Source organism: Cervus canadensis, chromosome 32 (assembly GCF_019320065.1).
Source record: "Cervus canadensis isolate Bull #8, Minnesota chromosome 32, ASM1932006v1, whole genome shotgun sequence".
NCBI lineage: Eukaryota > Metazoa > Chordata > Mammalia > Artiodactyla > Cervidae > Cervus > Cervus canadensis.
The window spans coordinates 30,244,926-30,306,515 of record NC_057417.1 but is presented as its reverse complement, the minus strand read 5'-3'; the positions used below and the strand labels follow the sequence as shown (position 1 = coordinate 30,306,515).

The window sequence follows — 61,590 nt, the reverse complement described above, 5'->3', positions numbered from 1 at the left end:
GCTGGAGAATTTGTGTGGTACGTCTTGCTCTGGAATTTGTTGGCTCTTGGGTGGTGCTTGGTTGGTGTAGGTATGGAGCCTTTTGGAAGAGCTCTTATTGATTAATGTTTCCTGGAGTCAGGAGTTCTCTGGTGTTCTCAGGTTTTAGACTTAAGCCTCCTGCCTCTGGTTTTCAGTCTTATTCTTCCAGTTGCCTCAGGACTTCTCCATCTATATAGCACTGATGAAAAAATATCTAGGTTAATGATGACAAGCTTCTCCACAGTGAGGGACACCCAGAGAGGTTCACTGAGTTACACCAAGAAGAGAAGAGGGAGGAAGGAGACAGAGGTGACCAGGAGGAGAAAAGGAATCAAAAGGAGAGAGACAGATCCAGCCAGTAATCAGTTCCATAAGTGTTCTCTACAGCTTGGAACACACAAAGAGACTCACAGAGTTGGGTAGAGAAGAGAAGGGGGAGGGAGGAGATAGAGGTGACCTGGTGGAGAAAAAGGAGAGTCAAAAGGGGGAGAGAGCAATCAAGCCAGTGATCACACTCCCAAGTAAAAATGGGTACTGAAGATTTGGTTCTTAAAGGTACAAAATTGATAACAAATAGCAAAAAGCAAAGATTAAAAATTTAGAGTAGAGGTTAGACTCTCAAAAATACAATATTAAACAAAACAATACGAAGTCACAAAAATTATAAAATATATATATGAAGTTTGCTTTAAAAATAGGGTCTTTTTTTTTTTGCAAGGTAATAGTAGGTTATAAAAATGAAAAAGGATAATAGAGGACTTAAAAATAATTTTTTTTTTAATTTAAAAAATGATAATAGTAAAAATATATCTAGGAATTTCTCTGGAGCTGTTACAGACAGTGTGAGGTCAGTTCAGTTTCAGATAATTCCTTGATCCGTCTTATACTTCTCAAGATCTATAGGCCCCTTCCAGTGTAGTCAGTGCTAACTACAGGGTTTTAATCTGTTGCACCTGCCACTTCCAAAGCGGTTCCCTCTGTTTCTTTTAGCTTCTTCTGTTTGCTGGTGTCTTCAGTGTCTAATTTCCGTCCTGACATAAGGGGGCAAAGATGGTCACTTAATTAGGGTCTCTTGTTCAGTCGTGCTGTGGGGAGGGAGGAACACTGCAAACAAATGTCACTGGCGTGTGTGGGGAGTGCGTGCAGTGTCTCAGCTGCACTGGGTTTGCCCCCGCTCACGGCGCGTGCGCTTTCCCCGTCTACACTGCTCAGGCTCTAGTTTCCTCTGCTGGGGAGCTTTCTGAGGCGGGCCCTGGGTCGCGTGCACTTCCCAGGTCTAAGCCACTCAGGTTTAGGTTCTTGGGTACTCAAAAAGGCGCAGACTCTGTTGGGCCTTCGTTTTGTGCCCTTCCCAGGTCCAAGCAGCTCAGGCGACCAGGTGCTTGGTGAGCGCAGTCTCCCCAGGTGGGGAGTGTGTCTTATCACCTCCCTGGTCCCAGCCATTTGGTTTCCTGGGTGGCTGCGGGTGCACCTGTCTCAGGTGTGCCGTGTGTCTCTTCTGGGGAGCTGATCTCAGGCTGTGACCCTCCCGGTGGATGTCGACCGTCCAGAATCCCAAGAAGTCTTGGTTAGCAACTGGAAGCCTGCTCGCAGTTTGGTACAGGATGCCTCTCTGGGGCCAAGATTGCCCCTTTCTGGCTCTGGCTGCACCCCGCCTGCCTCCCTGTCTCTGGCATGGGACGGGCCAGTCCACAGCCGGCTAGCTCTCCTCTGGTATTGGCTCAGTCCTTTGTTCTGTGAGTGGGCCTGGCAGTGCCTAAGTTAGGGCTTTTCGTGGGATAGTTCTCTCTCTCTCTCTTTTTTCTTTTTTTCTCTTTCTCTGGCTATCCCACAGTTTGGGTTGCTATCTCATGTTAGTTCCCTCAGATTGCCCTCAGGGCATTCAGGCCCAGTCTTTACCCTAAGCAATGCAGCCCACGCCTCCCTGTTCAACCTCCCACTTGCTGGTGGCAGATGCGAGCACTGGGAGTTGCTATTAGGCACCTAATCTGTGGGGTTTATTTATTTATTTATTTATTTATCCTCCTGGTTATATTGCCCTCTGAGATTCCAAAATTCCCCACAGACCCGCTGGTGAGAGTGTTTCCTGGTGTTTGGAAACTTCTCCTCTTTTAAGACTCCCTTCCAAAAAAAAAAAAAAAAGACTCCCTTCCCAGGACAGATCTCCGTCCCTACCTCTTTTGTCTCTCTTTTTATCTGTTATCTTTTGTCCTATTTCCTTTTGAAGACAATGGGCTGCCTTTCCGGGTGCCTGATGTCACCTGCCAGCATTCAGAAGTTGTTTTGTGGAATTTGCTCAGTGTTCAAATGTTCTTTTGATGAATTTGTGGGGGAGAAAGTGGTCTCCCCGTCCTTTTCCTCTGCCATCTTAGGACCACCCCCTCTTTTTTTCTTGATGAGTCTGGCTAAGGGTTTGTCAATTTTGTTTATGTTCTCAAAGAACCAGCCTTTAGTTTTATTAATATTTACTATTGTTTCTTTCACTTCTTTTTCATTTATTTCTGCTTGGATATTTATGATTTCTTTCCTTCTACTAATTTTGGCCTTTTTTTTTCTTCTTCTTTTTCCAGTTGCTTTAGGTGTAAAGTTAGGTTGTCTATTTGATGTTTTTCTTGTTTCTTGAGGTAGGATTGTATTGCTATAAACTTCCCGCTTAGTACTGCTTTTGTTGCATCCCATAGGTTTTGAGTTGTTGTGTTTTCGTTGTCATTTGTTTCTGTAAATTTTTTGATTTTCCTTGTGGGGGAGAAAGTGGTCTCCCCTTCCTATTCCTCCACCATCCTATGACTGCCCTCCAATGTCTCTGTTTTTTAATACATTGTCTAGGGTTGTCATAGCTCTTCTTCCAAGGAGCAATCATCTTTTAATTTCATGTCTGCAGTCATCATCTGTAGTGATTTGGAGTCCAAGAAAATAAAGTCTGTCACTGTTGACATTGTTTCCCTATCTATTAATATACAATGTTATGTTAGTTTCAGGCTTACAGAAAATGAAGGTGGTTGCCACAGGGGAGGAGGATTGAGGGACAAACAAAATAGGTGAAAGGAACTAAGAGGTACAAACTTCGATAAATGTTATATTAGTTTCAGGTATACAATATAGTGATTCCATATTGTAATACATTACAATTTTATTACCTCAGTAAGACCAGCAAGCGTCACCATATACATTTGTGACTGTACTGTTGACTATATTCCCTATGTGAACATTACATCCCAGTGATTTATGTATTTTCTATCTGGAAGTTTGTACCTCTTAATTCTCTTTACCTATTTGGTTTGTGAATATTCATTAGAAGGACTGATGCTGAAGCTGAAGCTCCAATACTTTGGCCATCTGATTCACTGAGCCAACTCATTAGAAAAGACCCTGATGCTGGGAAATACTGAAGACAGGAGGAGAAGGGGATGACAGAGGACGAGATGGTTGGATGGCATCACTAACTCCATGGACATGAGTTTGACAAGCTCTGGGAGATGGTGAAGGACAGGGGCGTGCTGCAGTCTATAGGTTTGCAAAGCATCAGACATGACTGAGTGACTGAACAACAACAAATAAATGAAATTATACCATAATTTTTTTTTCTGTTTGACTTATTTCACTTAGTATAATACCCCAGGTCAATATTTAAAAAACAGACATGTGATTAAAAAGTGGGCTGAAAACCTAACTAGACATTTTTAAAATGACATACAGATGGCAACAAGCACATGAAAATGTCCTCAGCATCACTCATCATCAGGAAATGCAAGTCAAACCCTTAATGAGATACCACCTCACAACCATCCAAATGACAAATTATCAAGAAGACAAGAAACAAATGTGGGCAATGATGTGGAGAAGACGGAATTCTCCTGCACTGTTGCTGGGAATGTAACTTGGTGCAGCTACAGTAGAAGACAGCATGGAGATTCCTCAAAAAGCTGAAAGAGAGCTACCATAAAATCCAGAAGTTCCACCTCTGGTCATTTATCTCAAGAAAGGGCTACTTTGAATATATATGTGTTTATGTGTGTGTGTGTGTGTGTGCGCGTGCGCGTGTGTGTGTGTATCCCTATGCTCATTGCAGCACTGTTTACAATAACCAAGATATGAAAGTGACCTAAACGTCCAACATGGGTCTTGAATTGCTCCCCACAGCGTTTGGGTTTAATTCTGTGGATGATGGAAGTGTTGGAGAGATTTGAGTAACAGAGGAGTGATGCATGACTCATGTTTTACCAGGCTCTGTCTGGTGGCAGAGTAGAGACTAGGCAAGGCCAGACCCTCCTCAGGGAGTTTACGGCCCTGATTAGGAGAGATGGCCAACATTTTGCACCTCTTTTGCAGCTAATCTGTGATGCTCATCAATTCCCTCATTTTCCACCTCCTGTGTCATTAATTCCCTTCCTCATGGTCTTCTGAAACTTGCCCCCCTCCTCTGGTTCCTCTTTCACTCCTTGGCTTCATTCATCTTTTATTTCCCACTTTCTTGTAAACCCAAGTGATTCTGACTGTGACATGTCAGAACTATTTGCAGCATCCTTTATCTGCTGTTGGGCTTCCCTGGTGGCTCAGAGGTTAAAGCATCTGCCGGCATCTGCCTGCAATGCGGGAGATCTGGGTTCGATCCCCTGGTTGGGAAGATCCCCTGGAGAAGGAAATGGCACCCCACTCCAGTATTCTTGCCTGGAGAATCCCATGGACGGAGGAGCCTGGTGGGCTACAGTCCACGGGGTCACAAAGAGTCGGACTTCACTTTCATGTTATCTGCTGACACTATGAGTTCATAAATACATAAAGTTTAGTCACATGCTCTCTTTTTGTGGCCACAAACAGCCTTAGCACTTACAACAAGAGTAGAAGCGTGATGGATGGTGTGGAAGGAGATATTTATCCCAGAAGAGGTTGACACAAACAGCCAGGTTATTTCAGGAAGCCTCTTGGAATCCAGCCAGTATGATACTGGAAAAATGTAGTATTACGAGATCTAGCTCCATGCCCTGCATTCATGTTTGGGCAAGATTTTTCCCCACACTAAGCTTCTGTTTTTTGGTTTTGTTTTTTTTTAATTTATTTATTTTTTTCATTTATTTTCATTAGTTGGAGGCCAGTCACTTTACAATACTGTAGTGGGTTTTGTCATACATTGACATGAATCAGCCATGGAGTTATATGTATTCCCCATCCAGATCCCCCCTCCCACCTCCCTCTCCACCCGATCCCTCTGGGTCTTCCCAGTGCACCAGGCCCGAGCACGTTAGTCTCATCGACATCCAACCTGGGTCTGGTGAATCTGTTTTCACTATACAGCAGAAATACATGTTTATCATGCTGTTCTACCGAAACATTCCCAGCACCCTTCCTATCTCCCACGAGAGTCCAAAATACTGTTCAGATACATGCTGTGTCCCTATGCTTGCGTAAGGGTTATCATTACCACTTCTGTACAACATCAAGTATATGTGTTAGTATGCTGTAATGTTCTTTATCTTTCTGGCTTTCTTCACTCTGTATAATGGGCTCCAGTTTCATCCATCTCATTAGAACTGATTCAAATGAATTCTTTTTAACGGCTGAGTAATATTCCATGGTGTATATGTACCACAGCTTCCTTATCCATTCATCTGCTGATGGGCATCTAGGTTGCTTCCATGTCCTGGCTATTATAAACAGTGCTGCGATGAACATTGGGGTGCACGTGTCTCTTTCAGATCTGGTTTCCTCAGTGTGTATGCCCAGAAGTGGGATTGCTGGGTCATATGGCAGTTCTATTTCCAGTTTTTTAAGAAATCTCCACACTGTTTTCCATAGCGGCTGTACTAGTTTGCATTCCCACCAACAGTGTAAGAGGGTTCCCTTTTCTCCACACCCTCTCCAGCATTTATTGCTTGTAGACTTTTGGATAGCAGCCATCCTGACTGGCGTGTAATGGTACCTCATTGTGGTTTTGATTTGCATTTCTCTGATGATGAGTGATGTTGAGCATCTTTTCAAGTGTTTGTTAGCCATCTGTATGTCTTCTTTGGAGAAATGTGTGTTTAGTTCTTTGGCCCATTTTTTGATTGGGTCATTTATTTTTCTGGAATTGAGCTGCAGGAGTTGCTTGTGTATATATATAATTTTTTTTTTTTACTTTTATTTATTTATTTATTAGTTGGAGGCTAATTACTTCACAACATTTCAGTGGGTTTTGTCATACATTGACATGAATCAGCCATAGAGTTACACGTATTCCCCATCCCGGTCCCCCCTCCCACCTCCCTCTCCACCCTATTCCTCTGGGTCTTCCCAGTGCACCAGGCCCCAGCAATTGTCTCATGCATCCCACCTGGAAGCAGTCCCACTTCTGGGCATACACACTGAGGAAACCAGATCTGAAAGAGACACGTTCACCCCAATGTTCATCACAGCACTGTTTATAATAGCCAGGACATGGAAGCAACCTAGATGCCCATCAGCAGACGAATTGATAAGGAAGCTGTGGTACATATACACCATGGAATATTACTCAGCCATTAAAAAGAATTCATTTGAATCAGTTCCAATGAGATGGATGAAACTGGAGTCCATTATACAGAGTGAAGTAAGCCAGAAAGATAAAGAACATTACAGCATACTAACACATATATATGGAATTTAGAAAGATGGTAACGATAACCCTATATGCAAAACAGAAAAAGAGACACAGAAGTACAGAACAGACTTTTGAGCTTGTATATTTTTGAGATTAATCCTTCATCTGTTGCTTCATTTGCTATTATTTTCTCCCAATCTGAGGGCTGTCTTTTCACCTTGCTTATAGTTTCCTTTGTTGTGCAAAAGCTTTTAAGTTTCATTAGGTCCCATTTGTTTATTTTTTAAGCTTCTGTTTTTACATCTGTAAGTGAAAGTGAAAGAAAGTGAAGTCGCTCAGTCGTGTCCGACTCTTTTGCGACCCCATGGACTGTAGCCTACCAGGCTCCTCCCATAGGATTTTCCAGGCAAGAGTACTGGAAAAGTTGCCATTTCTTTCTCCAGAGGATCTTCCCCAGCCAGGGATTGAACCCAGGTCTCCCGCATTGTAGGCAGACGCTTTACCGTCTGAGCCACCAGGGAAGTCTTTACATCTGTAAAGTGGGAATCAAAAATGCCAGCACTGCATATCTCACAGAGTTCATAGGGAAACCAGCTAAGAGAGACGTGGAAGAACTTTCTTGGCTTCTCTGGTGGCTCATACCATAAAGAGTGTGCCTGCAGTGCAGGGGACCTGGGCTTGGTCCCTGTGTTGGGAAGAACCCCTGGAGAAGGGCATGGCAACCCACTGCAGTGTTCTTGCCTGGGAAATCCCATGAATGGAGGAGCCTGGCAGGTTACAGTCCATGGGGTCTCAAAGAGTCAGACACAACAGAGCAACTTCACTTTCCTATTCCTGAAAGAAATTTCTAAGGTGTACTGTGCAGTAGATATGTTAGTGATTCATTTGTCAAGAAAGATAAACTCAGGAATGGAGTAGAAAGTGAGCAGCCATGAGGTCCTTCTCATCCTTTTGCTATGAAGTCCATGGAAGTGCATCTGCTTAAGGGCATATGTGTGTGTTTCTTCATGGTGGGATGTGTGTGGGTCAGAAAGAACATCCCCGTACCTCGCCCCAGTCCCTACTGACTGGCTTACTAAGGGCCCTCACCTTGTCTCTGTGTTGGGGCAGAGCTCTGGTTACAGACCTGTGATCTGTGAAATTGGAATCTAACGCATAAATCAATCCAGAGCAACATGGCCTCCCCATACTGTGAGCAATTCTCTCAGCCAATGTAAGTCAAGACAGGCTTCCCAGAAGAGGAGTCACCTCTAAAAGGACAGGAATAGCAGACTGACGGGGCCTCTTGCATCACTGAGTCCCTGACACCGTGCTCACCTCTCCTGGTATCTGAGCCTAATGCCCAATTCCATGCATGTTCTTTGATTTCCATCTCTGACTGATTGCTAAGGTCTGAAAAGATAAGCCGTGAATAGTTGATGAGGACACTGTGTTCCTAAAACATGTATAATTAGTTTACCTTGGCAGTACTATAATTGTCTGTTTCTCTCTTTCTTCCACCTGAGTAATATCTGGATCTTAGTCATATCTGTACATGAAACACTTGGAATAGAGCTTTCACTGAGGCCATCAGTACACAAATGACCAGAGGAGAGATGTGAGGTGTGGGGTGCTCTTAAGGCACATGCCTTCATTCACAGTCTTCATATGTGAGACTTTTCAACTCAGGTGTGTCTGCTGTGGAACAAAGGGAACAAAGATCATGTCTTCTGTTATTTCCCTTGTAGAGCAAGGCCGTTTGCCTTTGCTAGGACATGGCTCTGGCTACACATTTTCCCCAGGACATGACTAGACTGTTGCCACTGGGATAGATTCCAACCAGCTGGACCAGGCCCTGAGGTGAATTGGGAAGGTGATGACGTGTAAGGCTTAGTGAGAAAACCATCATATTGGCATATGTTTTGGAGGAAGGTGAAAGTATATAGTTTCCACAAGGATTTTGTTTCCAAGAAGAATAAGAAAGGCTGTGGGTTTAGCTGAGTGAATTAAGTTGTCAGTAGTTATCAGATGTACCATAATCTCTTCATGGGGGATGTATTTTGTGTTCCTTTCAGTGGGGAATATAGACAGGTGGGTCCTCATGACACAACCTGTTCTTGTTCCTGCGAGGTAAGATGAAGTCCTGGGTTCTTTAGACCCATGGGGGAGCCCCTGGCCAGGGGTATACATGGAGATAGAAGCCAGAATTGTAACCAATGTGCTGCTTCAGCCTTGGGTCTCACTATTTCACACAGTGACCCTCATCATGAAACAGCAAACTTTGAATACTGGTATTTCAGAGCAGAAGACTTGCCATCTTTCTTCATACTATTTATAACGTATTTTGATCAATAGTTGTTGGGAAGCCACTTGTAGTAACTAAACCTGTTTCTCTATGTGTATGTGGGGGGTTATAGCATGACCCTCCTTAATGCTACCCAGTGTTTGTGTGTGCTTAGTCACTGAAACATGTCCCACTCTTTGCAACACCATAGGCCATCAACCTCTGTCCATGGGATTCTCCAGGCAGGAATACTGGAGTGGGTAGACATTCCCCCCGCCAGGGGATCATCCTGACCCAGGGATCAAACCTGGGTCTCCTGCATTACAGGCGGATTGTTTATAGTCGGGCCTTCAGGGAACCCCAAAAGGGATCCAGAAAAGGCACCAAAAGGGGCAGAAATGTATCAAAATTCCTCAGACTTTCTGACTTTCCCTGAGGATCATCTTCCAGCTTCCCAGGTCTGTCCTTTGTCGGTACTCAAGCTTCCATCCATTTCTCTCCTTTGCTGCCTCTCTCTAGGGCTTCATTTCCTCAAGGATTCCAGAGGTATGCTCCATACTGAGCTTGGTTGTGTGTACAACTTCCTCCACCGGGAGGCCCCTCCCAAGGGAGGGGACTGTATGGCTTCTAGTCCACAATCCAGCACAATACCATCACCTGAATTAACTCACTTGGACTGAAGCAATGGACCTATAAATGTGTTCAGACAATACAATTCTCATTGGAATGTGCATTTTCACAGGGGCCTCCTGGAAGAAATCTGAGCCCAAAGATGACAAACTGATGCTAGAAATTTCATGCTCCATGAGAAGCTCCCAAGGAAATAAAAAAGTGTAGGAGATATAGTTCGGACTTGCTGCATTTTACTAAAGAGACTTCCACTCACTTGGGCCAGTATGGAACAGCCCTGGGAACTCTCAGGCCAGAGTGAGGGAAAGAGTTACCAAGAGATGAGTATCACTTTCTGCAGAAGGAGTGAAAGTGAGAAAGGATAAAGGGAAAAGGAAGTGCACAAACACAGCTTACATGTCTTGTGTTTCTATTAAGTTTTAATAACCTACTAGGTTTTGTTTTTCATGTAATCCATGGTTATTCAGGCCTGGCAGATGCAGGACATGGTTCAAAGTACTGATAATGAGCCAGAGTAAATTCTCAATGCTCAGCCCTCATACTGCTCCCTTCAGGAATTCAGCAGGGGTAGAGGGAGGCCTGGGCTTCTCAGGTGGCCCTAGTGGTAAAGAACTCATCTGCCATTGCAGGAGACATAAGAGACACTGATTCAATCCCTAGGTTGGGAAGATCCCCTGGAAGAGGGCATGGCAATCCATTCCAGTATCCTTGCCTGGAGAATCCCATGGACAGAGGAGCTTGGCGGGCTACAGCCTGTGGGTCAGAGACTCAGATATGACTGAAGCGACTTAAGTGTACAAGGGGAGGCCCACCAGCAGGTGATACCAACTGCTACTCTAGGCCTCCTCTGTATCAGCTCCTTGTTACCCAATAAAAATTCCCTGTCTGTGCATGCTAAGTTGCTACAGTAGTGTCCAACTCTTTGTGACCCTGTGGACTGTAGCCCTCCAGGCTCTGCCATGGGATTCTCTGGCAAGAATACTGGAGTTGGTTGCCATTTCCTCCTCCAGGGGATCTTCCCACCCCAGGGATCTAACCTGTGTATCTTAGGTCTCCTGTGTTAGCAAGTGGGATTCTTTTCTTTTACCACTAGTGCCACCTGGGAAGCCCCCAAATGCCCTACATGTCCACAAGTGGGAACCCATCTGTTCTGACCCACCAACACCCCACATACCCCAGAGATAACGTGCCCTCATGTGGTCTTTTTGAAGTCCTGTTGCTGTACGTACCACATCACTGGTGGCTAAGGATGTTGGGGTCCTCTTGGCCATTGGGCTGCTTTTTTCTCTCTCTTTACACCCTTTGATCTTGGATTGCAACCTTTCCAGAGAGAGGAGATGATTCTTTGAGCTAGAGTCTGACTTGAAGGATACTCTGAGGGTGGGACAGGAGTGAGCCTGAATTGATACCATTGGTGCAGCCATCACCCTCTCCTCCATGTCCTGCCTCTCCTTCTGGGGCCCTCTTGTCAACAGGATCCTGGTGGATTCTTCTGAAAATACAGAGACAGTGACCAAGGCCCAGTCAGGGCCTCTTGGTGTGTCAACAATTCAGGAAGATGGCATGGTCACCAAAGAGCCACAGGGAGAGGGCACACAGGTGCCCAGTGGTTTTACCTCTACCAACTCAATCCATCTACCTTTCTGGATGCCCACTCTACAGAAAGGCTCTGCTAGGTACCTGGTATGTGACTGTGGCTAGTATCCAGCATGTGCCCAAGCTCTTGATCCACTGAAGGGACTAGACTGGGAAACTGACTGTGGTGTGGGAGATAGTAGAATTGTGTGCAGGGGACAGTTCCCCAGAGGAGGAAATTGTTATATCTGCTGAAGGAGGTTGGTTTGGGAAATCTCTAACACAGATGTTCTGTCTGAGCTTTATTTGGAAGCATAATTAAGAGCCTACATGGGACACAGGGGCATTCCTAGGCAGAAAAAAAAAATCATATGAGTAACAATAGCAATCAGTACAGCCATCTTGTTTGACCCCCTAGAAAGAGATGGCACCTGACTCCAGTATTCTTGCCTGGGAAATCCCATGGACAGAGGAGCCTGTCGGGCTGCTGTCCATGCGGTCACAAAGAGTGGGACACGACTTAGCAACTAAACCACCACCACCATCTTGTTTGAAGGATTTCAAACATTTTGGACTGCAGGCAACCACAGAGATGGGGCAGTCTAGAGGAGAATTAAAGCCAGTGGCTTTATTTGAGTTTCTGTAACCTTTGGGCTTACTTCTAACATTGACTGAGTTGTTTATTGATTTCCTACAGAATATGAACTCAAGGGAGGTCAAATTGTAATGTGTATGATGTTCGGCCAACTACCAAGGCAGAGGGGGCTACTGCAGGTGGAGCCCAGGTGGCCCTTCTATTGGTTGCAGCTCCAGCTCCACCTCCTTTCTCAGCACATAAATCTCCCAACCAGACTGAATCTCTGCCTAATGTGAACAGAAGCTCCACACTCAGAGGCAGGCAGAGAGCAGCACACACAGCTGAGAGGAAACTCAGAGGAGGGAATCGCCAAGAAAGTGGCCATGGAGCTGATCCCAAGCTTTTCCGTGGAAACCTGGGTTCTCCTGGCTACCAGCCTGGTGCTTCTCTATGTGTGAGTAACTGTTAGGCTCATCTCCTCTGTAACCTGAGTCTTGGGGTGCTAATCAGGAAAGGGGGTTCCCTTAGTTTTTTAAAGTTCAAAGGAAATAGAGGGGAAGTTGCTGAAGCATCAGGTGCTATGAGCACAAAATGGGTTATTATTGATCTTACCCACATCTGTTGAAGGAGTTAACTTTACTCCTGAGTTGCTGTTAGTATAGTTAGGAGGGTTTGTGACATTATTTGTTCCAGTAAATGACCCTCTGATTGACTACCGGTTTGCATGGACCTAGATTAGTCAACTAGAGTTCATCAAAGGCAAATTAAAAACAACTGACCCACGTGCAGCATAGTCCTCACTGATTCCCACTGGGGAATTCCAGGCTGGGAATCCCGGGGGCAAGAATCAACGTGGGTTTTTGTTTCATTCTCTCTGACTTCTGGATTCTGTACCTGCTGCAAGAGACATGAGGAAGGACTGGCCCCTTTGTCACTCAGGAGTTACTGCTCTGGACCCTCCTTCCAGGTGTCACTTACACAAGGCACCGGGTACATCCAGACTTTGCTGGGCGGCCCGAGACTGAGCAACTCTTTTTTCACACTCAGCTGTCCCCCCTTTCTGTGTCCCTCCTCAGGGCATCCCTTCCTAAGACTCAATTCCCGCACTCTGTACTCTGCAGAGATTGTCTAGTTTCCAAATGAGAAATCCTAAGATCTGAGGAGACTTGGTAAAAATCTTGAAATTATATTCATTTCTTTCACCTTTTCTTTCAATCTCTGGAAGGGTTAGAATCAATGTACATATTTTCTTTCCCCTGTGATACAAAATCTACTAAGCCTACAAGAGGCACAAGCCCCAGAGTCCAATTTGGATTTTATTTCCCCTGTATAAGTGTGGCACAGAAGGTTGAATCAAAACCATCTAGCAGAAAAATTCCATTCAATGTTGAGATTCTGTTATCATGGACTAGGTTGGGAGAGGAGTTACTTCCAAAGAGTGATTAGAGAGATACCCCTACAAATCACATTTAGGTTTGTGTCAATTTCATTTTTATTAAGTGTAGGAAATCATGATGACATGTACGTGGGTAATATTAACCTCATTTTAATTACTTGAAAGAAGTATTAGGAATTTAAGGTATTGCAGCAACATATTTTCTGTCTGATATTATAAAATTAATTGGTACAGTTTAATTTCATTCTATTTAGTACTAGATTTTAAAAATTGATATGAGATTTCCAGAATATGTTTTTTCCCTGAAGGATAAAAGAGGACTGTTGTCCAGTACCTAGAAAAGTATGTAAATAAATTCACCCTCAAGAATAATGCCTGGAATATGAATCTATTATAGTAAAATATTCCTGTGATATATCTTTTTAAATATACATGTCCAGGAGGGAGGCTATTTTAATCTTCAGGGCAGGTGAGTATACATGCCTGGGAGACAGTGATGATATGAGAGGCATCCAGAAAGAGATCGGGATGGAAGGGAGAATATTCCTCTCTCCTCAGAGCAGACCCCCCAGAGTTACTCCTCAGACCTGGTCCCACAGGAGGTCAACAGGGTTGGCATCTCATTTGCTGGAAGCCTGGGGACAAGACACAATCTCAGTCACACTGTGTGTGGTCCGTCTGACAGTGGGGCTGGTACTAGCCAGTGTCCCCACCAGGCAAACATCCCTGTAGCCTGAGAAGGTACTGGTGCAGCCAGGAATCAGCTGCTGCAGGCAATGCTCTCGTTATGCTGACACAATGTAAAGACTATAAAAATGTTGGCTTTATCTTTAGCCCCTTGCTTTTTACCCAAAATAGCATTACTGCACCAAAAAGTGAAAAGCTAGAAAGAAGCCAAATAATTCACTCAGTCCATCTGCTGCCTTGGTGGAACCAAGTGAATTTAGACACTAGACCAGATCTTTCTGTGGGACCTGTATTGCCAACATGTTCACTCAATTGCTTGGCATCACTGTTGAGCTCATGTAGCACACTGAAGGTTCAGAAACAGAAATTGACTTGCCCTGTTTGTGAAGACAGAGGGAGCAACTGGGGTTTGAATAGCCCAGGCCATCCCTTTTGTGGTGATTGGTGCCCACACCTCCACCACTTGTTCTGGAGGAAAGAGAGAGATAGCCAACTGGGCTTGGCCAAGGTACCTTTGTGTGCACTTCCAACATAGGTATTTTCCTGAAACTTTTTGGGTTTCTCTTATCACATACTGTAAGATTGCTAGATTTATACAGAGATTTGAACCTGTGCTACCTTAAAGGCTACCTTCCAAAGAAAGAGAGACAGGAGCTTAGTCCAATATTCTGGAGTTTTTTATGGTCACTTGTTTTTGGTCACACACAGTCTTTTGCTCTACACGGGAAGGTAACTGAAGACTAGGAGCCTCCATATCTCTTAGCTGAATGTGCCTGCAGGGCATTTTGAACCATTTATACATAGCGTGCTTTTCAGCTATACCTTATTAATTTGCCTCTACAGAGTTAGTCTTGGAGGCCTAGCAAGTTCATGTTTAAACCATTGACGGCAGCCTCTTCCTTCAGCCTCTCTTTTCCTGAACTCTGTCATCTCTCAGGAACACCAGAGTGAGCAGGCTTGCAATGATCCATATCCTGGAGTTGTGGGCTTGCACACATAATACATGAAGGATAACCTGTATGGAGGCCTGCCATCGGGAGCACCAGCCTCGATTGGTTTTTAAGATAGTTGAAGTGCAAAGCAGGAGTATAGCTGCTTTGTGACTGAGCATCTTTAGAAAAACGAATGTATTTCAGGCCCTGGGCTTAGCAGGTGATTGGAGGACGAAATGCCATGAATTGGGGAATGGTCTGGAGATGGATCCTTTAGTCATTGATTCATTTATACAGTTTCAGAGAACAAAAGGGTCAATCACCCTTTTTTATAGTTCAAGTCAACCAAATTGCCTGGTGACAGAGTCATGGGTGTAACTGAAAGGTACTCAATTTCTATGATGGCAATGGAAGGCTTGAACACAGTTTTCATTATACAGACAAGAACACTGTGCTTGTTTTAAGGCCTGCTTGTGAAGACAGAGTTAAGAAGAATCAGATCTTAAAATGAGGTCAGATCATGGAGAGAGAACCCACTCCAGTGTTCTTGCCTGGAGATTCGCAGGGACGGGGGAGTCTGGTGGGCTGCTGTCTATGGGGTCGCACAGAGTCAGACACGACTGAAGCAATTTAGCAGCAGCAGCAGCAGCAGGGAGGGAGCTCTGATGCATTGGCCACTTGATGGGAAGAGCTTACTCATTGGAAAAGACCCTGATGTTGGGAATGATTGAGGGCAGGAGGAGAAGAGGGAGACAGAGGATGAGATGGTTGGATAGTATCACTGACTCAATGAACATGAGTTTAAGCAAACTCCAGGAGATAGGGAAGGACAGGGAAGCCTGGCATGTTGCAGTCCATAGAGTCACAAAGAATCGGACATGACTGAGTGACTAAACAACAAAACAATACAGAGGAAAGGAAAAGGATAAGAACAATGCCAAGGTAGACTCTAGTAACTCTTGTCATTAGGCAGATGCAGTTAACCAAAATCTCATGTTTGATACAGAAAAAAAGTTTCCCCTTTGTATCTAGAATGAGAATCTCTAAATCATGGAAGAGTTAACTTGCTGAATACATATGAATGAATTTTTTGGAGGAATTACAGCCTAAACCTCTCAGGAGCCCTCAAATTTAAGCATTTATCAAGCATCCACTTTAGGATTGGGACCTTCAAGATTTCACTTGATGGTGAAAGTGATATTGTCTCGCTGTGGAAGAGGGAAATAAGATGATGAATGAAAGTAATTATTGCTTTTGGAATTGCTGTTATTATTTATCACCTACATGTTACGTCTCTAGGTTGACAGTTCCAGTTCCGAGTCTGTGACTGGCCAACTCCACACTTATTCCACAATCCCTGATCTGGATTTTCTCTTTTCAATTTATAGATATGGAACTTATTCACATGGACTGTTTAAGAAGCTGGGGGTTCCTGGGCCAAGACCTCTGCCTTATTTTGGAAACATTCTGTCCTACCGAAAGGTGTGTGTTGTTTGATGTCCCTTTATCGCTTCTTATGATTGCAAATCCCAGCTGATTGCATAGTAAAAGTTCTCCTCCTCAGGAGGCAGATGAGAGTTTTCTTACTTCCCAGAAATGGCATCATAGACCCCATCCACACTTGCCCTCTTTACCCAAGGCCTCTATTGTCAGCCGTCAGGAGCCTCAGGTTTGCCTCCTCAGACAGCTGAACTCTCTGGCTGAGTCAGCACAAGACTTGAAGTTCCATCTTGTAAGCTTTGTGAAGAGGATCTTCTCTCCTCCAGGTGCAATTCCCAGCAAGGCACAGTCCTACTAATTGTCAGGAAAAAGCATGAAGGGATGCCTGGTCGTGGGTCTCAAGCAGCGTAGCGTACAGTCAGTTGTATCCTGTTGGTTGCATAAGCTCTGGGTACCCTTTTTTCTCCTTTCTCCTGAATTGCTTGGATGCTTCGGTTCTAATGTATCAGGTAATTTGTACATATTTGGATTCTCTCAAGAACTGCTAATGCCTGCATTTTTTTTTTCTTTTTTTCCATTTTCTGCTCTACCTCTTGCTACACATGACATCTTTTGGGATATGAAAAACTGAACAAAAGCTTTCTGCTTTTCTTCTGTGCCTTCAAAGCAGGCACCTCACGGATGAGTTTGAGCAGGGAATGAGTGTAACTGAGACAAGATGGTGGTTGTCTAATTGCTTCAGATACTTAACCACTAAATAAGTCGTAGAGTTTCTAAAAATAAGGCAGAATCACATATACAAAAATCACTAGAAAGGATATGATTTGACATAATTATTAGACGTTTAATTTAACTGAAAGGAATGTACCAGGTGGCAGATGGACTGTGAATTCTGATATTCATTCAGCTCTGGTGCCTCCCCCAGGGCCCTGCCCCTGAACTGAAGGTCGTGAGCTGCGTTCCGATGAGCAGGGGCAGAGCCCCGTGTGCAGGCTGCTGTCCGGCTCAGATTTCCTGTCCTGCAGACATGAGGCTTGTTTCTCAGATCCTTATCCTCCCAACTGAGGTCTTCACTGTCTCATTACTGCTTCAGAACTTCCTGAACTTTTTCCCATCTGGAGAAGTAGTAATTTCCTCTTCACCTTTCCCAGATGAACTCCTTAGTAGATGCACCCCAACCCACATTTCTGAGACCTTCATTTACTTATTAAAGCATTAAATATCATGATAGAAACTTAGGGACAGGCTTTTTTTTTTTTAATTATAGAAGTAAAAACTCAGGCCAGGTTTTTTTTTTTTTTTTTTCCTGTGTGTATGTGTGCGTAGCAGAGTTTTATTAAAGTATAAAAAGGACAGAGAAAGTTTCTGAGACAGACATCAGAAGGGGGATGGAGAGTGTCCCCCTCACTAGTCTTAGCAAGGGAGCTATACACATTTTTAATTGGGTATTACAATAAATCAAAAGAATGTCTCAAGTTTGTAAAGGTCTTACCAGATCCACTCCCACAATTTACAAGTTTCAAGATAACAAGATTAGTCAGAAGGTTCTTGCTAAGGAGAAACGTCCTCAAGCAAGATACATTGTTATATTGACTAAGACAAATCAGTATAGGAAAAAATATTTGTCCTTTTCTCCTTGAGAGCCCCAGACCCCTTTCTTCTCCTTGGGGAATCCGTAATTTTTATCTGCCTAGGAATTGACTCTCTCATTCCCCCCTTTTCTTTTAGGAGAATTATGTTGCCAAGGGAAAGGGGCATCATTTTCATCCCATAACTACTTCCTGCTGTTGTGGGGTGTAGTCCCTAAATTGTTGCGGCAACATATTCTCCTAACCCTCATGTTGAGGGTGTCTGATCCAGGGGCCCCAGGTAATAGTTTGAGGAGCCTGTGGCATTCATAGGAGCTTGAACAACCATTTGTAACTTAAGAGGTTTTAGCCGGTTAGAAACAAATCCAGTTACATAGTTATAGATGTAAGGCAAACTGGTCATTAAACCAAGTTAAAACATAATCAAAACTAAAAGTTACATTATGTCCATAGTTACACCAGTCCATCTTAGGATTGTTAGATGTCATCAGATCAAGAAGAGGCATCACATACGATTGTTGTTCATGAAGGTATATGCAGAGTTGAAGAAAGTCCTTTCCTTGAAGCAGAGAAACCCACCACGAGAAGCCTTCAATTGATGAGGAGGGGGAGTGCTCTGCAGACCCAGCAATTAGACCAATTGTGGAGTCTGAGTCTGGGGTCACCTCCCAGAGTTCTCTTAATGTCTGTTGAAAAGCTGAAAGCTGAGTCACATAGTTAGTTAATTCTAAGGCTTTAGGATCTATGACAGTATCTGTGTGCAAAAACAGCTTGTCATAGAGAGAGTCCCTTTTTGGGGGGGGGGCAGTTTGAGCCCTCATTAAAAGCCAGGCAAGTCCCCCACAACCTGGAATCCAAATGTGGCAATAGCCTGTAATGCCTAAGAATCCTCTCAATTGTTTTAAAATCATAGGTAGAGGATGATTTAGTATAGGTTTAATGTTAGAAAGTATCATCCTTCAAATCAATCACTGAAAATTATATGACTTGTTTAGGAATTTCAGGCAATAAAGTATAAGAATTAGGCAGTTATTATTCATATATCTAGAGCAAGTCTCCACTTATCATTTGACCCTTTTCACACCCAAAATAGGAGTGTTGCGTGGACTATTGTAGGGAATTAATAGCCGTTGTTCCTTTAAATTTTCAATGATACGCTTTAACCCTTTCTTAACCTCGGGTTTTAATGGATACTGCTTTTTTTTTTTTTCTTTTCTTTTTATTAGTTGGAGGCTAATTACTTTACAATATTGTAGTGGTTTTTGTCATACATTGACATGAATCAGCCATGGATTACATGTATTCCCATCCCGATCCCCCTCCCACCTCCCTCTCCACCCGATTCCTCTGGGTCTTCCAGTGCACCAGGCCGAGCACTTGTCTCATGCATCCAACCTGGACTGGTGATCTGTTTCACCCTAGATAATATACATGTTTCAATGCTGTTCTCTCGAAACATCCCACCCTCACCTTCTCCCACAGAGTCCAAAATTCTGTTCTGTACATCTGTGTCTCTTTTTCTGTTTTGCATATAGGGTTATTGCTACCATCTTTCTAAATTCCATATATATGCGTTAGTATACTGTATTGGTGTTTATCTTTCTGGCTTACTTCACTCTGTATAATGGGCTCCAGTTTCATCCATCTCATTAGAACTGATTCAAATGAATTCTTTTTAATGGCTGAGTAGGATTCCATGATACTGCTTTTGATGTGAAAATAGGTGAGGGTCACTGAGCTTGATAAGGACAGGAACAATATTTTGTGCTCGACTCACAGTTTTTCCATCAGTCCACACTTTAGGATTTACATTTTTTTTTTTTTTTTTCAGTTAAAAGAGCGGGTTCCATATTCATGAAAACAGAGGCCTGGACTTTGTTCAGTATATCCCTCCCCAGAAGGGGTGAGGGAAACTCTGGCATGATTAGAAACTCGTGAGAAAAACAGCTCAGAGTCCCAGTTGCAGCTTAAAGGATGACTGAAATAATAGCATTTGGCTTGTTCTGACAGAAGCGGACCAGGGGCTTCAGTGAGCAAAGAGAAAGCTGCCCTAGGGTCCAAAGTAAAATCGACTGGTTGGCCCACCACAGTTATTAATACCCTGGGTTCCTCAGGTGTAATTAGGATGGGAGCTTGTGTGGTGACCCCCAGGCACCTTTGGTCCTGATTGTCCAGAGAGTCTGACCCCTGGGCCCTACACCTCAGAGGGCAGTCTCTTCTCCAGTGTAGTCCTTTGCAGACTGGACATGGAGCCTGGGGCAGCATAGATGCCTGAGGGCAATCCCACTTGAGATGCCCCTCCTCTCCACAGTAATAACAAGCCCATCCCTTTTCACCTGGGTCCCTCTGGGCATTTTTCTCAGGCTGTTTCAGAGCAGGTCTAACAGCCATTGTTGGGACTTCAGTCTTTTGCCTGGTTCTTTTTTCCCTCTTATTTTCCTTCTCATATTCTCTATCATAATATACTGTTTGAGCCAGCTGTAACAGTTTTTCTAAAGACTGATTTGGTCCAAATGCCAGTTTTCATAACTTATGGCAGATATCTGGAGCCAACTGAGTGAGAAATCTATCTTTTAAGATCATTTCTCCCTCTGTAATTTCAGGATCAATGTCAGTAAACATGCGGAGAGCCTCCTGTAATCTTTATTAGGAGTTTACCAGGAGTTTCCTTCTCTCCCTGTTCTATGTCAGTCAACTTAGCATAGTTTAAAGTCTTAGCATATGCTCTCTTGAGTTCTTTAGGAATACATCTGGCAAAGTGGCTCTGTTATGGGAACTGCTTGGCTCCCAGTAGGAGGAGGGCTATTTTGTGATCCCTCTTTCCCCTTGCTTCCAAGCCATTAATCTCCAAAAGTAATGGCTTCCCCCAAAACTTGAGCTCTCAAGTCAGGAGTCAGCGTCTGTCCCAAGACATATCCTCTAAATAGTCTACCGAGACTGAGTCAAGCCCTCTTGGAAGGGTGCCCTGATTCTCAGCCTGTTCAGTTAGCAGGCCCAGATACAGGGGCAAAGAGAACAGGAGAGGGCTGAAGGTTTCACACCCAAATCTGTACCCTTAGGACACAAGTCTGGCATGTCTCACAGAGAGATAAAGAGCAACATATATGGCACTTCCATCCATTTCTTTGTTTTCTGCAGAACTGATCTAATTGTAAACAATATTGTAATTAAGAGACACTTCAACAGGCCAGTGTTCCCTGTCTTCCAAAGGATACCATGGCCATTCAGTATCACAGAAGAAGATCAGGCATGTCTTTTTAAACTCTGGGGATCAAACTTGTCCCAGTTTTGTTTTGTTTTGTTTGTTTGTTTTTAAATACATTTTAAAAGAGTGGTTCTGGAACTGTTGGCTCCCATCTGTAAGAGAGAAAAAAGCGGCATCCACAGCCATGGCTTCTTTTCACTGAAGGTGTCCCTCCCTGCTCTAGATGGGGGTGTAGACAGACTTTCCACCGAAGTTTTCCTTCCCTGGTTGGACTTAGTCTGTCCCTTACCGATGCAGGCGCCTGACTCGTCCCTCCTGGTTCTACCACCGAGATGGGGTGGAGATGCACAAGGGGTAGATTTGATGGCATTCCAAATTGATTTCTAGTCCCAGACCACCACAGCCTTTGTTTAATTTGTCAGAGTAGTTTCCCAAGCTAGGACTACTAGGGGAAGCATCCGTCTTCCCTGTGCCTATGCACATTCCCGAGTACAGTCCTGACTGCAGTAGAAATGGTGAGTCATAAAGGGATAAACAACAACCAAGATGCCCCTTCTGAGTGTCACCACGCCAGTATACGTGATAGCAAAAGGGTCGGCCAGCGAGGAAAAAGTGATTTTTGTCCTCAAGCTACTAGGACCAATCCTTCCAGTTCATTTCCACAGATTCCACAGAAAGAATATCTAAGGAGTTGAGACAAGCCACCCGAAAGCCTCTTATGGTCCACTAAAAGTTAGTGCTAACAAAGGAAGAAGCCCTTTGCATTTCCAATCTGACCATACCCTGCAATTGCCACTCTGTGTCCTCAAAAACCTCATGGTCAGCAGCAGTGCTTCTCTCCACATAGATCAGACACACAGCCGTGACAAAGACTCACTTTCAGATCACTGGTCCCTGAGGCAGGCAGCCAAGAGAGTGACCTCTAGCCTGAGAGACATTCCAGGAGTTAGAGCTCTGTCTTGCTCCCAAATGTGCGGCATGAATAGTAACGGCATGAATCACAAGTCCATTGAAAGTCTGTGATCCAGCAGATTAGGTTAGTAGTTCTAATCCTCCACACAATTACGAAATGGTCAAAGGGACCAGGGAAAGGTGACTGGGAAAGGAAAGTTCAGTCCACACGCTTTGCCCTCTTCTGGCCACTCACCTCACAGGGACATTGGGTGTCTCTTGGCATTGACAGGTTGGTATAAACCCCCGACAAGGCTCCCCTTGCTCTGGGTCTGCCTTCAGTCATTACGAGGCACTGTGAAACTGCAGAGCAGGGCTCTTCACTTGCTTTGTGCAGGGCATGTCATTCATTCACACAAGCACATCGGACAGTTAGTAAAGTAAAGCAGAAAACATGTATACTGAGAGAGCAGAGAGGCTAGAGCTCTTGAGTGTTCTTACCCTGTCTTGAAGATCCTGGACAAGCCCCAAGATGATAGCTTAACGTGAACAATGCGGATTCGTGATCTCTGAAGATTTAGCTTTGGGACCAGGGAGTGGGCTTGATCACTCAAGAGCTTTTGTGTAGCAGAGATTTACTAAAGTATAAAAAGGGACAGAGGAAGCTTCTGACATAGACATCAGAAGGGGGACGGAGAGTCTCCCTCTCGCTAGTCTTAGCAAGGGAGCTGTAACTTTTTAAATTGGTTATGACTATCAAGCCAAGTGTTTAAAATGCACTATTCCTTGTATAGTTGTGGCACCTCTCCATTTTTTTCTGTGTTGAGCTGGAAAACTAGAAGGCATGTCCACTTTGTCATTAATACACTCACTCACTCGCTTTCTCATTGAACACACACCCCTTAGACTTCTTTAAATCTGCGAGATTAAAAGATGTCACTAGTGCTTTAACTTGCTTATTCTGCTAGAATTCTAGAAAGAGCTCATGAGGTAAATGAAAAGGCTGCTAAACTAGGCGATGAAAGTGTGTGTGGGAATCTGTTACTTCCCTCAGCTTCAGTTTTCTCACATGTCCACGGTGGATTAGAGATTAAGAGATTTTAGACAACACATGCACAAGCAAAAAGCCTTCAGAAGACAAGGAGAAATTAGTATTCATTGACAGAGGTAAGTGTTTAATATCTATAATATTCAAAGAAAATTCAAGAGTGATTTTAAATTGTCAGTTTCAAATATCTCCTCTATTTTCTCTCCTTTCCCTGAAGACATTTGTGAATAAGAACTTCCCTCCAACTGCCAGTGAAAAATAGTTTTGTGAATTAGAGGCAGGATTCAATACAGTATATTAATAATGTAATATTGTTTTTCCTTGTAGGGTGTTTGTGAGTTTGATGAAGAATGTTTTAAAAAGTATGGGAAAATGTGGGGGTGAGTATTCTGAAAACTTCCATCAGACACACTTGTTATAATAATCCTGCCCTCCGCCTGGTGGTGTGGAGGGCAGTCTCAGTCCAGAGCTTCTTGGAATGAAGTCATGTGTTGTAAAGCTTGCAGGCTTACTCTACCAGAGATCCTAGAGGCCACAGGTATCCAGGTCCGCAGTCTGAATCAGGCCTGGAGAGTCACAGGTCGTCACTCTTCTCCAGACCTTGAGGCCCAGGGACTCCTAGCATTACTTTCTGTCCAGTATCTCACTCTTCTCCCCTTTTCTGTTTTTCTCTCCTTAGGTTACCATTAATTGCATAAAATGCATTATCCCAGAACATTCTAATATGTGCTCATAAATGTATCTTATGACCCTTTCCCACATGACTCTCTTTTAATTTAAACCCAATATCCTTTATTTAAATTCTGGATTTAGCATGTCTTTTTGGAAAAAGAGATGAGGGTTATAGGTTAACATAATGGGAAATCATATCTGTCAGCTTTTTACTTTTTCTGCATGTATGGAGTTTGTTTGTTTGTTTTTTAATTTTCAGATAAGATGTTCCAATAGAATTGTATTCAATAATTGTCTTATCTACTGTTTTTCTCTGACTTTGAGGAGATGTAGGGTATATATATCTAACCCAGAGTGTGTCCGGTGGGCTCTAGGAGCTGTTGGAGGTTTGGTGAGCAGAGGGAGGGGTGTCTTGTGGTGCTTCTTTGCCAAAAGCAAGTGGCAGAGGCTCTACCCATCCGGACCTCTTCATCTTCTCTCATCAGGCCCTCAGAAACCATAGGACCCTGTGAGTTGCCATGGCCCCAGACGTCAACCTGGTTGAGTGGAAAGAATCCATAGCACTGGGACACTCCTGGCCCAGCTCCAACTGCCCCTCCAACATTTAGTACTTGTGAGCTCTGGATGGAGTCCCTTTTTCATCGTGGATCCCAGTTCTCTTTTTAGAAAGTGGTTCTCATGCTTGGATGTATGAGGAGCACCTGGGAGAGCTTGTTATAAATACAGACTTTGACCCCACTCATCAGTGCACAGAATCACTATGATCTGAAGTGGGTTAAAAAATCTGATTGAACTGTTAGTGAGAGAAATTATTAAGGCTGGAGTGACATCATTAATATAAAGCAAACCACTATCTCTTCTCCACCTAAGTGTTGTTGCAAAACTGTGATGGGAAGAAGGGAATCATCAAAATAATGTCAGTCAGGTGAAAGAGCAGATTAAGTGCCTCCTCAATCCCTTCTGTCACTACTTCAGCACTAAATGCCCTTGAAACCCACTTAAACCCTCTGAGTTTTAGAACAGCTTTTGGAAATGGGCAGAAGTAAGTGCAGTGGTTCTCTGCAATTTTTATGTGTGATCATGAAACCATTTGAAATTCCTCTGTGAAGTTAAAGGAGGAATAGGGAACATGTGGAAAATCTTCCAATTTGTTCTAGCTATTGCAAGTGATTAATAGTGGAACCAAAATGTCAGAAAACAGTGTAAATAACTCAGAGTAAACCTCATGTGAGTGGCCAATTCCCATGAATGGACATCCTGACAGTCAGGAGATCAGGTCACAGAGTGACGTGTCACATCTGAGGAGTCAGCTTTGTGTGACAGGTGGGTCAAATGTGGGCCTGTCGAGCTGCTGACGGATGTAACTGACATGGAGCCCGAGGCCCACGGGACCCATGTAATGAAAAGAAAATATTTAAAAGATGAGTTTAGCTTCTTTCCTGGCTGGAACCATGGAGGGTGCAGAAGAGAAGAAAAAGAAGATTCCTGCTGTGCCAGAAACCCTTAAGAAAAAGTGAAAGAATTTCGCAGAGCTTAAGATCAAGCGCCTGAGAAAGAAGTTTGCCCAACAGATGCTTCGAAAGGCAAGGAGGAAGCTTATTTATGAAAAAGCTAAGCATTACCACAAGGAATACAGGCAGATGTACAGAACTGAAATTCGAATGGCTAGAATGGCACGAAAAGCCGGCAACTTCTATGTACCCGCGGAACCCAAATTGGCATTTGTCATCAGGATCAGAGGTATCAACGGTGTGAGCCCGAAGGTTCGAAAGGTGCTGCAGCTCCGTCGCCTCCGGCAGATCTTCAATGCCACCTTTGTGAAGCTCAACAAGACATCAATTAACATGCTGAGAATTGTGGAGACATACATTCACTGCATGGGTGTACCCAAATCTGAAGTCTGTAAATGAATTGATCTACAAGCGTGGTTATGGCAAAATCAACAAAAAGTGAATTGCCCTGACAGACAGCGCATTGATTGCTCAATCTCTTGGGAAATACGGAATCATCTGCAGGGAGGATCTGATTCATGAGATCTATACCATTGGAAAACATTTCAAAGAAGCAAACAACTTCCTGTGGCCCTTTAAATTGTCGTCTCCACGAGGTGGAATGAAGAAAAAGACCACCCATTTTGTAGAAGGTGGAGATGCTGGCAACAGGGAAGACCAGATCAACAGGCTTATTAGAAGGATGAACTAAGGTATCTACCAGGATTATTTTTGTAATCTGGTCCATTAATAAACAATTGAAACAAACAAACAAACAAAAATGAGTTTATACATGTTTCTCTGATTTCTTTCATTCTCTTTTTCCTGTTGTTCAAATTATCCTAAACTTGATGCTATCAAGGATATCTCACTATTTAAAATATTTCCTTAAAAAAGTATTAACTAATAAGCAAATTTTAGAAAATAGGACAAAAGAGAAAATCTTTCATAATCCCACTGTCACTTGGGGAGCATTCCAAATCTTCTTTCATTTGCAGATATATTGTTATATAGATGTGTCTACAGTTTTCATCTAAAATATGCATTTTCATGCTTTGGGTATATCTTCAAAAATGACTGAGTAGGTAGACTCTCCTTAATTATTTTTTAATTTTCAGATAATTTGCTTTCTTCAATTATTTACTAATCTAACTTCCTTCTTGATAATGAAATATATTAAACCTATAAAAATTATGGAAAATGATACTGGAAATACCTATATACTTACCACCTAGAATTAGCAGTGTTTTCATGGTATTTTTAATGATGACTTTAGAAGGATGGATTATGTAATGTTAAGATAAACATCTGGACTTCCAGGTATGGCTCCAGCTGCAGAACGTGGCTCCTTAAGTTTAATCAGCTCTGTTTTCCCTACACAGGATTTTTGAAGGTAAACAGCCTCTGTTGGTTATCACAGATCCAGATGTGATCAAAACAGTACTGGTGAAAGAATGTTATTCTGTCTTCACAAACCGGAGGGTAGGCATCCATTTTTTTAAATTTAAAATTTGTTTATTAGATATGCATTTTGAAATATATTATAAACTCACAGGATGTTGTCAAAAGAGAAAATTACAGAGAGGCTGCATGTCATGTAACTTTCGTCCTGATTCCTCCATTGGCAATACGTTGATTAATTAGAATACAATTTCAAAGCAGAAAACTGGCGTTCATACTATCCACAGAGCTTATTGTGATTTCTTCAGTTTCATGCTCGTTTTGTATGTTTTGCTCTGCGAAATGTGTTCTAGATGTAGATTTGTGTAGCTACCACGACAATCAATGTACAGAACTGTTCCATCCGTACAAGTCTCCTTACTATTCTTACATAGTTGCAGCATGTAGCTTGTTTTTTCCTCTTATCAGGATCTTTAGCAGAGCAAATAGTGCTCTTTAAATTTTGATGAGTGATTTATCAGTTTCCCCTTTTATGGATTTTGCCTTTGTTGTCAAGTCCAAATTATCTTGACCTAGCCCTAGGCCTTGAAGATTTTCTCCTATTTTGTCCCTAAGTATTAAATCATTTTATGTTTTACATTTAAGTCTATAACCCGTTTTGTGTTAGTTTCTATATAAGTTTTTTTTTTTTTTTAAGTTGGCTTCTAAATGTCTGAATTGCTCCAGCACCATTTATGGAAAAACTATCCATTTAAAATTATTTATTTGTTTCATATTTATTTATTTATTCACTTTACTTTTTGCTGCCCTGGGTCTTCATCGCTGTGCTCAGGCCTGAGCCTGGCAGTGTGCAGGTGTGTGGCTGCAGAGGTTAGCTGTGGACAGGTGGGTCAGTGCAGTTGAGTGACAGTAGTCAGGACTGGCTTTAGGCATCTGAGCATCTGCAGAGCCTTGTGATAGTGTTTTGCACATGCGCACCCAAAAAGATTGACTGCTGGTGTGGATCCTGGGTCTTATAGCATCAGCAGTGGCACTAACTGGGCAGCTTTAGTGGGGTTGGAGGCAGTAGGGGGAGTAGGATTCTTGAAACTTCCTTAACACCATGAACATGGAATAAAAGGTGGTTGATTGTTCAGTTGATTGGGGAGAAAGGCTACATGCACTGGTCAGTTTCAGATTGTATCAGAAGCTTCACATGGCTCTTCCTTTCCATTTCCTGCCCCTTCCCTCCCCTCTCCTTCCCTTGCCTGCCATCTCTTCCTGGACAATCCAGCCCTAAACCCAAAGGTGGGCCACAGAAGGTTGGCAACCTCACACGTCAGGGTGGGGCCAGAGAAGGAGGACAGTGGTTCCAAGTCAGAGACCGAGTAGGGAGGGGAGGGTATCCACAGGGATGGCTGGAGAAACAGGTAACTGATCGTGTTGTCTCTTTTAGTCATTTTTTATTTTTCCAGCAAGGGAAAATGTCTCAGGCTGGGGAATTCCCTCTTGATGCTGAGCAGTGCAGGCCTAGGGGAAGGGATGATGCAAACAAAATGTATCTATTCTCCTCCTGTTTTTGTGAGTTATTTTCAAGTGTGCTCTGTTGTATGGCTGACGCTTCTTAGACCTAATTTCATTTACTGTGAGCTGTCTAATTGTGAGACAACAAAGGCTGGAGTCTCCACTCTGGTGATGAGTCTCCTATCTTGAAGATGTCACTTTAGTATTTCATCATTAAAGTGATATTAGCTGTAGGTCTTTTTGTAGATGCTCTTAATCAAGTTAAGGAATTTTTTTTTGTCTTCCTATTTTGTGAGTTTTATCATAAATGAGTGTTGGAGCAATCTATTTTAAAACAAAATATAAATTTGAAAGATCGAGGAGATTTTCAAACAGGTTTGCTTCACATGCCTGTCCCAAGCTGAGAAATACAGTTGTCTTCTTTCCCCTTCTATTCCTGGGGGAAAATGTAGGGGGAATGTTTTCCATATCATTGCATAATTTTTTTTTTCAGGATATCAGGTAGATTCATAATCTTTTGCGTAGTTAGTACTACTTAAAAAGCCCCCACCATGTCAGCACATTCGTATTTCCAGATGGTCAGGCTGTAAATATATGTAAAGACCGAAGTAACCTGAGGCAAAATGCAGTCTGCCAAGGCTATCTGGCTGGCTGTCACCAGTCCCTTCTCTGCATAGCCCGGGAAGATGAACTCGATCTTATTCCCTTCTATCCCCTGGAAGAACCCTTTCTGTACTACATGGTCATTTGCATTTAAAAGGAGATTGGAATACGAAGGCTGGAAACACATCAAGTGGCTGAATGTCTCTTCCACATTATCCTAGACATTCAGGATAAATATTTATTCTGCATCTAGCATAGGGCCTGGTGCTAAATAGATAGTCACTAAAGATTCAAGAAAATTAGAGATACCAAGGGAATATTTCATGCAAAGAGGGTTCGATAAAGGACAGAAATGGTATGGACCTAACAGAAGCAGAAGATATTAAGAAGAGGTGGCAAGAATACACATAAGGACTGTACGAAAAAGATCTTCACGACCCAGATAATCACGATGGTGTGATCACTCACCTAGAGCCAGACATCCTGGAATGTGAAGTCAGGTGGGCCCTAGAAAGCATCACCACGAACAAAGCTAGTGGAGGTGATGGAATTCCATTTGAGCTATTTAAAATCCTAAAAGATGATGCTGTGAAAGTGCTGCACTCAATATGCCAGCAAATTTGGAAAACTCAGCAATAGCCACAGGACTGGAAAAGGTCAGTTTTCATTCCAATCTGAAAGAAAGGCAATGCCAAAGAATGCTCAAACTATCGCACAATTGCACTCATCTCACATGCTGGTAAAGTAATGCTCAAAATTCTCCAAGCCAGGCTTCAGCAATATGTGAACTGTGAACTTCCAGATGTTCAAGCTGGTTTTAGAAAAGGCAGAGAAACCAGAGATCAAATTGCCAACATCCGCTGGATCATCGAAAAAGCAAGAGAGTTCCAGAAAAACATCTATTTCTGCTTTATTGACTATGCCAAAGCCTTTGACTGTGTGGATCACAATGAACTGTGGAAAATTCTGAAAGTGATGGGCATACCAGACCACCTGACCCAGCTCTTGAGAAATCTGTATGCAGGTCAGGAAGCAACAGTTAGAACTGGACATGGAACAACAGACTGGTTCCAAATTGGGAAAGGAGTACGTCAAGGCTGTCTATTGTCACCCTGCTTATTTAACTTATATGCAGAGTACATCATGAGAAACACTGGGCTGGAAGATGCACAAGCTGGAATCAAGATTGCTGGGAGAAATATCAATAACCTCAGATATGCAGATGACGCCACCCTTGTGGCAGAAAGTAGGAAGAACTGAAGAGCCTCTTGATGAAAGTGAAAGAGGAGAGTGAAAAAGTTGGCTTAAAGCTCAACATTCAGAAAACTAAGATCATGGCATCCAGTCCCATCACTTCATGGCAGATAGATGGGGAAACAGTGGAAATAGCGTCAGACTTTATTTTTCTGGGTTCCAAAATCACTGCAGATGGTGACTGCAGCCATGAAATTAAAAGACGCCTCTAACCCTAACCCTTGGAAGGAAAGTTATGACCAACCTAGACAGCATATTAAAAAGCAGAGACATTACTTTGCCAACAAAGGTCCATCTAGTCAAGGCTATGGTTTTTCCAGTGGTCATCTATGGATGTGAGAGCTGGACTGTGAAGAAAGCTGAGCACCGAAAAATTGATGCTTTTGAACTGTGGTGTTGGAGAAGACTCTTGAGAGTCCCTTGGACTGCAAGGAGATCCAACCAGTCCATCCTAAAGGAGATCAGTCCTGGGTGTTCACTGGAAGGACTGATGCTGAAGCTGAAACTCCAGTACTTTGGCCACCTCATGCGAAGAGTTGATTCATTGGAAAAGACCCTGATGCTTGGAGGGATTGAGGGCAGGAGGAGAAGGGGATGACAGAGGATGAGATGGTTGGATGGCATCACTGACTCAATGGACATGAGTTTGAGTAAACTCCAGGAGTTTGTGATGGACAGGGAGGCCTGGAGTGCTGCAATTAATGGGGTCGCAAAGAGTCGGACACGACTGAGTGACTGAACTGAACTGAACTGAAATGAAAGATTTGTTGAGGCCATTGTTCCCAAATTATTAACGTATTTTCCACAACTGTTGAGACTTCAAAAACTTAGGTAGGGTAAAATATGTTTTGCTTTCAACTCTAGGTTTTTGGTCCATTGGGAATTATGAAAAATGCTGTTTCTATGGCTGAGGATGAACAATGGAAGAGAATACGGACATTGCTGTCTCCAACCTTCACCAGTGGGAAGCTCAAGGAGGTAAGAAAAGAAGAGGTTTTTCCATGAGCAACTTAAAGAATAAGGTAGAAAATAAATTCATATCCCTGTCCAAGGAGTGGTGTGCCAAATTTGAGTTTCCTAAAATGGTTTTTATCTTCACATCCTAGAAGAGACATCATCAGATTTATAATAAAATGTCACTGATGGCTCCATGCCCCTGAAAACCAGGTCCTTCTAAAACTTGAGTCTCCACATTTAACTTCCCGCGCTGTTGTGTTTTGTGTCTAGATGTTCCCTATCATTAGACAGTATGGAGATGTGTTGGTGAGGAACCTGAGGAAGGAAGCAGAGAAAGGCACGTCCGTCGACATAAAAGAGTAAGTAGGGGTGAAGCTGCTGGTCCTCTGAGCTCCACTGAGCCCCTCTGTTGCCTGCCTTGGAGCCAAATTCCCACTGCTGAGTTACTCTAGTGACTGAATAGAAGTAGGTGTGTGGTTTACAACTCCGACTGGCCACCCAAGAATGAGTGGTGGCTCATGAAAATATCAGAAGGTATCTTCTGGGTACATGAGCCAGGGTTAACTTATCTGCTTAACTGTCACCTTGGATATTCTGGGAAATAAAAATACACAGTTTGGTCTTGTCAGGGAGCATGATGCCTCCATATCTGTTCTGTTTTTCAAGATTGCTGTGGCTATTTATGGTCTTGTATGGTTCCATATAAACTTGGGGATTATTTGTTGTAGTTCTGTGAAAAGTAACACAGGTATTTTGATAGGGATTGTGTTAAATCTATAGAGTGCTTTGGGTTGTATGAACATTTAGGCAATATTAATTGTTCCTATCCATGTACATTGTAGCATCTTTCTGTTTGTTTGGATTTCCTTCATCATTTTATTGTTTTCATAGTATAGGTCTTTCACTTCCCTGATTAAGTTTATTCCTAGGTGTTTTATTCCTTTAATGTGATTTTAAACAGGATTGTTTTTATCATTCTCTCTTTCTTATAGTTCTTTATTACTGTATAGAAAAGCACCAGATTTCTGCATATTAATCCTGTACCTGCCACTTTACTGAATTCATTTATTCTAGATTTTTGGTGGAACTTCAGGGTTGCCTATATAAAGTATTATTTCATCTGAAAATACTGATAGTTTTACATGTACCCTTCCAGTTTGGATGTCTTTTGCTTCTTTTTCTTGTCTGATTACTATGGCTAGGACTTCCAATTCTGTATTGAGTAGAAGGGGCAAGAATGGGCATCCTTGTCTTGTTACTGATTATAGAGAGTACTGGTACAAAACAGACACATACCAATTGAGTAAATTTGAGAGCTCCAAAATAAACCCTTATACTTAGAGTCAATTAATCTATGATAAAGGAGGCAGGAATATATAGTGGAGAAAAGACAGTCTCTTCAATAACTGTGCTGGGAAAACTGGACAGCTATATGTAAAAGAATGAAATTAGAACATTTTCTCATACCCTGTAGAAAAACAAACTCAAAATGGATTAAAGATCTAAATGTAAGACTGGAAACCATTAAAACATAGAAGAAACAATAGGCAGAATGTTCTTTTGCCATAATTCATAACAATATGTTTTTTAATTTAACTCTTAAGGCAAAGAAAACAAGAGCAAAAATAAGCAAATGATCTAATTTTTTATTTTTGCCTAATTGAACTTAAAAATCTTTTGCACAGTGAAGTAAAATATTGATAAGATGAAAAGACCACCTAGTTAATGGATGGGAGAATAATTTGCAAATGATATGATGATAAGAGGTTAGTATCCAAAAATATATAAATGTCTCATACAACTCAAAATCTAAATAACAAACTACCTAATGAAAAATGGGCAGAAGATCTTAATAGACATTTTTCAAGCAAAGATATACAGTTGAAAAGATGTTCACATTGCAAATCATCAGAGAAATGCAAATCAAAATCACAAAATCAGCCAACACCTGTAAGTTTGGGTGAGGGTATGGAGAAAAGGAAACCCTGGTACAAGGTTGGTGGACTGTGAATTGATGCAGCCATTGTGGGAAACCATATGGAGGTTTCTCCACAATCTTAAAGGGAACTATTGTCTGTGTTCCATCATGTCCCACTCTCGGTGACCCCACAGGCTATAGCCTGCCAGGCTCCTCTGTCCATGGGATTTCCCAGGCAAGAATACTGGAGTGGGTAGCCATTCCATTCTGCAGGGGATCTTCCTAACCCAGGGATTAAACCCAAATCTCCTGCCTTGCAGGCAGTTGCTTTACCACTGATTCACCCAGGAAGCCTGAGGACTGTGATATGATTCAGCAGTTCCACCCTGGGTATACGTACAGTGAAAATGAAAACACTAATTTGAAAAGGTACAGGCACCCCATTTCTTTTATCAGCTTTATTTACAGTAGCCAAGATATGGAAGAATGCAAGTATCTGTCAGTAGATGAATGTTAAAAGAAGATGTGTCACACATGTGTACACACACACACACACACACACCACTGTAGAAAACAAACTGGTGGTTACCAGTGGGAAGTAGGAAGTGGAGTGCAGATAGAATAGAGGATTAAAAGGTACAAATTACAATGTATAGCATAATTGTGCTACAGGGATAGATTGTACATAACAAGGAATGTATTTAATATTTAATGATAACAACTTTAATTGGAGTACTTAAAGTCGCTCTTCTACACCTGAAACTAATGTGATATTGTACATCAACTCTGCTTTTGCGCTAAAGGGGAATCAGCTCTGAGCACAATTCTGTGGTGAGGTGAGACCCACATCAATGTCCCCTTTCTTGACTCCCCAGGAAGAGTGAATTTGCTCCCTTTGTTCTGCTCAGACACATTCCTTATACACCTATTATTGCCCATAGTCAAAGCACACTACTGTCCTTTGTCTGATTATGGACTCTATCCTTCTATGACTGAGCTCCTTGAGATTGGGAGTGGGGGAGGGGTCTAAGTTGCACCTCATACACACCTCAGGAGTGAGTGAGAGTAGCAGACAGTCTTCCATGATCCAGCAGGTGGTTCTGAGCGAGTGTGGCTCTTGACCTGTCTTGCCTGGGCATCTGATTTTATATAATTTTCTTGAGGACTGTGTTGGATCTGGATAGTCAGCTGGTCGCAATTTTAACTGTCTGTGTTTATCTTTCTCTGCTCAGCGTCTTTGGGGCCTACAGCATGGATGTGATTACTAGCACATCATTTGGAGTGAATATTGATTCCCTTGGCAACCCACAAGATCCCTTTGTGGACAATGCCAAGAAGCTCTTAAGGTTTAATATCCTTGATCCATTTCTTCTCTCAGTAGGTAAGTGTCCTACTACCTTCCTTTTTCTGTATTCCTCCTTCCATTCCTCCTTCCCTCTTGTTCTTTCTTCCTCCCTTCCTCCTTCCCTCCCTCCCTTCCTTCCTCTTGATAGGTTTATTGAGATATAATTCACCAATTTAAAATATACAATTCAATGGTTTTTTATAACCTGAGTGTCCATTGATGGATAAATGGATAGGAAAAATGTGGTGCATATACACACATACACAAACAGGACAGAATACTATTCAGCCATGAAAAGGAAGGAAATTCTTCCATTTGCAGCAATGTAGCTGGACCTCATGCTAAGTGAGATAAGTCAGACAGAAAGACAAATACTATATGTTGAATCAAAGGAAGAAATCCAAACTCATAGAAAAACGATGTCAGATTTTTGGTTACCAGAGACAGGGTTTGGGAGATAGAATTGGATGATGGTGGTCAAAAAGTACAAATTTCAGTTATCACTTAAATCAATAGTCCTGGTGCAATTTGCTTATAGGTATCCAGTTGTCTCAGTACCACTTATTGAAAAGCCTGTTTTGTCTCCATTGAATGGTCTTGGAAACATTTTCATTGTTCAATTGGCCATAGAGAAGTGGGTTTATTTCTGGACTCAAAACTTTATTCCATGAATATATGTGCCTCCTTAGGCCAGTGTCACATTGCCTTGATTAATGTAGCTTTATGGTAAGTCTTAAAATCAGGAAATGTGAGTCTTATAACTTTATTATTTTTTTCAGTAATGTTTTGTCTTCTCTGAGCCTCTTTCATTTTCATATGAATTTAAGCTAAGTTAGTCAGTTTCTTCAAAGAGGTCAGCTAGAGTTCTGATAGGGAATGTCTTATACCCGTCAATTTGCCATCTTGACAATGTAAATGTTCTGATTCATGATCATGGCATGTTTTTCACTTATTTACATCTTCTTTAATTTAGTTCAACAAGGTTTTGTGGTTTTCAGTGAGTAAATTTTACATGTCTTTTATTTTATTCCTACTGATTCTATTGTTTTTGATGTTATCGTAAGTGGAGTTATTTTCTTTTTTTGTGTGTGAGTTATTTTCTTAATGTCATTTTATATTATTTATTGCAATATAGAAATTCAGTTTATTTTGTATTTTGATCTTGTATCTTTTTTTCTTTTTATTTTAGTTGGAGGCTAATTACTTTACAATATCGTAGTGGTTTTTGTCTTGATCTTGTATCTTGAAACCCTGCTGAACTTATTTATTTTTTCTAATAGGTTTTTAATGGTTTTCTTAGGATTCCCTGTATAAAATATCATGTTATTTGATAGCAGAGGTTTAGTCTTCATTTCCTATATGGATATATTTTATTTAATTTTCTTGACTAATTCTTCTGGTTAGAATGTCAGGTACAATTTTGGGTAGAAGTGGTGAAAAAGGCTTCCTTGTCTTATTCTAAATTTTAGAGAAAATCATCCAGTTTTTCACTATTAGGTATTAGTGTTAACTATGGGTTTACATAAGTTGTTAAATATGTGTTTTTCTTTCTTTCTTTCTTTTTTAATATGTGTTTTTCATAGATTCCTTTTATCAGGTTGATGAAAGTCCCTTCTGTTCCTGTTTGCTGAGAGGTTTTTTTTTTTTTTTAATCACAAGCACGTATTGGATTTTTGTTACATGCTTCTTCTGCATCTATTAAATAATTGTGTGGTCATTTTTTATTACTCTCTTGAAATGGCATATTATACAACCTTCCATTCCTGGGATAAAATGCGCTTATATATGATGTATACACCTTTGTATATGTTAGTAGATTCAGTTTGCTAGTAGTTTTTTTGAGGATTTGTGTATCCATGGTCATAAGATACATTGGTCTGTTGTTTTCCTTTCCTCTACTATCTTACTCTGTTTCTCACACCAGGTTAATACTGATCCTGAAGAATGACTTTCAAAGTATTCTGTCATCTTCTATTTGTCAGATGAGTTAGTGAAAAATTGGCATTAATTCTTTAATTATTTGAGTGGTGTTCAGCATTGAAACCATCTGAACCTGAGCTTTTCATTGTCAAGTTGTGCATGGTTTCTTGATTATCAAATCAAACTGTATTTCTTATAGGTCTATTCACATTGTTTCTTTCTTTTTGAGTAGTTTCTGTTTAATAATTTTTTCCGGTATATTAATTTATTTTAATTGGGAGATAATTACATTACAATATTATGAGGTTTTTTGTCATCCATCAACATGAATCAGTCACAAGTATACATGTGTCTCCGCATCCTGAAATCCCCTTCCCACCCCTCTCTGCACCCTATCTCTCTGGGTTATCCCAGAGCACCAGCTTTGGTGCCCTGCTTCATGTGTCAAACTTACACTGGTCATCTATTTTACATATGGTAATATACATGTTGGAGTGCTATTCTCTCAAATCACCCCACCCTTGCCTTCTCCCACTGAGTCCAAAAGTCTGTTCTTTACATCTGTGTCTCTTTTGCTGCCCTGCATGTAGGATTGTTGGTACCTTCTTTCCAAATTCCATATATATGCATTAATATACAGTATTTTTTTCTCTTCTGACTTATTTCACTCTGTATAATAGGCCCCAGGTTCATCCACTTCATTAGAACTGACTCATAAGTGTTCCTTTTTTATAGTAATATTCCATTGTGTATATGTACCACAATTTCCATATCTATTCATGTGCTGAGTGACATCTAGGTTGCTTCCATGTCCTAGCTATTATAAATAGTGCTGCCATGAACACTGGGGTACATGTGTCTCTTTCAGTTCTGGTTTTCTTGGGTTATATGCCTAGCAGTGGGCTTGCTGCTTGCTGGGCAGTTCTATTCCCAGTTTTTTAAGGAATCTACACACTCTTCTTCATGTGGCTGGACAGATTTGCATTCCCACCAACAGTGTAAAAGAGTTTCCTTTTTTCCACACCCTCTCCAGCATTTATTGTTTGTAGACTTTTGATAATGGCCATTCTGACTCGTGTGAGATGATACCTCATTGTGGTTTTGATTTGCAGTTCTCTAATAATGAGTGATGTTGAACATCTTTTCATGTGTTTATTAGCCATATTTATGTCTTTGGAGAAATTTCTGTTTAGGTCTTTTGCCCAGTTTTTGATTGGATTGTTCATTTTTCTGGTATTGAACTGCATGAGCTGCTTGTATATTTTGGAGATTAATTCTTTGTCAGTTTCTTCATTTGCTACTATATGCTCCCAGTCTGAGGGCTATCTTTTCACCTTGCTTATAGTTTCCTTCATTGTGTGAAAGCTTTTAAGTCCCATTTTTTTATTTTTGTTTTTATTTCCATTACTCTGGGAGGTTGGTCATAGAGCATCTTGCTGTGATTTATGTCAGAGAGTGTTCTGCCTTTGTTTTCCTCTATTTATAGTTTTTGGCCTTTCATCCATTTTGAGTTTATTTTTGTGTATGGTGTTAGAAGGTGTTCTAGTTTCATTCTTTTACACATAGTTGACCAGTTTTCCCAGCACAACTTTTTGAAGGGACTGTCTTTTCTCCATTGTATATTTTTGCCTCCTTTATCAAAGATAAGGTGTCCTTGGTCTATGGGTTTACCTCTGGACTATTTTGTTCCATTGATCTACACTGATTTCTGTCTTTGTGCCAGTACCATATTGTCTTGATGACTGTAGCTTTGTAGTATAGTCTTCTCTGGTGGCTTAGACAGGAAAGAATCTGCATACAATGCAGGAGATCTGGGTTCAGTTCCTGGGTCGGGAAGATCCCATGGAGAAAAAAATGGCAACCCAATCCAGTATTCTTGCCTGGAGAATCCCATGGGCAGAGGTGCCTGGAGGACTGTAGACCATGGGGTCACAAAAAGTCAGCCAGTACTGAGTGACTAACACTTTCACTTTCTTTCAGTATAGTCTGAAGTCAGGAAGATTGATTCCTCCAGTTTCATTCTTTCTTAATATTGCTTTGAAAGCATTCCCTCTAAAATCAGGAACAAGACAAGGGTTCCCACTCTCACCACTACTATTCAACATAGCTTTGGAAGTTCTAGCCACAGCAATCAGAGATGAAAAAGGAATCCAGAGTGGAAAAGAAGAAGTTAAATTCACACTGTTTACAGATAACATCATCCTCTACATAGAAAACCCTAAAGATGCCATGAGAAAATTACTAGAGCTAATCAATGAATATAGTAAAGTTGCAGGATATAAAATTAATACACAGAAATCCCTTGCATTTCTATATAATAACAATGAAAAATCACAAGGAGAAATTAAGGAAATAATCCCATTCATCATTGCACCAAAAAGAATAAAATATTTAGGAACAAATTTACCTAAAGAAACAAAAGACCTCTATACAGGAAGCTATAAAACACTGATGAAAGAAATAAGAGATGACACAAATAGATGGAGAACTATACCGTGTTCTTGGTTTGAAAGAATCAATATAGTGAAAATGAGTATACTACCCAAAGCAACCTATAGATTCAATGCAACCCCTATCAAACTACCAACGATATTTTTCACAGAACTAAAACAAATAATTTCACAATTTGTATGGAAACACAAAAGACCCTGAATAGCCAAAGCAATCTTGAGAAAGAAGAATGAAGCTGGAGGAATCAACCTTCCTGTTTAATCATTTTTAGTGGAAAAATTCAGACTGTCTCTTTCTTTTCGAGTTAGCTTCTGTACTTCATGTCTTTTAAGGAATTTGTCCACTTCCTCTAAGTTATCTAATTTATTGGTGAACCTTGTTCCTGGTATTCTTTTAATGTCAACAGTAATCTCTCCTCTTTCATTGGGATGCTACATATTTGAGTTCTCTCTCTCTCTTTTTATTTTTTTGGTCTATCTAGCTTCAAAGGGCTTCCCTGATAGCTCAGTTGGTAAAGAATCCACCTACAATGCAGGAGACCCTGGTTCAATTCCTGGGTTGGGAAGATCCACTGGAGAAGGGATAGGCTACCCACTCCTGTATTCTTGGGCTTCCCTTGTGGCTCAACTGGTAAATAATCCACCTGAAGTGCAGGAGACCTGGGATCGATCCCTGGGTTGGGAAGATCCCCTGGAGAAGGGAAAGATACCCACTCCAGTATTCTGGCCTGGAGAATTCCGTGAACTGTGTAGTCCATGGGGTGATAAAGAGTTAGACAAAACTGAGTAACTTTCACTTCACTAGCTTAAAAGTTCTTTTCAAAGAATTAGCTTTTGGTTTCATTGATTTTCTAGATTGTTTTTATTCTCTCTGTTTCATTTGTTTCTGCTCTTGTCTTTATTAATTTCTTCTTCTAGATTTAGGTTGAGGTTGCTCTTCCTTTTTCAGTGAGTTAGGGTGGAAACTTAGGCTCATGACTTGAGATCTTTGTTCTTTTTAAAAGTAGATATTTACAGCCTTAAACTTTTCAATGAGCACAGTTTTTTCTACATCCCATTCATTTTGGTAAGTAATAGTTTCATTTTAATTTATTTCAAAGTAATTCCTGGTTGTATTTTTTATATAGTATACAGCTCATTGTTTATTTAGGAGTGTATTGTTTATTTTCCATGTATTTGTGAGTTTCCCAATTTTGGTTATTGATTTTTAATTTAATTCCATTGTGGTTAAAAGATATATACTGTTTTATTTCTATCTTGAATGGTTTTTGCATCAAATGGTTAATTAGAGTAGCACACTATAGTGTGATTTATCCAAAGAAATTCTAATCCAATAGATAAAAAACTATGAAGGTAAGGAATATAATCCGGTTTTTTCTGATCATTCCAAAAGGCCGAACGGACCACTGATTTCACTACAATAGTGATGGCCCCCATAAGTGGACTTGGCCTTGCTCAGTCATTGGCTTGTATGTCTGAGCAAAAGTCACACAGGAAGTGATTCTGGTTGAGAACTCTGGTATCTTTCTCTGATTAATAGAGCAAATTATACTTGCTGTGTAAAATTTGAATTTTCACTGTGCTTTTCTGTTATCTCTTCTCTATAGTACTCTTTCCATTCCTTGTCCCAATCTTTGAAGTATTAAATATCACCATATTTCCAAAAAGCGCTGTGAATTTTTTGACAAAATCTGTAAAAAGGATAAAAGAAAGTCGCCTCAAAGATAATCAAAAGGTAAAATCTGGTGGTGTTTACATGAGAGTATTCACTTTTTGAAAATTTGTTCATCTGTACGCATAAGATTTGTGAACTTCTCTGCATTTTTAAAAAGATACGTAGAGAAGTATAGATTTTAGAACTGGGGGGTTATTAATATATCATTGTGGAGGGATGAGAAAGGTTGAGATTGGGGAAGAAATAAGAAAATGGACCAGAGAGTGACAATTAAATTTAATAGTAGGCATGCACATTAGTATGTCATTGCATAAGTATTGTTGAGGTGAAAGCTTTACCACTTCCATTCAATAAACTGTTAAAGGATAAGAATTACTGTTTAAAAATGATTTTACTGATATTATAGATACCCCAGATGTTATACTGGTAAAGAATCACTTTCAATCCAAGACTCCTATATTATAGATTGTGTAATGGAAAGCCCCATCAGGCAGCTGGTGGAGTGAATTCTGTGTTAAATTGGAGCCCTCTCCTAGTCTGGCATGGGCATGGGGTCTTCTCTGGGCCATGAGGCTGCAAGCTGGTTAACCCATCTTTGCCTCCATGAAGCCTGGAGGCCAGCACAAGCATGTCTGCAGGTCAGGGGGAGAGAAGGTTTTGTACCCAGTATGTCACTGAAGGCTGTATAGAGTTCTGAAAGGGTCAAGGCCTTGAAGATGCTTCTATACAAGCTGCCAAAGTACTTTGTAAATGTGAGGGGATTTATTTGTGTGGTAATTCATTAGGAATTAAAATTGGAAGGAAAAAAAGGATTAAAGTCATTGATTTTCTCCTAAGCAAACAGGTGTGACAGAAGAGACAGCAGGCAACTCTTTGGCAAGGAAGCTGTTTCAAAAGCCAGAGAAACCAAAGATCAGAGAGAGTGAGGACCAAAAAGCAGTTGACATGGTGGCTGGGTTTCTCTTTGGGAAACGTCGTGTTCTCTGAGATCTGTAGGTGAATGTTAGTTCACTGAGGACTCAGGGAATACCAGTCAGACTTCTGCTTTTTAAGGGGCCATAATCTCACAAAGGAAGTTAAATACTGCACTCCTGATTTATCTATGACTTCACAAGTAACTTTCTATCATAGAAATTTTTTTTCTGCTTACAGCCACGTGTGGACTTGCTTCAGTTGATGATTAACTCTCAGAATTCCAAAGAAACAGACAATCATAAAGGTAACCAAGGAGAGCTTCAGAGGGGCCACAATGGGGAGACACAGAGGTAGGGGGAAGTTCTGAAAATGTGCCGGAAGTTTTCTAGGCAGAGGGGAATTTCTGCCAAATTGAAGAAAGACACTCGTGCAGAAAGAAAGAGTAGACTGTGGTACTTCCTGGAAGTTTGCAGGCGCAACTTTGTTCAGAGCTGGAAGAACAAGTATAACAAGGATGTCATGCTTAGAAGTCAGTTATGATGTAGATTACTTACAGGTGAACCTCTGGGGAGCTTGGTTCCAATATCAGTTCTCAGGCTCCTCCAGACCCACCAAGTCAGAAACTCTGCCTGGAAATTTGCATCAAGGCTTCATCCCTTCATTCATCAGGGGGCACATTGCCCCAGTGTTGGTGACCTTAAGTTGGAACACTTTTAAACTTGTGTTCACCAGCTTACTCTACTGTAAAGTGTATTTTTCCCCCCTTTGTCATTAACATGTTACTTCTGGGAGAAGCCTTTGAGACTGTAAATATTCTGTTCCTCTTCAAATTGTCACCCACTGATTTTATCATTCATGGATGGTTTTTTACTGAAACCGTTGTAACTATGATGATTACAACATGATGCCTTTCAAAACCCATCATTCTTCTGTGTTTATGAGCTGATGTTCTTTCATGGGGAGAGCTCTCCATTCTCCCCCAATCATTTATTTATTTATATCAGTATAATCTTATATATAACTAACTTACTCACTCACATCACTCTTCAATTTAATTTTCAAATTGTCAGGTTTGTCCACTGGAGCCCTTTCAAGTGGGCTCCTATATATATTTTACTTTTTTTCTCCTTAGACATTTTTTTCAATAGGCGATTTTTTAGCAGAAATTTAAAAAGCATAATTGAGTGAAGAATAGAGAGTTTACCAAAATACATTCTGCCCCCACCTACATACAGCCTTCCTCAATATCTGAAGTCCATACTGGAGTGATACACTTGTTATAATCAATGAACCTACACTGATACATTATTATCACCTAAAGACAATAGTTCCCACCTGGGCCCAATATTGGTATTGTACATTCTGTGGGTTTTGATAAATGTATAATGATGTGTGTCCATGACTGTAGTGGTGTTCAGAGTATCCTGTATCTTTTTCATTTATCATTTTCCAAGAACTTCCTCACTTCCTAATGTAAGGCATTCCAGCTTTCTCTTCTATTTCCCCTGGAATAAGCCATTTCTCTAAGAAGTTCTGGTTCCATTTAGTGAGAAATGGTGTTTAGAACCCAACATTTGGGTTCTAGGAATGCTCATTGCTTCTAGGGTTTCTTTGCTTCTAGATCATCTCAGTGGACAACTGTCAGAACACCAAATATTTTTACACTTATGTAAAAATAAAAAAAGATTTCTGTGTCTACCACAAATCACTGATATAAACATGCTCCCTCTCTCTCAGACAAAAAGACCCTGGTGTGTTTTAATTCTATGACATGAATACTCCTATATGATTAATCTGAAGCTACCAATGGATTGATAACCATATCACAAAATTATGAATTTTGTAAAATTTGTTCTTGAAAGCAGGGATAAACTGGCTGCATCCCATTCTCAATATATCTATATCTGTTTATATACCTACTTATATCTATCTATTATTATATCTAATATTTTTCTAAGTACATGATTCAATACAACTTTCTGTGATGAAGGAAATATTCTGTATCTGCTCTGTTCAATATAGTAATCACTAGACATAAGTGTCTGTTGAGGACTTGACATGTGACTAGTGCCACTGAAACCTGAATACTAAATTGTAATTAATCAATTAAAATTTGAAGAATCATATATTAGCACAACTCTAAACTTTGACTATTACGCAGTTTATGCTAACTGGAGAAAAAATTTATGGTTTGGATGGTTGAATTTGTTGACAGTAGCATCACAGATATCATCACTGGGGAATTAGAACTTTGTAGATCTTTATTGCACTCATTTTGCATTGCTTTTATTGCTAATCACTTGTTTGGGGCAGGTACTACGTTGAGTTGAGTGCTGTCAGTAACAAAGATCCTGCTTCAGTCCCATCAAATAGCTGAGAGCCTGAGAATGCTTGGTCTCTCGGGAGAAAATAAAAATGGAGACCAGTGTATAATCACAGGGCTGTTTGGTAAGAATAAAGAAAAGCAGAAGGAGCGGTTGTATAGTGAGAGGATGACGTTCAGGCCAGAGTTGAATCAGCATTGCTCATTCTATTCCCTGGACCTAATTTTTCTATATTTCACACTGGCCTATGTCCTTATATGCACACATTCTTTCTTCTGCTATTTTAATGCCAATGATTAGACTAGGATCATCACAACTCTTCAAGTTTTTTATTGATTTATGTAGCATCTATACATATCTTGAACATCCCCTTGAAGACTTGTGTCCCAGGTCTTCTATCACCTGATGACTCTCAAGGGCACAATCCATGCTTCTCAGGCTACATTGTGCACATACATCACCACATCTCATGAAAGTTCATGTGTTGTTTCCATAGTTCTAGGTTTTTGGGATTTGAGACTCTGAATTTGTATTAGGCTTCTAGATCCTGCTCATGCTTCTGGTCCATGGACCACTCTTTGAGTAACAGGAGTTTAACTGTAGCCCAGTATTATACTCTTATGTTCCTGTAAACAAGTTTTGATAAAATATAACTTAATTTCCCCTACCATATAGCCTTAGTATTGTAAATCTCTCGTAAAACAAAACAAAACAAAATCAAACTGTACCTTAAGTGGAATAATTTAAAATATTCTAGAAGGGAACGGTACTCCATTTTACTTGGAGCTAAAGTTCTTTTACAGTTTTCTAAGGGACATACTGATAACACTGTAGATTTTAGACAGAAGAGCTATCTCTTGAAATTACCCAGCTGTGTTGGTGGGGCTGTGGTATTGCCAGGAACAGAGGGCCAAGAATAGTAGAGACTTGGGAAAAACTGGATTAAGACAGCTCTTGGCTTTTTCTTGGCTTTGTGAGGCAGACACAGTGGAAATCGCTCTCAGTTTGATTCTGAATTGCTTTTACATTATTCCCCTAAGGGTTTGGGAATTACACTGAAATGTCTCATCATCTTAACTGTGATTTTTACATTGCCATGCTTTACCTAAAATGTCTTGACTTTCTTTTTAGCTCTCTCTGACCAAGAACTCATGGCCCAAAGTATTATCTTTATTTTTGCTGGCTATGAGACCACTAGCAATACTCTTTCCTTCCTTTTGTATATTTTGGCCACTCACCCTGATGTTCAGCAGAAGTTGCAGGAGGAAATCGACGTGACTTTCCCCAATAAGGTGAGTGATGATACCTGGAGAGAGAGGGGGCAGGTGAGGCCTTAGCATGATTGTCTTCTCCCTCCTTATTAGGAGGTTTTGACCCAAAGCATAAGCATCAAATCATTTACCTCCATTCCCAGGTAGTACATTGGAAAGGAATCCAATCCTCCTGCCAATGCAGGAGATGCGGGTTCAATACCTGGGTTGGGAAGATCCCCTGGAATAGGAAATGGCAACGCACTCCAGTATTCTTGCCTGGGAAATCCATGTACAGAGGAGCCTGGTAGGCTACAGTCCATGGGATCGCAAAGAGTTGGGGAAGACTAAGCAATTGGGCACCACACATTTAGGAAGGATGTATAGCATACAAAACAAAGGGAGAAAACATAAGTACTTCATGCTACTCACAGCAATATAAGTACTTTGAAAAAAGTGCTGGTCCAGAGTTATCAGAATAATCCCAACTAAAATTCACAGAACTTCAGTGGCATCACTTACTACTCTGGTGTCTGAATTTGTTGTTGTTCAGTTGCTAAGTCGTTTTGGACTCTGTGACTCCATGGATTACAGCATGCCAGGCCTCCCTGTCCCTCACTATCTCTCAGAGTTTGCCCAAGTTCATGATGTCTGCACATTTATTGGTGTTGGCTGGACTTACTGTGGTCTGTGTGTTGGCTGATCTTGGCTGCCCTTAGCTAAGTTGGACTGACTCAACTCCACACATGCTCCTCACTTGTCTCAATCTCCACATGTCTGCTTCTCAGGGCAGTGGTAGATGTCATGAGCAAGAGGCCTAATCCCATCGGTGACTTTCAAAATTCTGCTAGCCTTACACTTAGCGAGTATTCCACAGGTTCAAAGTGAGCCACCTGACCAACCTGAGTCAGAATGGGAGGGCATCGCAGAGTTAAAGGCAAAGGGAATGGACAGAGGAAATGGTGGAGAATTGGGACCATTAATTCAGTCTACTGCCCTGAGTAAACTATAGCCTAGGTGGAGCCTGGTGTACAAGAAAGGATATACAGTAGGAAACAGAGGACGTGAGTATGAGACCTGACTGGTTTTGGACAAGTCTTATGACCTTTCAAATCCTAGGTCCTTCAAATACTTTGTAGGGTCTGCATAAATTAGAGAGGATATTTCTTCTCTGATAAATCCCATATTGGGATTCTCTTGATTACAAGAAGATCGAAAAGCTGTTAACAGACCAAGACTAGCTAAGGCATTACATTCTCTCCTTTTTATAAGACTACTTAACAATAATACTACTACTGGCTAATATGTACTTCTTACTATATATGTCTGTTCTAAATACTTTGTATTTATGAATGTGTTTAATTTTTGAGAAATTATTAGTCAGGAGAGGTGGGTTATTCCTCAGTAATGGACAAGCCCTGGAATCTCAGGGGCTTTCATAGCAAAGGTTTACTTCAGTCTATGTCTACAGACTCAACATGGATTGTTAGTGGAGGATGGAATGGATAGCTCTGCTTCACAGAGTCACTCAGGAAAACCGACTCAGAGCTTCCGCCATCTTGTAGCTGCCTTATCCGGAACATGAGACCTTCTTGTCATCTGTGGAATAAGGAACGCAAGAGTTGCTTTCCAGGGTTCAAATGACTTGTCTCTGAACTGACATAATCACCTCACAGCCTGTTGGCTGATTTGGCCTTGACTTCAAGTGGAATGGGGAAAATGGGGCCGACTTGGGTGCTGGGTGAGCAGTGAGTGTCTCTGCCACACAGCCTTATGGAGTGTCAGCCTCAACTGTCTCCGTGTGTCACATGAGAACCTGAGCCACAGGGAGATGGAACACTTCCAGGCACTAGTCGTGTGCCTGCTGGTGATCTATGATCCATGCTGTGATCCATGGGGTTGGCTCCTGAGGCATTCTTACCTTCTACAATGCTGCTCCTTAAGTATAACCCCACTTGACAGCCATGTATCACCCCCAGTGGTCTCAAATCTCAGCCGAAACTGGAGTTCTTTGTGGTGTGTGGAGAGCTGGTCCCTGGGGCTGGAGTGGCTTGTTTAGACCTTCAGACCTTAGGGTCACACCCACAGGGACAATAGGAGACTCTTCTAGCAGCAGAGGGTGGGGTTCTGATCCTCTTGTAACTTCCTTGCATCTGAAATTGTGTTCTCATTCATTTGCAGATTTGGTTTAGAAAGTTTCTCCCCAAGTTATTTATAGAGTTTTCATATATTGTTTCTGGACTGTATATGTATAATGAAGAGAATAAGCAATCAACAGTATTTATCTAAGAACCTATATGTTGAATAGGGTATTTGCTCTGTTACACCTTCTTTCCTTTGTACAGATGTATGGCCTCATTTTAAAAAGAAATTGTGACTTGGCCTTTTTCACTTAAGAGTAAGGGTCCTAGTCTGTTGGTCATGTTTGTTCTCATGAGAGAGAAAATACACTTCCTGATAACCTGTGGTATTTCACACTGTTTAGACGATTGTCCCAAATTTCTTCTATTGTCATAACTACTGTACCGTCAATGGGCATTGAGAGGTCAAAGGACATGATAGTAATGTCTATAAATACTAAAAGGTCCTTTACCAATTTAAATTATTCCCTGGAGCTCCTAACATTTCAATAGGACTATATAGATAGCGTTCAAGGGTGATCCAAATTCTTTTTAATTTATCAAAATCTGTTTTTCTCTTCCCAGGCGCCTCCAACCTACGATGTCCTGGCACAGATGGAGTATCTTGACATGGTGGTGAATGAGACTCTCAGAATGTTCCCAATTGCTGTTAGACTGGAGAGGTTCTGTAAGAAGGATGTGGAAATCCATGGGGTGTCCATTCCCAAAGGGACAACAGCAACAGTACCAATCTTCGTGCTTCACAGAGACCCAGAGTTCTGGCCAGAGCCTGAGGAGTTCCGTCCTGAAAGGTACAAGACTCCAGGGAAGGGGACCCCCTCTGATCCAGTTGTTCAGAGCGTATTCTGACAACCCTTATTATGGGTGACGGATATGTGACTGTACAGTCATTTTTATTTTACGACTTTTTATTGTTAAATGTATTTTCTTGTTTCAAGAATGACATTATTTGATTAAAAACTTTACCAACCATAAACTAAAAGAAAAAGAAAAATTTAGTTGTGTGCATTCCTAAAACCTTAAGCTTCTTTGTTGTTTAGTCACTTAAGTCATTTCCGACTCTTTGTGACCTCATGAACTGTAGCCCACCAGTCTCCTCTGTCCATGGGATTTTTCCAGGCAAGAAGACTGGAGTGGGTTGCTATTTTCTTCTCCAGGGGATATTCCTGACCTAGGGATCAAACCCACATCTCCCGCATTGGCAGGTGGATACTTTATCACTGAGCCACCAGGGAAGCCCAATATCTTAAGATAGGCCTCATTAATAGTGCAATGTAAATCCTGTGGACATTTTTCTATGCATATACAGATTGTTAAAACTTAGAATGGCATTACATATAGTGTGATTTTTTCAATTACTTACTATATTTAACAGTAAACTATAAATGGCATTCTGTGTTTTTAAAATATATATATAATTGTTGCATCTGCTATAATTCACTTAACAGCTATATTATTTTAGGTGATTTTGTTTTTTTTTTCCTTAAGTTTTTCTGTCCTCCTTAGCTCTTTGAATTCATCACTAACGTTCCCACATTTCCATTTCTTTAAACATTGGCTGCTGTTTCCTCTATTATTATTTTAGGACTGTAGGCTGAAGACCTAGAGGTCTCATCCCAGGTGGTTCCAGCAGCCTCAATGAGGGTGAGGAGACATAGGTGTCCTGGCTCTGTCTGTGGCTGTAGACCTGGGCCAGCTCCCTTTTTCCTCCATGTTTTTTGACCTTCCAAAAAGAAGTCCCCTGCTCTCTAGACATCTAGACACCCCCGTTGGAGAGGTTAAGCATTGTCTTCTGGGAATTCAGAGTCGTGTTCTGGTTTGGACACAGATTGGATCTGAAAAGAGTTGATGCTCTTCCATTTATTTCATGGTGAGAAAAAGTTGTATTGAACATTTTAGGGCACTATCTGGGCACTTTTATGAGCCCCTGACTATAAGCTCCGTGATGGGAGGGACTGTGTCTCGTTCAACCTTTAGTCCCTAGTGCTAGCATAATCTGTACTCATAGCATTGTTGAAAGCAGAGTCAGAGTCCACCAAGTCCTCTGTTCTGGACCAGGGAACCTCTGTGTCTCCCTCAACCTCAGCAACTTCAACTTCCCCTTCTGCAGTATCAGGAACCTAAAACAAGAGCCCACTCACTGTATTACCCTTTGATTCACTCAGCCATCAAGCAGAGAGTTAGTGCTCACCTGTGTGCGTCAGGGTCTGGGCCAGGGAGTGAGAAATCCAAATGTTAAAGCAGATTGACATATACACAGTATAGTTTATAGTTACAGGTTCTATGAGTCATGTTTAGTGTATCAGTAAGTGTCCATTCCCTGTTCAACAGCCTTCAACCCAGGTCTGCAGCACTCAGATGCTGCCCTTTGACTAATTTCCCATGTAGCTGCAGTCACATTATCTGTATTCTTCCAGAATATTTTCCATAATAGGACTGTTTAAAATATACAAAACCAAATGCCATTATTACTTCTCCAAATCCAAATTTGAGGAGTCAAATTTGAATAAAGCAGAGGTCTAGCCATCATGGACTTTATCGGTTTGTGGAACAGATAGACAAAAAAATCAGTGATTGTACCAGAGTAGAGTAAGAGTCATATGCCCTCATAAATCTACTGACCTCAGCAACCTCTGTGTGTGGGAGAAAGAGACATACCCACACAAGAGGAAGCAAAGGGAAAACAACAGAAAACTAACAATTTAAATACTCAAAGATGTTTCTGCTGCTTCCTTCGTCTCTGAGCACATAACCAATGTCAGTGCTTATGGAGGCAGGAACCCACTCTTCCTTCAATCAGTCTCATTTCCTAACTGCCTTTCAAAGCGTGAGCATCTCAGCAACCTGATTGTAAATTTCATATTTATAGATACATTTTCTTTAAACAGCCTTCATCTTATTTTATCACCCAGACTGAAAGCTCCTGTAGGATCTGGGGAATGGGAAGGCTTTGGGGCTTACCTTTCTCGCAGCAAAATCACCACAGCAGGATTCAGTCACCCACCCACAGGAGTCTCCCTTATGCTACTGGTTGAGGGTTTAAGTTAAAACTTCAGACCTGAAGCTCCTGTGATTTTTCTGTTTCATTCACTTGTTTCATCTACTGTTGTGGATTCAGGTTCAATAAGAAGAACAAGGACAGCATAAATCCTTATGTATACCTGCCTTTTGGAACTGGACCCCGAAATTGCATTGGTATGAGGTTTGCCATCATGAATATGAAACTTGCTGTTGTCAGAGTCCTGCAGAACTTCTCCTTCAAACCTTGTAAAGAAACACAGGTTAGCAGTTAACTATCTGCATAAATAATGTTTTATTGGGAATTTTTAAACCGAGATGTATTTCTCTGTGTCTATAAATTGTATCTATGAGACTTATCCCTGGAGGGCTAGGTCTGTGGCTTCATAAAGACCCAACTGTAAAGGTCATCTAGAGTCAAGGCAGTTAGCACGACATGACTGTACAAAGTCAGTGAACTTGAGCAACTTTTAAAATTTGGTTTCATGTCCACTGGAAGGAAGGAAAATGTCGTACAAAGTCATGAGAGCAGTGATGACCATGTTACAACTTTTCAGTGATGCCATTCTCCATGGGAACTTACAGAAGCTCTCCTGACAGTGATTCTCAGCCACTGTTTGTATAAAGAAATTACTGGGGAGCAATATCCCGATGCTGAGGTCATCTCAGCATCTCTAAAATAATTCCCCCAGAGTGTGGCGTTGAGGGCACCCCCACTGATCCTCCTGTGCAGCCACAGTGGTCCCTGAGTGAAAGCATTTCTGCCGGATGGGAAGGCTTCCCACAGCCCCTCACCTGCCAGGGATCCTGCTGCCATCCAGCTGGGCCCCCTTTACATTCTAACAATGACTGTGTGTCCTTCCTGTCCACCCTCCAGTCCGTTCTCCCCCTTCGAGTTCCAGTTCAGTCCCGAGCCCCTCCATGCAGCCTGCCCGTCCAGGCCAGAGCCCACTCTCCCCTCTGCTGTGTTTACAGGCACCACAGGCTGGCCTCATGGGGCCTACCACCTAACAATACTGCATCACTGAACCAGCCAGTTTGGTTCTTTTGTTTCCTTTGTACCTAACAAGGTCTTTTACTCTGTCCCCTCATTTTATTCCTTCCATAAATGCTCAGTGGTGCCTTGATGTCATCGGGCAAATGTTTAAGGAGTGACTTGCAGTTGATTAGAACTCTTGGACACAAATACGGAACAGTTTGAACTTTAAAAATTTAACAGATGTCATTTGTGTGCTTGCTTGTTTTATGTGTGTCTGTGTGTCTATCTGCAGGGAAAATGCATACTATTTGAAAGGTTTTTTTTTCAGTTTTATTTATTTATTTATTTACTTTACAATATTGTATTGTAATTGTATTGTACAATATTGCCATACATTGACATGAATCCGCCATGGGTGTACAATTTGTTGCAGTTATAGCAAGACCTGGAGTCACTCTCTGAGGCACACACAGAACAGTTGGCATTGAGTCATCTCAAGCATATCCCTAAAATAAGGCTTATTTCTAGGAGTCATACATTTAATAAGCCACTGCTCCCTTTGAGTAGCTTTCTCAGGGAAGAGGAGGATAAAGATGTTTCCATTTTACTTGCAGGCGTCTGTGTGGGCGTTCTGTAAGTGCGTGCACACAGGGGACTCAGCCCTGAGGGAAAGGGGGCCTTGGGAACACCTGGGAAGGGCAGATGCCCCTGGCAAGCTCCACCCAGTACCCCATGGGCTGGAGCTTCTCCCTCCACAGCTCCTTGCTTGTCCTTCAGTCATCTGAGGTTAGAAGGTCACTCTCTTGGTTCCCCCAACACAGAAGCAGTGACTGGGTGAGAAAGGGGCTAAAAATCTCAGACAAACCGCTGTAGGTCATCAGAACTTCACCATTTGCCCTGCACTTGGAACCAGGGGATGTTTAAAAAAAAACAGGCATAATGCTTCATAGACATAGTGCTCAATTGATATTTTGTGCAATGAATGTTTTCACTATCTAGTCTTGACATAACTTATAGAGTAAATATAGAGAATCAAAGATAAAGAAGGGGAACTGGATGAAAGTGATCAAAAGGTACAAACTTCTGGTTATAGATAAATAAGTATTAGAATTATTGTGTAAAACATGATGATTATAGTTGACATTTTTATATAGTACAAGAGAGTAGATCCTAAAAGTTCTCATGAGAGGAAAACAGTATTTTTTCTTTTTCTATCTCTTATGAGTTGATGGATGTTAACTAAACTTACTGTGGTAGTAATTTCACATATATGTAAGTCAAATATTTATACTGTTGATCATTTATATCTCAGTAAAAGAGGAATTAAAACAATTTTTTAAGGTGAATGGTAAGGGAATAATAGATATGACTTTATGCCCATGTATTTTATAACGTAAGTTAAATAGGTCAATTTCCTGAAAGTCATAAAGTGTTAAAGTTTAATCAAGGAAACATTGGCAGCCTGTCTGTCCCTATAGCTATTAAACACACTGAATTTTAGTTAAAAAAAAAATCAAATATACACGATGTATAGCTTGTATATTGTTGTAAAGCCTTCTTGTCTGTAATGTATCTTGTCTACCTTGATTCTGTTGTTGGCAGCACTTCATTCATTGGTTCTCTTAACTGTTGCAGATCCCCTTGAAAATAAACAGTCAAGGCATTATAAGACCAGAAAAACCCATTGTTCTGAAGGTTGTGCTCAGAGATGAGACCATAAGTGGAGCTTGACTTCCCCTAAGAACCTGGGCTTCGTTCTTCAAGGAGCTGTGTCCCAGAATTTCAGGGAACTTGATTTACTTTGTGATAAAACTCAGAAATAAAGATGGGCTTCATCTATTGTACTTGCTGGATGACTAGAGTATCTGCACATTCATTTAGCTTTCTCAGTGTTTGTGTGGTGTTATATGTTGTGTAACATGAAAGAGGCAACTAATGAGGGCCAGATACGTACACTCAGCTTATCTGATTCTCAAAGGACCATATCCACCCACCCTCAGTTAGTAACATCTACTCCTTCAGAGCACTGATCAAGAAAGAAAAGTGTCTCATCAGTTTTATCAGCAAATTAACGAAGACAAGAATTATTGTGGTGACTAAAGTTCTGACATTTTTTAATAAATCAGAGGTTTTATTTTATATATTTCAAACCAAATATTTCATTGAGGAACTCTGTAAACATCTCTTTACAAAAGTGTTATCTGATACCATCCTGTACTTTAGGGTAATATGTACAACTAAATCAAGGATAACCAGTGACTAAACACTTAGCCATCACAATTCCTGGTGGGTGGGGCCTTTTTCAAAACTGCTGTTTGTTATATTACATAGGCAAGAATTAATCCATAGTGTTTTGCTCATTTCTTAGAACGTATGAAAGTGAAAGTCGCTCAGTTGTGTCCAACCCTTTGTTACCCCATGTACTATATAGTTCATGGAATTCTCCAGGCCAGAATAATGGAATGTATAGCCTTTCCCTTCTCCAGGGGATTTCCCCAACCCAGGGATTGTACCCAGGTCTCCCGCATTTCAGGTGGATTCTTTACCAGCTGAACCACAAGGGAAGCCTATAATACTAGAGTGGGTAGCCTGTCCCTTCTAAAGTGGATCTTCCTGACCCAGTAATTGAACCAGGATCTCCTGAATTGCAGGTGGATTCTATACCAACTGAGCTATCTTTCATGGTTTAAATCTACTTTTATGGGACACATATTTTCTGAAACAGCAGCCACACATATGTTATTAGTTTTGATTAAAAGTTTTCATTTCATCTCCCCTGATATTTCTTGAAAGCAGGAAATAGGTTTTCTTGAACTGTCTTTGTTTTCCACCCTCAATTGCCAACTGTCTTAACATAATGAACGTGGAATAAAAGATGGTTGATTGATCAGTTGATTGGGGAGAAAGGCTACAGTCACCGGCCAGTTTCAGTTGATATCAGAAGCTGCACACAGCCTTTCCTTTCCCTTTTCTGCCCCTTCTATCCACACCCTCTTCCTTGCTAGGGTTTTCCTAGATAGTCCAGTCCTAAAGCCATTGGGGGAGCACAGAAGGTGGATAGCCTTACCCTTCAGGGTGTGGGCAGAGAAGGGGGACTCAGTGGCTCCATGTTGGAGATTGAGGGGGGACAGTGTCCACAGGAGCCAGCATGGGTGTGGGTGTCCAGGCAGGGAGCAAAGAGTGTCTGCTCAGAAGAGTGGTCTGGCCAGGGCTGTTCAGTTCAGTTCAGTCACTCAGTCATGTCCGATTCTTTGTGACCCCATGAAGCTGCAGCACGCCAGGCCTCCCTGTCCAACACCAACTCCTGGAGCCCACCCAAACTCATGTCCATTGAGTCAGTGATGCCATCCAACCATCTCACCCTCTGTCGTCCCCTTCTCCTCCTGCCCTCAATCTTTCCCAACATCAGCGTCTTTTCAAACAAGTCAGCTCTTCGCACCAGGTGGCCAAAGTATTGGAGTTTCAGCTTTAACATCAGACCTTCCAATGAACACCCAGGACTGATCTCCTTTAGGATGGACTGATTGGCTCTCCTTGCAGTCCAAGGGACTCTCAAGATTCTTCTCCAACACCACAGTTCAACAGCATCCAGAACCTAAATAGGGTGTGGAGAACCATGGAGGGAGAGGAGGATATTAGGGGTGGAAATAGACTAAGTGGCAATAGCTACACAAAGGGAGGTTGATTAAGCAAGTTAAACATATTATGGATAATGGAAGACAGGTTTTTCCCTGTTAAGAGAAGGCAGTCCCTGGTCCAGGAAAGGGGAAACCAGAAGAAACCCCGTGGAGTCAGAGATTGAAACTGCATGTGTCAGTGTACATCCTTGCTTTTCTTTGTAGACAGATGATAGCTAGTTAGTTGGATGATATACTACAGATAGACAGGTGATATAGATAGATAGATGACAATATAGATAATGTGTGTCTGTGTGGTAGGTGGGGGAAGGTAGGGTTGGAGGTCCTGCTCAGGGCCCTGAGCTCATACAGACCCCCCTAGCCCCAATTAGATTCCAGGAAATAATGTCTTGAACATTTATGACTCAGTGGCTCCTCACACAGCAGGTGAAAAAGGAGGCATTTAAACATAATTAGAAGGAAAAAGGTGAAGATTCAGAGTCAGCAAACTCCCAGCCTTTTATTTATTTTTCAACTACAACTTGAACTCATGTCTCCTTTTGCTAAGAAACAACACAGATCATAACTTGTGCTTACTCTTTTTATGCTTTAATTAATTTATTTATTTTAATTGGAAGCTAATTACTATACAATATTGTAGTGTTGTGTTTTTTTTTCCCCATACATCGACATGAATCAGCCATGGGTGTACATGTGTTCCCCATCCTGAACCCCCCTCCCACCTCCCTCCCCATCCCATCCCTTAGGGTCATCCCAGTGCACCAGCCCTGAGCACCCGGTCTCATGCATCCAACCTGCACTGGTTAGTTGTTTCACATATGATAATATACATGTTTCAATGCTATTCTCTCAAATCATCCCACCCTCACCTTCTCCTGCAGAGTCCAAAAGGCTGTTCTTTACATCTGTGTCTCTTTTGCTTTCTCGCATATAGGGTCATCATTGCCATCTTTCTAAATTCCATATATATGTGTTAATATACTGTATTGGTGTTTTTCTTTCTGACTTACTTCACTCTGTATAATAGGCTCTAGTTTCATCCACCTCATTAGAACTGATTCAAATACATCCTTTTTAATAGCTGAGTAATATTTCATTGTATATAGAAACCACAGCTTTCTTATCCATTCATCTGCCAATGGACAACTAGGTTGCTTCCATGTCCTGGCTATTGTAAACAGTGATTCGATGAACATTGGGGTACATGTGTCTCTTTCAATTCTGGTTTCTTCCATGTGTATGCCCAGCAGTGGGATTGCTGGGTCATATGGCAGGGTTTTTTTTTCCATTTATTTTTATTAGTTGGAGGCTAATTACTTTACATTATTGTAGTGGTTTTTACCATACATTGACATGAATCAGCCATGGATTTACATGTGTTCCCCATCCCAATCCCCCCTCCCACCTCCCTCCCCATCCCATCCCTCTGGGTGATCCCAGTGCACCAGCCTTGAGCACTTGTCTCATGCATCCAACCTGGACTGGTGATCTGTTTCACCCTAGATAATATACATGTTTTGATGCTGTTCTCTCAGATCCTCCCATCCTCGCCTTCTCCCATAGAGTCCAAAAGTCTGTTCTATACATCTGTGTCTCTTTTTCTGTCTTGCATATGGGGTTATTGTTACCATCTTTCTAAATTCCATATATATGTGTTAGTATACTGTATTGGTGTTTATCTTTCTGGCTTACTTCGCTCTGTATAATGGGCTCCAGTTTTATCCATCTCATTAGAACAGATTCAAATGTATTCTTTTTAATGGCTGAGTAATATTCCATTGTGTATATGTACCACAGCTTTCTTATCCACTCGTCTGCTGATGGGCATCTAGGTTGCTTCCATGTCCTGGCTATTGTAAACAGTGCTGTGATGAACATTGGGGTGCACGTGTCTCTTTCAATTCTGGTTTCCTCGGTGTGTATGATGCCCAGAAGTGGGATTGCTGGGTCATATGGAAGTTCTATTTCCAGTTTTTAAAGAAATCTCCACACTGTTCTCCATAGTGGCTGTACTAGTTTGCATTCCCACCAACAGTGTAAGAGGGTTCCCTTTTCTCCACACCCTCTCCAGCATTTATTGCTTGTAGACTTTTTGATCGCAGCCATTCTGACCTGTGTGAGATAGTACATCATTGTGGTTTTGATTTGCATTTCTCTGATAATGAGTGATTTTGAGCATCTTTTCATCTGTTTGTTAGCCATCCATATATCTTCTTTGGAAATGTGTGTTTAGTTCTTTGGCCCATTTTTTGATTGGGTCATTTATTTTTCTAGAATTGAGCTGCAGGAGCTGCTTGTATATTTTTGGGATTAATTCTTTGTCAGTTGCTTCATTTGCTGTTATTTTCTCCCATTCTGAAGGGGCTGTCTTTTCACCTTGCTTATAGTTGCCTTAACTGTGTAAAAGCTTTTAAGTTTAATTAGGTCTCATTTGTTTATTTTTGCTTTCATTTCCATTACTCTGGGAGGTGGATCATAGAGGATCCTGCTGTGATTTATGTCAGAGAATATTTGCCTTTGTTTTCCTCTAGGAGTTTTATAGTTTCTGGTCTTACATTTAGATCTTTAATGCATTTTGAGTTTATTTTTGTGTATGGTGTTAGAGAGTGTTCTAGTTTCATTCTTTTACAAATGGTTGACCAGTTTTCCCAGCACCACTTGTTAAAGAGATTGTCTTTTCCCCATTGTATATTCTTGCTTCCTTTGTCAAAGATAAGGTGTCCATAGGTGTGTGAATATTTCTCTGGGCTTTCTCTTTTGTTCCATTGATCTATATTTTTTTTCTTTGTGCTAGTACCATACTGTCTTGATGACTGTAGCTTTGTAGGATAGTCTGAAGTCAGGCAGGTTGATTCCTCCAGTTCCGTTCTTCTTTCTCAAGATGCTTTGGCTTTTCGAGGTTTTTTGTATTTCCATACAAATTGTGAAATTATTTTTTGTAGGTCTCTGAAAAATACCGTGGTAGCTTGATAGGGATTGCATTGAACCTATAGATTGGTTTGGGTGGTATACTCATTTTCACTATATTGATTATTCCTATCCATGAACATGGTATATTTCTCTATTTGTGTCCTCTTTGATTTCTTTCATCAGTGTTTTATACTTTTCTATATAGGTCTTTTGTTTCTTTAGGTAGATTTATTCCTAAGTATTTTATTCTTTTCATTGCAATGGTGAATGAAATTTTTTCCTCAATTTCTCTTTCTGTTCTCTCATTGTTAGTGTATATGAATGCAAGGGATTTCTGTGTGTTAATTTTATGTCCTGCAACTTTACTATATCCATTGATTAGCTCTAGTAATTTTCCGGTGGCATCTTTAGGGTTTTCTATGTAGAGGATGATGTAATCTGCAAACAGTGAGAGTTTTACTTCTTCTTTTCCAATCTGGATTCCTTTTATTTCTTTTTCTTCTCTGATTGCTGTGGCTGAAACTTCCAAAGCTATGTTGAATAGTAGTGGTGAGAGTGGGCACTCTTGTCTTGTTCCTGATTTTAGGGGAAATGCTTTCAATTTTTCACCACTGAGGATAATGTTTGCTGTGGAGTTTTCATATATGGCTTTTATTATTTTGAGGTATGTTCCTTCTATGCCTGCTTTCTGGAGGGTGTTTTTTTTTTTTTTTTATCATAAATCGATGTTGAATTTTGTCAAAGGCTTTCTCTGCATCTATTGAGAAAATCATATGGTTTTTATCTTTCAATTTGTTAATGTGGTGTATCACATTGATTTCCAATTGCTGAAGAACCCTTCCATCCCTGGGATAAAGCTCACTTGGTCATGATGTATGGTCTTTCTAATATGTTGTTGGATTCTGTTTGCTAGAATTTTGTTAAGGATTTTTGCATCTATTTTCATAAGTGATATTGGCCTGTTCAGTTAAGTTGAGTCGCTCAGTCGTGTCTGACTCCTTGCGACCCCATGAAGCGCAGCACACCAGGCCTCCCTGTCCATCACCAACTCCTGGAGTCCACCCAAACCCCTGTCCACTGAGTCGGTGATGCCATCCAACCATCTCACCCTCTATCATCCCCTTCTCCTCCTGCCCTCAATCTTTCCCAGCATCAGGGTCTTTTCAAATGAGTCAGCTCTTCGCACCAGGTGGCCAAAGAACTGGAGTTTCGGCTTCAGCATCAGTCCTTCCAATGAACACCCAGGACTGATCTCCTTTAGGATGGACTGATTGGCTCTCCTTGCAGTCCAAGGGACTCTCAAGAGTCTTCTCCAACACCACAGTTCAAAAGCATCAATTCTTCGGCGCTCAGCTTTCTTCACAGTCCAGCTCTCACATCCATACATGACTACTGGAAAAACCATAGCCTTGACTAGATGGACCTTTGTTGGCAAAGTAATGTCTCTGCTTTTTAATATGCTGTCTAGGTTGGTCATAACTTTCCTTCCAAGGAGTAAGCGTCTTTTAATTTCATGGCTGCAGTCACCATCTGCAGTGATTTTGGAGCCCAGAAAAATAAAGTCTGACACTGTTTCCACTGTTTCCCCATCTATCTGCCATGAAGTGATGGGACTGGATGCCATGATCTTAGTTTTCTGAATGTTGAGCTTTAAGCCAACTTTTTCACTCTGCTCTTTCACTTTCATCAAGAGGCTCTTCAGTTCTTCCTACTTTCTGCCACAAGGGTGATGTCATCTGCATATCTGAGGTTATTGATATTTCTCCCGGCAATCTTGATTCCAGCTTGTGCATCTTCCAGCCCAGCGTTTCTCATGATGTACTCTGCATATAAGTTAAATAAGCATGGTGACAATGTACAACTTTGACGTACTCCTTTTCCTATTTGGAACCAGTCTGTTGTTCCATGTCCAGTTCTAACTGTTGCTTCCTGTCCCACATACAGGTTTCTCAAGAGGCAGATCAGGTGGTCTGGTATTCCCATCTCTTTCAGAGTTTTCCACAGTTTATTGTGATCCACACAGTCAAAGGCTTTGGCATAGTCAATAAAGCAGAAATAGATGTTTTTCTGGAACTCTCTTGCTTTTTCGATGATCCAGTGGATGTTGGCAATTTGACCTCTGGTTTCTCTGCCTTTTCTAAAACCAGCTTGAACACCTGTAAGTTCACAGTTCACGTATTGCTGAAGCCTGGCTTGGAGAATTTTGAGCATTATTTACTAGCGTGTGAGATGAGTGCAATTGTGCGATAGTTTGAGCAGTCTTTGGCATTGCCTTTCTTTGGGATTGGAATGAAAACTGACCTTTTCCAGTCCTGTGGCCACTGCTGAGTTTTCCAAATTTGCTGGCATATTGAGTGCAGCAGTTTCACAGCATCATCTTTCAGGATTTGAAGTAGCTCAACTGGAATTCCATCACCTCCACTAGCTTTTTTCATAGTGATGCTTCCTAAGGCCCACTTGACTTCACATTCCAGGATGTCTGGGCTGTAGCTGAGTGATCACACCACTGTGATTTTTTGTGGCATCTTTGTCTGGTTTTGGTATTAGGATGATGGTGGCCTCATAGAATGAGTTTGGAAGTTTACCTCCTCTACAATTTTCTGGAATAGTTTGAGTAGGGTAGGTGTTTTGCTCTTCTCTAAATTTTTGGTAGAATTCAGGTGTGAAGCCATCTGGTCCTGGGCTTTTGTTTCCTGGAAGGTTTATGATTACAGTTTCAATTTCCATGCTCTTGATGGATCTGTTAAGATTCTCTCTTTCTTCCTGATTCAGTTTTGGAAGGTTATACTTTTCTAAGAATTTGTCCATTTCTTCCAAGTTGTCCATTTTATTGGCATATCGTTGCTGATAGTATTCTCTTTTGATCCTTTGTATTTCTGTGTTGTCTGTTGTGATTTCTCCATTTTCACTTATAATTTTGTTGATTTGATTCTTCTCCCTTTTTTCTTGGTGAATCTGGCTAATGGTTTGTCTATTTTATTTATCTTCTCAAACAAACAGCTTTTACCTTTGTTGATTTTTGCTATGGTCTCCTTTGTTCCTTTTTCATTTATTTCTGTCCTAATATTTATGACTTCTGTCCTTCTACTAACCCTGGGGTTCTTAATTTCTTCTATTTCTAGTTGCTTTAGGTGTAGAGCTAGGCTATTTATTTGATTTTCCTCTTGTTTCTTTATGTAAGCTTGTATTGCTATGAACCTTCCCCTTAGCACTGATTTTACTGAATCTCATAGGTTTTGGGTTGTCATGTTTTCATTTTCATTCATTTCTATGCATATTTTGATTTTTTTTATTGTTTTCTGTGATTTGTTGGTTATTCAAAAGCATGTTGTTTAGCCTCCATATGTTTATATTTTTAATAGTTTTTTTCCCCCTGTATTTGACATCTAATCTTACCGCATTGTGATCAGAAAGGATGCTTGGAATGATTTCAGTTTTTTTGAATTTACCAAGGCTAGATTTATGGCCCAGCATGTGATCTATCCTGGAGAAAGTTCTGTGTGCACTTGAGAAAAAGGTGAAATTCATTGTTTTAAGGTGAAATGTCCTATAGATATCAATTAGGTCCAGCTGGCCCATTGTATCATTTAAAGTTTGTGTTTCCTTGCTAATTTTCTGTTTAGTTGATCTATCCATAGGTATGAATGGGGTAGGAACATCTCCCACTATTATTGTGTTACTGTTAATTTCCCCTTTCAATGTATGGCAAAAACCACTACAATATAGTAAAGTAATTAGCCTCCAACTAATAAAAATAAATGAAAAAAAATTTCCCCTTTCATACTTGTTAGCATTTGCCTTACATATTGTGGTGCTCCTCTGTTGGGTGCATATATGTTTATAATTGTTTTATCTTCTTCTTGGATTGATCCTTTGATTATTATGTAGTTTCCTTCGTTGTCTCTTTTCACAGCCTTTATTTCAGAGTCTATTTTATCTGCTATGTGTATTGCTACTCCTGCTTTCTTTTGGTCTCCATTTGCATGAAATATATTTTCCCAGCCCTTCACTTTCAGTTCGTATGTGTCCCTTGTTTTGAGGTGGGTCTCTTGTAGGCAGCATATATAGGGGTCTTGTTTTTGTATCCATCCAACCAGTCTTTGTCTTCTGATCATAAGAGACTACTATCAGCAACTATATGCCAATAAAGTGGACAACTTGGAAGAAATGGACAAATTCTTAGAAAACTACAACTTTCCAAAACTGAACCAGGAAGAAATAGAAAATCTTAACAGACTCATCACAAGCACAGAAATTGAAACTGTAATTTGTGCCCTTCCCAGGCCTGAGCAGCTCAGGCGACCAGGTGCTTGGGGAGTGCACTCTCCCCAGGTGGGCAGTACATCTTATCACCTCTGCGGTCCCTAGGTGCTCAGCACAAGTGCCGTCTCGGGTATGCCATGTGTTTCCTCTGGGG

General features: G+C 41.2%; 1 protein-coding gene, 1 non-coding gene and 1 pseudogene across 3 annotated transcripts; 2 read left to right on the top strand and 1 right to left on the bottom strand.

The window, feature by feature from the left end:
- Positions 1-7,026: 7,026 nt before the first annotated feature.
- TRNAC-ACA lies at positions 7,027-7,098 on the bottom strand. The gene has a single exon. It is a non-coding gene; the product is annotated as a tRNA-Cys (tRNA).
- Positions 7,099-8,951: 1,853 nt separating this feature from the next.
- LOC122432818 (cytochrome P450 3A24) lies at positions 8,952-52,486 on the top strand. Of its 2 annotated transcripts, none has more exons than XM_043455037.1 (13): positions 8,952-8,955; positions 16,026-16,119; positions 23,138-23,190; positions 26,355-26,454; positions 30,598-30,711; positions 30,961-31,049; positions 33,841-33,989; positions 39,931-40,058; positions 41,151-41,217; positions 44,369-44,529; positions 47,193-47,419; positions 49,747-49,909; positions 52,261-52,486. In XM_043455037.1, exons 3-13 carry the CDS (start codon positions 23,183-23,185, stop codon positions 52,354-52,356), a joined length of 1,302 nt encoding a protein of 433 aa, XP_043310972.1. In that variant the 5' UTR covers positions 8,952-8,955; positions 16,026-16,119; positions 23,138-23,182; the 3' UTR covers positions 52,357-52,486. The 2 variants fall into 2 exon arrangements, with proteins under 2 accessions (XP_043310972.1, XP_043310971.1); XM_043455036.1 differs by lacking the exon at positions 8,952-8,955 and adding an exon at positions 11,885-12,076.
- Positions 24,934-51,213, top strand: LOC122432836 (annotated as a pseudogene).
- Positions 52,487-61,590: the final 9,104 nt, after the last annotated feature.

What these genes read in the sequence shown, in the direction of transcription:
- LOC122432818 (XM_043455036.1), top strand. Translation starts at nt 12,006, where the DNA reads ATGGAGCTGATCCCAAGCTTTTCCGTGGAAACCTGGGTTCTCCTGGCT. An exon ending in ACGTGACTTTCCCCAATAAG is followed by an intron (nt 44,530 to 47,192) that starts GTGAGTGATGAT and finishes TTCTCTTCCCAG; the next exon opens with GCGCCTCCAACCTACGATGT. An exon ending in AACCTTGTAAAGAAACACAG is followed by an intron (nt 49,910 to 52,260) that starts GTTAGCAGTTAA and finishes TAACTGTTGCAG; the next exon opens with ATCCCCTTGAAAATAAACAG.